We start from the raw sequence: 72,089 nt of genomic DNA on the forward strand, positions 1-72,089 counted from the left end.
AAAAACTACCAGATATTGTTGAAAGAAATTAAAAATCTAAAAGATTAAAAATCATCTCATATTCATAGATCAGAAGACTTAGTATTTTAAGATGGCAATACTCCTCGAATTGATGTACAAATTCAGCAAAGATTCAACAATCCTCTATCAAAATTCCAGCAGGCTTTATTGAAGAATTAAATAAGCTGATCCTAAAATTCATCTGTAAATTCAGAGGATCCAGAATACCCAGAACAACCTTGAAAAAGAGGACCAGAGTTGGAGGATTCACGTTTCCTAATTTCAAGACTTACTTCAAAGCTGTAATAATCAGGAGAATGTGGTGCCACATAAGGATAGACACACGGAGCAATGGAAGAGTATCAGAAATAAACTCTCACATTTGTGATCAATTGATTTGCAACAAGGGTGCCAAGACAATTTAGTGGGGGAAAGAATGCTGTTTTCAACAAATGGTGCTGGGACAACTGGATACCTACATGCAAAAGGATACATTTGAATCCCTACCTCCCACCATAAACAAAAATTAATTCAAAATTGATCAAAGACTTAAATGTAAGAGCTAAAATATCTGCTGAACAAAACTGTTGAGCATGGAATACATAGGTTTTACTAAGTAAAAACATGAGGTTTTTAGATTTGTAGGAATTAGTTTCCACTTCCCCAAAAATGTACATTTACTTTGTATTTTCAAGCTACTTTTGGTAGACCAGCTGTTTGCCGAACAGGTCCTTTGCATCTATGAACCCATCATATAGGCTATTCATGTCTAAAATGTCCATAATTTTTTAAAGTAGTCTCCACGACCAGCGTGGGGCTTGAATTCATGACCCTGAGATGGAGAGTCAAATGCTCTACCTGACCGAGCCAGCCAGGTACCCCAAAAATATCCATAAGTTTTGAACACCATATTGGATGTCATCATAAGTTAACCCTCTTTTTCTCAGGGAAAATGGTTTTAAAGCACAGCAGTAACTTGAAATTGCGAAATCAAAATTGAATTCCAAATAAGTTAGAGTTTTCATAAGAAATTGAGAAAGTCCTGTTTAATTTGACTGCCCTTTTCTGGTGACATTTTATTTTCAGTTCTAAAGCCTTCTGATTTCTAAAATTTACATTGGCACTGTCGGCTGAATATGTAGATACATGAGCAAAATTATACAAGATATCAACAATCTTTTGTTTTATGTTTTCTGCAGTTTCATTATGATCTTCATAGAAATCAAGAAAATGATTTAAAATTGCTTTTCAAATGAACGTATCTAAAAGCTAGGAGGAATATTTTTAGCTGCTATGATTTCACACATCAGTTGATACACTGTAGAAAGCATCATCCTTGGTAAGGTCCAACAGAATCAGCTCTACACTGTTAGAGACCAACACATCTCGGGAGCAAAATTTCCTCTTTTGTTCATCTATAGGACATTTTAGTTGTGACCTCTGAATCAGGAAATCTAACTTTATTCAGAGAGCAATCAAGAGAGTGACGCAATAATGGGTGTTTCTTGCCAAGCGAAATCAGTGGCTGCCAACGTTGACTGAACTTTCGTGTCTTTTTGGAAGACTAAAAACTTTGGATTGATGTGTAGGGCCTATCTGTCTCATCCAGAATTTCTGAGATTCAGTCTCTGTCTGGGCTTTTGCATCCCCTTCTCTGGCATGCCCAGTCCCAAATTCTTTTCAGCTTATTTTTCAGAAAGCTGAGTTTTGTTTGTTTTTCTCCCTAATCCGGTTGTATGTGTTCTTCCATCTGTCATCAAAATAACATAGTCATTTAGCTTTGTCTTTCGATGCTTTCTGGGTCAAGCTGGGGTTGGTATTGTGATTGCTTTCAGCTTCTTTCTCTGGACACTTAGAATACACGTACAATGGTCATAATATTAAAAATTAAAGTAGCACTGTCTCCATACAAATCACAAGAGTGAATCCACAGGCAGTCAAAGACAGAATGTCACAACTCACGCTTGCAATGCTCTTAAGTTGCAAACTTAAGTTGCACCCCTAAGTGAATAACGATGGATGATCCGCTATTGGGAACAGGAAATCATGGTCACCAACATCAGTGGTCAGGGTGGAAAACGGTGATGGTGGCTGTGGATGGATAATCCATGCCATATCTATTTGACACTAAAAGAGCGTTGCTTTCAACTCCTATTTTTGGAGCCACGGTTTGGGTTTGGCACCTTTTCCCCCCAAACATGAGCAACCATGGCTGAAAATGGATTTTTCACATCTTGGGGTGGAGTTTCCCAGGATGCAGGACTCTCAGTGCTAAAACTGGGACAGTACCAAGGAAATCAGGATGATTGGTCACTCTGTTATACCTTTGGTCACTTTCCAGAGTACTGAAAGGGTTGTTTTTGATAGTTTTGTTCAGCTTTATAGTGGTTTTAGGGAGAAGATTTGTTACTCTCCATCATTCATCGTGCCGGAAGTAAATCGCCCACACTGGATATTTTACATATTATTTTTAGTGTGCATTTCTCTTACTAAAATGTAAACTCCATGGCAATAGGGATCTTTGGTTTGTTTACTGCTATATCCCCTGTGCTTGGCACATTGTGGGTAAATATTTCTACAATAAACATCTTGATGAATAAATGAGTTAATGGCACTTGCAGGAGTGTGGAAACCACATTGGAGGAGGGAAAATTGAATCAGATAGGCATGTCGGTAAGCTAGCAGAGTGGTCCAGATTAGAGCTGGTAGAGATGGTGGTGGAGATAAGGAAAAGTGGACTGATTTTAGAGATGATTTGGAGACAAAATTGCCAGGATTAATGATAGAGTGGGGATGAGCAGGAGTGGTGGGGTAGGGAGCAGAATGGAGGGTGGTATCAGGGATGACACCTTGATCTGTGGCCTGCAGAACTGGGTGAACAGAGGTGCTGTTCAATGAGCTAGCCAGCCAACAGTGGACCAGTACCACGTTTATAGGCAGAAGGTCATGAGTTCTCTTTCAGACATATCGTGTTTGAGATGCCTTTGAGATGACTAGGCAATTTAAAATAGGCAGTTGGCTACATGGTCCTAAAATTCAGAGGAGAGATGTTGGCTAGAGAGATCAATGAATGTGTTACCATGTCAGCGGGTGGTAAATAAAGTGATGAGCATGGGTGATTACAAGGAAGCATGAGGATAGGGCCTAAGATCAAGCTGCAGTTGTACTCCCATTGCATTCAAGTTTTCGTTGGGATTAAGGAAATTCCTTGATTGGCAACCGGCACCTAAGTTAGGATTTCAAATCACATATGTTTTAAAGATTTTGAAATGCAACAAATAGATTTCCAGGTTTTCTCCTACTTTTCCTTTAGGTCCTTTTGTAAGGAATGATGTATGTTTCATGGCAGTGTTAGGTGTCCATTGGTTATGCTTTTTTTTTTTTTTTTTAAATTCTGGGTCAGGGTGACTGTGGAGGGTTACGGTTCTAACTTTGAAAGTATTTATCAAGCCCTGTGTGCTTAGCCCTGTGCTAGGTGCTACGGAGAAAATAAGGGATATCAACTGTGCTTACTCTTGAGGGATTTTCAAACCACTGGTGGGAAGAATTGCCTATTAAAATTGAAAGAGACCTTAAAGGTCATCTAGTCTGATTCCGTCATGTTTTTCAGAATGCAAAAGCATGTCCCAGAAAGATGAGGTGACTTTTCAAATTCAAAAGAAGTGATAGAGGTCTGATTTGAAGCCGGGCCTCCTGATTTCTAGCCTAACCGAGTGCACTACTCTTTTTCACTGAAGCATTCCTTTAGACAACAAATACCCCTGAGTGCCTACTCCGTGAAGGTACCGTTCCAGGCCCTTATGGTAAACCGTGCTCCCTTTTCATGTGCATTTGCTTCTGGTGATGAATAGTAGGATTCCCAGCGCCCCGGGCATTTAATAAGCAGAGTTGACTGACAACTGGGTGTGGCTTACAGCTGTTTCATCCACTTTCAATTCATAATCTTTTCTTCTCAGTGCTTGAGGGAAGAGGAAGGAAGTGGTGCATTAACATATGAAGCAATTAGAGAAGAATATATGGTATACAGTATATAATTAACTGATGAATTACATTGCAGGACTCTCAGTGCAACCGAGGTGTACAAGACCTCCTGTCTCAGACAGGAAAAAGTCATCCAACAGCCGTCACCACTGGGTCCCCGACAAGTTCCTTTGGGAAAGTTCAGCAGATGTTTATTGGATAGGCACTGTGCTAGGTGCCTGGGGTATAAAGAAGAATAAGACATGGTCTCTTCTCCCAAAGAACTCACTCATGGGAAAGTCAGAAGTACATATAATTTCCATGTGATGTGGTAAGTGGTGAGCAAGAAGTCTGGCCAGGGGTGCTATGGAAGCGCTGGAGGTGAGCTTTACCCAATCAAAGGGTGAGTAAAGCTGGAAACCTAAGGGCTGACACCTGAGTGGCATCCTGAAGGCTGCTATGTCCTAGCCAGTCCAAAAGGAGTTATAAAGGAGTTTGGGGAGGCAAGAAGGACAAGAATGAAAAAACAGAGGATGGATCTAGATGGTATTATGCTGAGTGAAATAAGTCAGACAGAGAAGGACAAATATATGATTTCACTTATATGTGGAATCTAAAGAACAGACCAATAGACAAAGCAAAAGCAGACCCATAAATCCAGAGAACAAACTGGTGATTGCCAAGGGGAACGGAGGTGGAGATTGGGCAACATGGGCGAAGGGGAGTGGGAGGTACAGGCTTCCAGTGATGAACTGAAAAAGTCATAGGGACGAAAGGCACAGCATAGGGAATATAGTGGGAGGTATTGTAATAACACCGTTTGGGGACAGATGGCAGCTACATTTGTGGTGAGCACAGCATAATGTATAGACTTGTCAAATCACTATGTCATACACCTGAATCTAATGGAACATTGTGTGTCAACTAGACTTCAGTAAAAAGAAAGAAAAGAAGACAAGCTTATTGAAATAATAAAAAAGAAACAGACTTTTTGTCTCTCTATTCCACTTCTCAGAAAAACTGGAGATAATTATTAGCTCCTCATAAGTGGTATAAGATTGAAAATACTACATATTACCTCCTATAAAGCTACCTCTTATAGTTAATATTTATTAGGCTCTGTGGGCCAGGAACTGTGCTAAGTGCGGTATGGGGATTATCTCACGCAATCTGAAAAAAAATCCTTAAGAAAGATACTTCCATCATTCCCAGTTTACAGATGAGGAAATCAAGGCACTAAGAAGTGAATCTGAAATCGGGATTTGTGCCCAGGCCATTCTGGTTTTTGCCTCCCAGTACAGTTACATCTCACTGTGAATATTAACTCCCTCAAATCTTAGTCATGTATAATTCTTTGAGTTTTTAGACTGGTTATTATACTATTTGAGATTAGTGTAGACCTTTCCGGTTTTGTTATTTAACCGACAGCCAGAGTGGGACCAAAAAGAACAAAGGTGCTCAAGATCATCCAGGACCCAGTGGCAACTGTCTTCACTAAGATATATGCCGGAGAATGATATTGATCAGAAGGAAGTCTCTCCGGCGCTCAGATGTAACTGACAAAATGCCCAGGAGGTTAGTGTTTGTTTTTGTTTTCCGCTTGAAGGCTGTAGGTGAGTGTTTCTCAAACTTTTGTGCGTACTGCAGTCTTACCTGGGGAGCTTGTTAAAAATAAAGTTGCTCTGCCCCATTTCTCGTCTGTGCCAGAATCACTGTAGTCTGGCTTGGGCTGCTGCATTACTAACCAATTCCTGAGATGTTTTCATTCCATTCCCAATTTACTTGTCCCCATTCTTCATTATATTCCCTTCCCCATTCTCCGTTTCTCCTCTTTTCCGTTCTCCATTCTCCATGGTCTTTCCCTCATTAAATATTTATTGAATATCTACTCAAGGCACAGAGTTCTCCGGGCTGGGGATGGAGCAGTGAATGAGGCAAAACAAAGCCCCTGCTCTGATGGAGACAGATTAAAAAAAAACCCACATAAACAAATAAATAAGAGGCAGTGCTACATAGTGATTAAGAGTTCAGCTTCTGGAGTCAAAACAAATGTAGGCTTGACACACGGTTCTTCTTCTTCCTAGCTGTGTTACCTTGGGCAAGTTGCTTAATTGCTCAACAGTCTCTTCCTCTGTAAAATGGGACTAATAGTACTCTCTGCCCCTCAGTGCTGTTGTAAGGATTGAATAAGATAACGCGCATAAAGTTCTTAGCAGAGTGCCTAGTACACTGTCCTCGGAAGTCAGTTAACTCTTACAATTTTGCAAAGCATCAGCACTATAAAGCTTAATTACTTCCCCAGTATTGCCATCGATATATTACGTTCAGCTTCTGTGTTTATTTAACATCCAATAAACAACGTCTTAGAGATGTCCATGTGCCTCTAAAGCATTTCCTTCTGCCACAGTCGCTAGTTTCCTGGGCAGATTTGGTACCCAGCGTCAAACTGCTGAACAAGGGGAAACATCAAAGTCCGCCAAAGCTCCTAGCTCCTCGGTTAGGTACCCAAGTAGCTCCATAGCCTGCACTACCCAAGTAGCTCCAAGTAGCTCCATAGAGGTGTTCTAAAACCTCTCCAATACACTAAGTGGAAGTTAAATAAACAAACAACAAAAACTAAGTAGAATAGCATAGGGGCAAATTCTGGCAGGTTGATCAATCAGATGATATGGCAGTTAAGGGATACATGAAAAAAATAACTGTCCTTCTTCACATGTGTTGGGGCAAGAATATTCACATACATCATTATCTGTCCTTGTGCTCCATAACGACTTCACAAGTAATATCAATCGCATCTGACTGATGTGTAAACTAAGGCTTAGAGAAGTCAAATGAATAGTCCAAGGTCACTCTGCCAGTTAGCGGCAGGCCAGCTACACAAACACGGGTCCTCTGACTCTTAAGCAGCATCTCACACAAATAAATAGCACTTTTCCCCCCACAGAAACATTTATCTTTTTTATTAGATTTTATTTTAAGTAATCTCTACGCCCTAAGTGGGGCTTGAATTTCTGAGATCAAGAGTTGCACCCTCCACCCACTGAGCCAGCCAGGTGCCCTGTCACAGAAATATTTAAAATGCAGAATCCATCCACTTTAAAAATAAAAAATAAGAAATGTAAAATGTATCCAATATACAAAATGCAAATAGACTTCAGTTCCATATAGGTGACATTTACTTCTTTTTGCACAAGACGCTGCTGTAATTTTACATTTGTTTGTATTACTTGATGAAGGCCTGTCCGCCACTACACCAAAACGGACTGTGTCCATTTTCATCTAACGTGTCGTAGGTGATCAATATGAACTTGATGAATGAATGAATGATCCACTGTTGTTGATTAGAGCTAGAAGGGAGGTCACAGACATGTAGTTGAATTTAGCCTTTGTTTTAGGCAGGAGCAGAAAGACTAGAGGTATCTTACACAGAAACACTGAAGATGGGAAAAGGAATTACTTTTTAGTTGCTGTGTAGGATGAATTTGCTTGTACTGGACTTAGTGATTGAGCTCAAGGACAGGACCGATCTAAGCAGAGCGGATGAAGTTGCTAAGCGGTTGTTTACAGGGTAAAGTCAAGAGACTGTTTCAATTCTACAAAAGAGAATGGAAGGCAGTTTCTTAATGTGTGGTCCTCAACAGATCTGCATCAGAATATCTGGGCAGTTTAAGAAGGTGTTTCCCTGAACCCACTACAGCATCCCCGGGGTGGGGTGGGGCGGGGGCGTGGTGCCAAAAAATTTTGCATTTTTCACAAGCTCCCCAGGTAATTCTCACTTCCAAATTTTGAGACTTGCTGGGCTGGAATCACAATAGACCCGCAGCAGGTCTAAGACTTTGACTAGGGAGAAGTCTGCATTCTAAGGCAAGAAGAAGGGAAACCTTCCACGAACAGACTGAAAGAGCAGCCAGAGAGCCAGAGTCAAGAGTCGCCATTAAAAGCCAAAGAAGGTGAAAGTTTAAGAATAAGTAAACTGCCCAAAGTGTCAAATGTCACAGAGATGTCAAGAATGAAGATAGAGAAAAGTCGTGAAGACAGAATCCAGATTTTTCTGGGCCTGGACCTGTCCTTCAAGATCCAACTCAAAACATTTCCTCCCCAAGGATGTATTTCCTGCTGCACTGGACAGAGCCCATCAATCTTTGTGGTATGTAATTCCGTTCTAACATTTCGTCTCTTGTACTGAAATTCGGTTTTTCTTCCTTGTTAGAAATACCGGTTTTTCATCCTCATTAGACTGAGATTTCCTTGAAGGCAGGAGCTGTTTCTTGTTTCTTTTCAAATCTCCAGCGTCTGCCATAGTACCTGGCATAAGAGAATATGTGTGCCTGCTGAAATGTGTGATTGGGAAGGAATCGGAGGTGGAGAACACAGTCTGGGAATGAAGGCAGAGGAATCCTACGTGTTTGAAGGCAAACAAGAGCAGGGAATAAGTAGAGAAGCAGTTCGTCTACAGCGTGGAAGAGACGTGATTAAAACCACAGCCTTAGCTTTAAAAAGCTGGAAGGACAATTCTTTCTGCATCTTGAAGTCACTTAGCTCAGATGGCCCAACTCTAAGTAAGTCAGAAGTTAAGGCCTTTGCTGAGAATGGGGTACGGAAAGGGTGATCTAGAGCCTGAAGAAGGACTGGAAGAGCGTCGGTGGGAGTGTGCCGGTGGACCAGTAAGAGATGAAGCCATCCTGAGCTCTATCCTCAGGCATTGTTAATAGCATGTTATCACAATCTGACTCCTTTCTGTAGCCCTTGAAGTAACAGGCTGCATCTATCAGTCATGCTAATGGAAACTGGCCAGCAGACCTGGGGCCTGAAATTCAGTAGGGTTGCTGAGCTCTTCCTCTCTGAAACATTCCCAGCACTTCCTTTCCACCTCTTAAGGCATGTGCTGCAGACCATGTCCTATCATAGCTATTTGTTTTTTCCTTGTTAGACTGTAAATAGTTGAGGGCAAAGGCTGTGTCTTATTCACTGGTGTGTTTTACTTTCACATAGCGCTTTGTACGTAATAGGTGGAGGATGGCTGTACCAGGCACACACCTTTCTATAGCATTATCACACCATACTGTATTTGTTTGCTTCTTTGTCTCCCTTTTTAGACCATGAGCTTGAGGTTAGGGATTGAGTTGATCTGTGTCTCTTTTGTGTTTGGAACTTAGTAGTTTTGCAGATATTTATTGAATCAAATCTTTGAAATGAGTGTATAGATGAGAGAATGAATAAAAGATAGCAAGGACATACTGCACAGGCAGTACATTTTGTCACTTTCACAATCATCAGTCTCATTCTGACACCAATAGATGTGTAAAGCTGGTGAAAATAATGCTGGGGGACCTGTTTTCAAATACTGTTAATGTTTGGAACACACATTCTGGATCTTATGTGAACTGCCAGCCTCTCCCTTTCACTGTAGAGGGCCTGAGTAAAAGGGCTAAGGGTCCCGTGCAGCTAAACGACTGCTTTGTCCAACCTTATTTGATACATGTTTATATGGGATACAATGTTACATGAACATGGTCACTGTTTCCTTCAGGGTTACAATTTAAGGTTGATACTGCAGGGAAGAATAAAAAGAATGATGAAACAAAGTAGTAACAGCATTGGATCGCAACAATGGAAATCCACCACGCCCCCCCCCCAACCTTTTACAGGAAAAATAGCTACATAGAGGGCATCTTTACATTTTCATTTGTTTGTTAGGGCTTGTTTTTTTTCTTTTTAAAGCCACTGTCTTTTAGTCTGTGAGCGTAGAAGAAAATAACAAAAGCCGACCCTTACATAGGGCATACTATGTGCCCAAGTATTATTCTATGTGATTTACATGTATTAACTCATTTCTTTTAACAGCTCTATGAGACGGATATTATTGTGATCTCCATTTTAGACGTGCTGGAACTGAGGGATTGAGAGGTATTGCAACGTGCTCAAGGTCACAGAGCTAAAAGTCGGGGAGCTGGGATTCAAACCCAAGCAGTCAGGCTCCATGCATCAAAGAGGAAAGCGCTCGGTTAGCTGTCGCATTTACCTGTGTTGAGTTACAAAGAAAATCACGTATCTTTTTCTGATTATGATAATCTCCGCGTTTATAGAGGGCCTGTTATATGCCAGGGACGCTTATACACGCTTAACCTGCATTATCTCATTTCTTCTTCACAATAAACCCGTGAGATCCTATTTTTAATCCCCATCTTAAAGATAAAAAAAAATTTCCAGGTACAGAGATGAAAATGATTTGCTCGAGGATTGAAATCCAGGCCGATCGACTCCACTACGAGCTTCTCAGTCTTTCCTGGCAGTAAAATGAGAGAACGGAGGACCTCAAAGGGATGCCACGAGAGTACAATGAAATAATGGATGTGAAAAGGCCTCAGTGAACAAGTGCAAGGGATCAGGCCTACCCACTTGAATCACTGTTGAAAACTGGCTACCCAGGGCCCTGTCCAGTGGTTTCTAGTCCCAACCCTGCCCCTTCTCCGCCCGACCCACAGCAATATCTTTGAATCTCTTTCTCTATCTCCCCGGATCCTGCCCCCAAACACTTGGCGGAGCGGCGGAGCGGAGAATAGAAGGTACGCGCGCGAGCAGGAGGCGGAGCTTGCCTCCCCGATCCGTTCTGGGGGTGGCCTCCGCACATGCTCCGTGGCTCTGCGGCTTCAGTTGCCCGGCCGTGCAGCCAATCCAGGCCTGCGGCGCGCTCGAGACGTATTAACGCTCTGTTGAGTCGTTGCGTGCGAGGGGGGCGACGTAAGGGCGCTCCGCGAGCCCGTCTCTCCTCGAATGAAAGGAAACAACCTCCGGCGACAGAGCCCCGCTCCCAGGCGCTGCCGGAGAACCGACACCGACTTCTTTCTCTTTCCCCTCATTGGCGCTTCTCCGCTGCCGTTCGCCTCTGGGCCCCGCCGGTGAGTCCCCACGGTAGCTTGGGGCCCCCCATTCTCTGCCCGGCGGGAGAAGACAAGGAGGATGGCGGTGGCCAGGCCGCCGCCCCTGCCCGTTGTTAAGGGGGACTCTTGGTGGTCTCGCTTTATTGTCAGGGACCCCAGAAGCGCCGCTCGTTGAAGGCGCTTGGCAAAGAGGCTGCTGAGAAAAGTGCTTTGGAGGAGCTAAGGGAGAGGTTAGGCTTAAACCTAGACTTCGGGGGAGGGGGCGCAGCATTTAGGGAAGAAAAAATACTGGGAATTTTTAGTCTTTGCCATCGCTTAGGACATATTTGGGAAGGAGGGAGACTCCCAGTTTGTGAAGCGTAAGAGGAAGAATGGTTAGGATGGCAAGAGGGTTAGCTTTACGGAATGAGGAAAAACTCTGGGGTGGGGGGAATTAGGGGCGAAACTGAGATCTGAAACGAAGACTGAGGGCGAACTCCTGGGGAAGGAGGGTTAAAGAAAGTGGTGGGATATCTTCCTGGATTCGGGAGGATTGGAAAAGGACGATTAGGGGACCCTGACTTGCCGACCGAAAGGACCTGCTAAAGTGTTTTAGAGGAAGATAGTTTTGCGAGTTTATCTAGCGCTTGATTAGAGGGAGGTCTTGGAGTCTAGTGTGTAGTGAGGAATAAATAACGGGGAGAGGATCCGGTACGTTATGTGTACCATCCTTTATTATATGGACGAACAGCACGGCATTCTTTTGAAATTTGTTCGTTTCGATATCCTGCGTGGAAGTTGAAAAATCCTTTATTTTTGAAAAACCTTTTCTTTTCATCGGCTTACTACGTAATATCACGTCTTATTCATACAGTTCAAATTCTTTCTTACCCTTGGGTTTGAAACAACTGGAAAATTCCTTCAGTTTCCTTTTGAATAACCGCAAAAAGCAGTGCGAAGAATGTAATAATATCGTGCAACCAAATTCAGGTGCCCTTCCGGTTCATCTCTTATTCGTTTATTTCTCTCCGCTGTAACTTTCCTGACAGAAATACTGCTTCCTTGGGGATCACGTTTATATATTCTGAACTGTATATTTCAGCTTGATTGCGTGCGGAATTGTTTGATCTTCCGGAACTGCAGTTTTTGTTTTGTTTTGTTTTTCTGTGAAAATGGTCTTTCAGATACCAGACATTGAATGAGCTCTCCACTTGGTTCTTGAATGCTCTCCTTGATGTTTCAGGTTATTTCTACCTTGGTGCTTTACAGCATCTTGTAAAATCAGGAATGCATTGATTGCTTCAGCCTAACTAATTGAGCTTTTATATTTTGCCAGACATTTAAATGATGTTTTTCACGCTGATACCTTTGCTTTTTTATTTCTGCTTTATGACATTATCCATACTGTTTTGTTTCTTTTAAGGAAAAGATTTCATTGTTGGGCGAAAGCATCAAAGTTTGATCTCTGCATGCGCTGAAAAACATTTTAGACTGAAATTAAAAGGCCATATAGCTGTGTGGATCATTATGAATCCCTTAATATTGGTCCTTGGATGCCCTTATTCTCCCTAACTAGAGACCACAAATGAGACAGTATTAGATAAAAATCTGTATTTTTATGATAAAGACATTTTTGTTAGGAGTCATTGTTTCCATGATGTTCCCCACTTCATGTTTTACTAGGAGGCTGTAAAAAATTAGCAAGATATGCACAGATGCATTATTTGAATTTTAGTGGAAAAATCCATTTAGTCATTGTACATTGGGGAAAGTTTTTAATTGGTTTGGTGCACTTTTTTTGTGTTTCTGTTCACTTTACCAATTTAAACTGATTAAGACACTAGAGTATTTTTGAATGCAAAATAAAGCGCACTTTTTTCTCTCTAGGATTTTTGGGTCTTTGATATCTGGAAAAGGAAATTCTCAAAATTAAGAGGAGAAATGTACCTGTTTATAAATTCAAAGAGGCAGAATTCAGTATGGGTAGAATTTGAGGGACACCATTTTCAGAATTAATTTCAAGAATAAAAAGTGCTTTTCTACTCGGGGACTTTTTAAAAATCTTAAACCGGTTTTATAGCGTATGCTAGGATTGTACAGAAATTACACATTAAAGATGTCTGTACACATAAGATTCATAATGTGCCATCCTTTGAACTGGCCAAGGATGACCGGGAGAAATGCTGAATACATTACAGTGGTTTCAGAGTGTCTACTATTCATTGCATAGTAGTAAAGAAAGCTAATTTAGAACTCACATAGAAAATTTTGGTGCTATTTGTGAATTTTGATGTTTTGCATGGTTAATTCTAAAGATTTTGGCAGCTATATTCTTGATAAAGCAACTGAACACATATTTGCCTGTACAAATGCAAACACACTTCCCCTTTTGTTTCTTTTGTTTCTCTGTTATGTCCTTTTTTCTTTAATCCTAAAAGTATTTGCTGCCTGTTTTCAATCAGTTTCATGGTTTATAGCCAGTGCTATGAATGCGGTACTGTTGTAAAGTATCCGATGCCATTTGGAAGACTGAGGTATTTAAAATTGTAGATAGCATTAAGAGTTTGTTAAACCCATCAACGGAGAGACTGCCAAGGCCTTTGAAGTTTTGTTTTTTAAGAAAACAAAACAAAACAAAAACAATCCTAGGTATAAATTGATAAAAAGACCTGTTTCTTTGTGGCTTCACCTTTAATTTTAATTCCGTGTCTGCGTTTTTATATCTTAAAACCCTGAATGGTTTGCAGCTACCACCTTGCTGGCATCCAGCTGCTACTGTTCTTGCTGGCGAGTAAGTGCTTCTCAGAATGATACAATGTAGTGTTAGTGCGTCCAGTTTTCAATACAGGATTATGAAAATATTCAAGTATGTAGAAAAATAGGAAGAATTTCAGTAAATTTTAAGACAAAAACTGTAGATTAATTATTGATTGTGATGTGTGTTGTAGCAAGCTGGATCGTCAGCTGCTTAGTTTGGTTGTTTGGGAAAACAACATAAGTCACACCACTGATTTTATACTTGTTTAGATTCTTAAGAATCCATGTTGAGATTGATGATCTAAATCTGAAACCTTCTGTGTTAGAGCTTTTCTTCCCTTTTTTTGTTTGACTCTGCTACCTTTAATTATAATTTGGCTAGATTTAAGGGTCATTCAGAGAAATTTTCCCTCCTTTTATACAATATTGCTAATTTAATGTGGAAGTTCCTACATTTAGGACCCCACTGTCAGTTTGTAACTTTAATTTGATAAGCAGGCTCCTGGAGTAAGCCTCAGAGTCAGATAATATAGTTTTTTAAAATAAATAATTGGTTCCTAAAGTATGCTTTTTTGAATAGACTGTTACAAGCTTAATTTTTTCTTTACTCTAAAAAGGAATACAATAGCAAAAATTTGTTAAAGATGTATACATGATTTTTTTAAAAAGTTAAAAATAATGCAGATTTTGAAAATAGGTGTTCCAGAGTCACGGTTAAGTGCATTCATTTGCCTTTTGTTGGTTTATCAATATGTGAACTTTAAGGAATTGTGCGATTTTAGAATTCTGTTCATTCTGGATATTGTGTCCTTCTCTTAGAAGTTTCTACTCTGCTCTTAGATACGTAATTCTTGGTCTCCTTGAAGAGGCATCTAGCTGTACATGAAAAATATTTTATATTAATTATGTCAGCAGATGGTTGTTTTAGTATCACACATTGTACATTTTTTATCGATCCACACAGAAATCGTTTTAATTATTTCACATATCCCCCAATTTGGGAGCAGTTTGATTTTCCTGTATTATTTTATTACCTTGTCTTTATGCATATGTTCATTTTTTTCATTACAGAGGCATTGTAGGTTTTAATATTAATTTGTCTATACTAAATAGCCATTTAAAAATGCATACGTTAAAACTTAGGTTAAATATTAAACAACTTACATGACTGTGCAAACGGGTATTAAAGTGAAATTAACCATTTTGTTGCCCTTCTTATTCTCTGTAGCATTTCTTGAGGCTTAAAGTGGCATTCTAAAAGCAATTTAAAAATCATGTCAAGCTCAGTTGAACAGAAAAAAGGGCCTACAAGACAGCGCAAATGTGGCTTTTGTAAGTCAAATAGAGACAAGGAATGTGGACAGTTACTAATATCTGAAAACCAGAAGGTGGCAGCACACCATAAGTGCATGGTAAGTACAGGCCGGCAACCGAGACACCTGAAACCATGAGAATCCCGGCAGTGAATACTCCTGAATACAAAAAAACTCAGTTAAATTTTTTAAAAAGATGGTTTCTCCCTAATGCTATGCCATTTTTACTAGAAAATTTCCTTGTAAAGTTAACATCTTATTCACTGTTTCACTGCAATTTCTTTAAATGTGAACCTTAATTTTTTTTAAATGTAATTTATAGCTCTTTTCATCTGCTTTGGTATCATCACACTCTGATAACGAAAGTCTTGGTGGATTTTCTATTGAAGATGTCCAAAAGGAAATTAAAAGAGGCACGAAGCTGGTAAGTTGGTATTTCTGCCTCTTGAGAATAAAACTTATTTTAAGCTCATTAAGGAGGAAATTGCTTAGTTTACAGTATATTGCATTATTAACATTATGATTTTAAATTGCAGTCTTTTTTTTCCCCCCGAACCAGAAATTCCAAGGTTGGGCTTAACTTATTTACCACTCAACAAAAAAGGAGTGAATCAATATTTATATTATTCAATTTTTTTTTTCCTTTTCAAAAAGAATCAAAATCTTCTTGGAGGCTGTGTTGACTCAGAAAACAAGCAACTTGCTTAATTTGAATATATCATGTGTTGAAGTCTTCATTCAAGTGAATTTTCATAATTCAGTTGTCTTTTCATCTTCGTAAAGTGATTGTGGTCATCATAAGTGAAGATGACGGGAAAATGTTAGCACTTGCTGTATTTTACTGTGGTTCAGCTATATAACACAGCATTTATAACTTAGTATCACTTTTGATGGATCTTACTGTTTGTCTGAAGCTCTGCTACACTGAATGATCCTGTAATTGTCTTCTCCCAGTAACCAGGTTGGCAGGATACTCTATGTTGCTCTTTTGGAAAAGTAACATTTCAGTTGGTATTTATGATCCGTTGTGGTTTACATTGAAACAACTTCTCTTCATTTGGTTATTATTTTTCTCCTTTGAACCCTCTGTTGAAATTTTATCTGCCAATGTGCCTTCAGTAGCTTTACTATTAAGTGCTCCATTATTTTAAAGATGGGTTTGGCAGAACGTATATCTGTGTTCTTAGGCACTGGATAATCTCCTATTTCACAAACAATCTGGTGAGCAGAACTAGGAACTCTCATTTCAATGATCAGGAATAATCTGTTTTTTAGAAATTATCAGTCTTGCAGTGTTAGAAAAAAAAAAAGCAATATGAAGCAGTTCAAGGATTTGAGACTTGCTTTAGGATAAATAGTCTAAAACCCTAGAATCAGTATTGGCACAAATGGGCCTTCAGAGGTCAGACAGTTTTTGTGGTAGTGAGACCTTACCTGAAAGTATTTATCTTCCCCCACCCCCAAAACTGTAGTAGTAATAGAATGCTTAGTTTTTTTAGTGTGATTTTTATTTGGTGGTTTCAGATTTCTTCATGTTTTTATGGCTTGCTGATTTTCGAGAACCAGAGCAGTATGTTTTTATTTCCTAGTCCTTAAAAACAAATTCAGATGTAAAGAAAGAATACTATTTACCTGAAAGTGGTTGTACTGTAAACCTTATTACCCTGTTATTTAGTCCTTGGCATTGTGACTATGCCTGGAAAATGCTGCTACATCCTGACTTGTTAGCAGTTTTGTCACTTGTGTGGCTGCTCTGGTCAGAACGGGAGCAGCTTTGGTTTCTAATGTTGCTTATTATTAACAAATGCAGGGCCTAGTTTTACAGGAAGCGGCCGTGTACATGCGGCAGCGTTGCTAAATCCAGTGGAGATTTCGTTTCCTTGGACTTGTTTGTGAGGAGAGCATCAGAACTTTGTACAGGCTTCACTAATATAAATAGTTTTGATTAATTTTTAATGGTATGGTGTAGGGAGTTAATTTTTTCCCAAGTGTAGTGAGTTATAAAGAATTGAATTGTCCCTTGATCTAGGGAGTGGAAGAACATTGGAGGTTAAGACCACAAGCTGTAGTAAGTAGCAGACTTGGATGTGAATCCTAGCTCTGTCACTGACTAGCTGGATGGCCCCGCGCAAGTTATCTCCTTCTCGGCGCCATGGTTTCCTCACCCGCTAAAAGGAGATAGTGACAGGACTTGTCTCACAGAGATACTGTGAGAATTAAAAGAGACACTGTACAGGACTTAGCATGGTGCCTAGCACGTGGTTAGGACTTGATAAATGGTAGCTACCATTGTAGTTATTGTTTAGAAATAATAATGTGCTGCTAATGTCATTGTAGGCTAATGAAAAGCATGCTGGGCTGAGAAAGTGAGGAGGCTTGTTTTTTTGTTTGTTTTTTTTAAATAACTCTGCCGCTGACACATTGCATAACTTTAGACAGGTCGTTAACTTGTCTTTTCGCCAATAAACTGATAATGCTGTATCACTGCTTACTAAACAGCGATGCTCCGTGGCTAAAACGTTCCATAAAAGAAAGAGTTACCTTAGGAGAGGTGTTTACAAAGCTGTTTTGAGGCTGTGGGCATCTAGTAGTAAGTGATAGGGTTAAAAGGAAAGAACTCTTGAGCCTGGTACATAGTTTTGCCTCTTTTCCTTCTCCCAACTGTCAGAATTTAAATAAGTTACATAGGGGATAGGGCTAGAGTAGCATTCATATATTTAACTTTGATTTCTAGGTGAAAAGTAGGTCATGAATACCTGTTGACCAGTAGTGCTGGTTCCTGGGTGCTTCCAAGTCAGGTTCCAGCCTATACCTGGTGTTGGCTTAAGATAGGTGCTCACTCGCCCCAAAGAAAAATAAAGAGAAAAGAGGCTGGGGCTTGTAGTGAAAGTGTTTAGGTGACCAACCGGGTCAGAGTCTTGAGAGAGTGGGAGGTCACAGAACAGGAGGTACAGGTATGTGGTTTCTGTGTTCTTACTGCCATGGGCAGTTTTCCAAGGTTTTCATGTCAGTCACGAAGATCGGGGGAGGAAAGCTATTCTGTATGAGCAAATTCATCTCCTTTGCGTTACCTTTGGGCACCAAGGTGGACCAGGAAGAATTTGCCAAAGTACTAAGGATGTTATCATTTGAGTCTTTGTTTTTGCATTTAAGACAGATACATATTTTTCCAGAATGGTTTCCAGTTCCTTTTGTAGCCATATGGTGACACCACATCTGTACCATCTACTCTTAATTCTCCAGCCATCTAGCCAAGAAATGCAAATTTCCAAGTAAAATTATATGAATCATCGTCACCACTTTCATCTTCTTTAAGGCGACACTTGAGAGGAGTACATTTGAAGAACATACTCTTTCTGGATGAAGCGAGGTGGTGAAATCATTCAGAGTATCTACATGGGATAGTTACTGTTGGGATTGGTAACTGTGTCCGATGTATCACTCTGAGAACAGGAGTTCAGAAGGCCATTTAGTTCACCTCCCTCACCCCCTATGCAAGATTGCTGCCAAGCCATCCGACATAAGATTTTCATCTCTGCTATTCTTAAATATATCCAGAGGTTGTGATTTTACCCAAGCAACTTGAATCATGACCATAATTATATGACACTCTTCAGAATTGAGAAATTCATCCTTTATAATTTAATTATCTCACTTAATTTAAGCCATTTATTCTAGGTCTCTCTCCTTCCATTGAAGAAAGTATTTGGGTTTTTTCATTTATTAAAACTGGAAAATCTTTCATATATTTGATGAGTATCCTCAGGTCACTCCTAAACTTTCCCCTTTCGAACTAAATTTTACTCACATGTCTATAAAGAAATCCTCTGAACATTTTTCCTGGTTTTTTTTTTCCAATGGTAGAAATAGCTAACATTTATTGAACACTTAATATGTGGGCAAAGTACTTTAAATACATGATTCTTTATAATCCTGACAATCATAATGTGAGGTGGGAGCTATTAATTCTCCCTTTAGGGATGAGGAAGCTGAGGCCCAGAGAAGTAACCTGACTAAGGTCCTATTACTAGTAAGTGGCAGAGCTGCCATTTGACTTTAGGGCCAGTGAGCTCCACAGCTAGAACTTTAAATCACCCCCCAGTTACACTGGACTGCCTTTTAAGCTACCCAACCCCAAATCAGAGTTTAAAAAATAATTATTAGAGCTTAGTAGTTTTTTAACAAATATAGAAATACTACTGGATTTAGGACATAATCAGACTCCTTTTAATAGATATTAACAGCATTGTTAGTTTGTAGGGCAAGAATCTTATATACGTACTAGATAAGAATATTCTGATTCTCTGCTACCCTCAAGATATTTTTTGTGGCCTCTAAAAATGGAAAGACCAATTTTACATGGTTCCAGTGGAATGCTTGGCACCCTAGAGAAATGGGGTATCTGATTTTGAGAGTTTATGATCTAAATATTGGGAATGCCATGAATCGGCATATATGACGGTTTATAGATACACCTTTTCATTCTGTGTGGGAGGAGCTTTGCTATTTAGGTAAGTAAGACTGCTTCCTAGAAATGGTAAAGTTAAAAAAAAAGGGAGGGGGGAATGAGTCCAGGAAATAGGTTAACTACCAGAATGGGTCATTGAGACTGGCAGTAATGGATTCGAGTTGAGTAAGGTGGGATAATGGCAGGGTCTTTAAACCTTAGGCAGGAACTTCACCTTGGATAGGAGGGGATGGGGACAGGCAAAGCAGGAGTTTTCAGGAGAAAAGGGATATACAGTAGTCACTGCAGAGAATGAAATATAATCATGGCAATATATTTGTCTGCTGTACATAGATGTCCTGCAAGGGCATCTTAAAACTCAACTTGTCTAAACCATTATTCATCATCTTCCCTGCCCTGAACCCTGATTCTCTTTCTGATCCTTTACCTTCAACTCTTCCTTCTTATGCATCTGTCACATCGGTTCTCCTTCTGGGATGTCTCTGCTGTCTTTTCTTTCGTGATGCTACCCTGTACCCAATCTTCTTCTTCCCAGCCTTCCAACATACTGCTGCTAATTACTGGATCTCTACTTCCCTGACTTTGAACCTTCACTGATGCCTTTGTGTATACAAAATCATACCCAGAGGCCTCAGCCTGCCCTTCAGAAGTCATAATCCACCTTTTCCATTCTTGATGTCATTCTCTCTCCTCTTGGCTTCCCAAACATCCTCTGTTTGTTCCCACTGCTGTGCACGTACTGACCTTATTCATCCTAGCTGCTTCCTAGCTGCCTCTCAGTTCTCTTTTTGAGGTCAGCTCAAGCTTCACCTCTGTCATAGAGTTTTACATGCTATGCGTCGTATTTGTTACATGTGTGCAAGCCTTTCTTCCCCACTATATTCTGGTCTCTGGGAGGGTAGAGACTCTTCCCTTGGCCTAGCGTAGGATTATGGGGATAATGCATGAAGACACTTAGCACAGTACTTGATGTTTCATTTGTGCTCAGTAGCGTTCTAATAAATAGGTGGGCACTCATTAATTGTTGGATTTGAAGGAGAGAAGAGCTTCAGTTGGATAATAGTGTGAAACCTTAATAACGGGCTGGGTGTAAATTGGCCAGGGAAGTAATGGTAGAGCATAAAATTCCTCCTTTTGGTTCATCAGTGCTCTGGTGTGGTTTGCAGCTCTAGCGGTTTGAAAAGGAAGGAGAGAAATCTAGTGGGAAAAACCCAGTTGGTTATTTGTTAGGATGGTGGAGAGCTGTGTATGCCTCACCCGGAGGGTTTGCATGTTTCTTCAACATTCCCTGGCCCCGTATGCTGTTATTTTTGTTATTTCCTTGGGCATGGTATTTGTCAAGCCCTCCCCCTAGAATCTAGAATTCATCTCTGTGTCCATTTATCAGTTTCTTAATTTAGTGCCTACTTTGTACCAAGCACAAGGCAAGACCCTTGGGTGGATGCCGCCTTGAATACATACAGTTTAGCCTTAGGGGTATGTAGAGAATGCCAGAGGAGAACTGGAGTAGAGGACCCTCAGTAATTCTATTTGAGAAGTCAGGAGGCTTCATAGAAAGTGACGTTCAAAATGTGTTCCAGTGGGAAAGTGATGCCGTAGAAGTCAGAGGGGGAAGAGTTTCAAGGAGGAGGAAGTGGGCAAAAGTATTAGGTAAGTATTAAATGCCAGTGCTATTTAAAGTAGAGTGAATGGCTCATGTAGCATTCAGTAAGGGCAAACTGGAGTGCCTACGGTGCATAGAATGCTACGACTGGTTACTGCATACAGAGAAGCAGAAGATACCAGGTGATCGATCAGTGGTGCTACTAAATCCTTAGATCCGTGGTCCTTAACCAACTATGAAATCTGAAGGGGGGTGGGCAGGGGATTGTGGGTGTGTATCTTTTGAAAAAGTTTCCCAAATGATTTTTTAAAGATTTTATTTATTTATTTGAGAGAGAGTGCGAGAGTGAGACATAGAGCACCAGTTGGGGGGCGGGCAGAGGGAGAGGGAGAAGCAGACTCTCTGCTGAGCAGGGAGCGCAGAACCCTGACATGACCTGAGCCAAGGGCAGATGCTTAACCAGCTGAGTCACCCAGGTGCCCTCACACCCCCAAATGATTTTCGATGAACACTCTTGGTTATGGACCATTGCCTTAGGAGAAGGGTCGGCAAACTTTGTGTCCAGGGCCAGATTATAAATATTTAAGGATTTGCCAGCAATATTGTCTCAGTTGCAGCCACAGACAATACACAATGAAATGAGGGTGTTTGTATTCCAATAAAACTTTATTTACAGAAATGGCTGGTGGGCCGGTTTGGACTTGTAGGACCCTTGCCATAGGGTATTTTTGTGGAAAAACAGGTAAATGCTTCCTGCAGATTTGTTCACTGGCCTCATTGTCATCTGTGTAACTAGGTGTAAATCCATCATGAGTGTATTCGTCTAAATGTGTGTGTTTTTGTTTATAGAACTCAGATTATGTCATGCAGATTAATTTTAATATGTGCAAATATTTTACCTGTTATTTATATTAAAATGAATTTTGCTTTACTTTGGAGGTGATTAAGGAGAATGAATGTAAGGTGAAAAAGAAACTTCAAGTCCAATGATGGAGAAAATCAGGTCTTTGACTATTACTGAATAAATTAATTTTTTTTCCTTTGCCTTCATTAAATACTTCTTTTTGGAACTTGGAATTGGGAATTGGGAATACTGTAAATTTATGTCATTATATAACTAGTTCTCATTTATTTGCGCTAATGGAGGAGAACCCAAACTAGTAATGTAAAATAATCTATGTCTGGTTTGTGGGGATGTCTTGGTACTTACTTGAGCGTGGATGTGTATTTGACGTTCTTCACTGATAAGGATAGCAGGCAGCCTGTCTAGAGTTCAGAGTACCCTCAGCCTGAAAGACCTACACCTGAGAACAGCCTGAACCTATCGATCTGAGCTCAGAGAAACTCTGAATGTATTCAGATGAAAAAAACACAACCCTTCAAAAGCTACAATAAGACCATTGAAATTGCTCATCAATGGTGACTCATGAAGTATGAGTATGGAGTATGTGATATTCAGAGCAAGGTCAGGGGACTAGGTTAAGTAAGAACTTGACAGGCTTACTTAGTTCATGGCCCTCCGGTTCTGAAAAGATTTCTGAACTGATTTGCTCAGTAACCGCTTAGATTTAGTCTGTTACTCTAGTAAACACAAGTACTTTTCAGTGGCCCTGCTTTTTAGAAGCACTTGGAATTTAAGGTCCTAACCTATCAGGTGTGTTCTTTTCTGATAACTTTGGTGGCTTTCAGATGTCATTTTTGCTGCCTACCTTTCCATTTAGAACCAATTATTATATAAAGTTTATTGTTATTAATATATTGTGAAGTTTGTGTTTTTATAAGACCCTCTTCAAAATGCTGAACTGTTTTTTAATTGTAGCTCTAGCATAAACCGGAAACAGCCCTGAGTTCCTGTTCCACTCTACTGTGCAGTGGTATTCTTTTTAGGAATTTTAAAAAAGATTTTATTTATTTATTTGAGAGAGAGAGCACAGAGGGAGAGGGAGGAGCAGACTCCCCCTGGATCATGTCGGGAGCCCGACATGGGGCACGATCCCAGGACCCCGAGATCATGACCTGATCTGAAGGCAGACGCTTAACTGCCTGAGCCACCCAGGTGCCCCGAAGGAATTTAAAAAAAAATTATTTATTTATTTTTAGGTAGAGACAGAGAGTGAGCAAGAGCAGGAGGAGGGGCAGAGGGAGAGGGAGAGAATCTCAGGCAGACTCTGCACCGAGTGTGGAGCCTGATGTGGGGCTCGGTCCTAGGACCCTGAGATCATGACCTGGGCTGAGATCAAGAGTTGGTCGCTCGACTGACTGAGCCACCCAGACGCCTCTCTTTTTAGGAATTTTTAACTGGTAAATCAGACAGCTGTCACTTAACCAGATACTTCAGAGGTCACTCTGAGCCTTCTAACCGTATTGGATAGTTGAGGTATTCCTATTCCTATAAATAAAGCAATGAACCTGGAGTTCAGGAGCATTTTTTAGGCAGCTCTGAAAACTTACCCCAGCCGCCTTGCCCTGCATCCTGGTTTTTGCTGGAGGTAGTGTTGTCTGTTATTGAAAACAACAGACACCAGTGTAAGGTGAACTGCCCTCACTTTATGGTTGTCTCATGTCTCTCCTGTGCAGATATCCTAGGTACCCTGTTCCCAACTCGAGTGCTTTTGGCATGTTTTCTTTGCCTACGGACTCAAGAATATGGCCTCATTTTGGAACCTCTTTTGCATTCTCATAGGTTTATAGCCCTTTCCTTGGAGCAGATGTCTTGAGAGTAGTAACTGTTTGGCTGTGAGGATTTGTATCTATACAGTGGTGGTCAGTCACTGATATGCATGGTCCATACACAGCAGTTAAGCTGGGCAGAGCTAAGTCCTAGCAAGCCCTTTGTCTCTTGGTTCCCTATGACTCTGTCTAGCCATCAGACTGCAGCCTTTCCCCCCAAAAGCCATCCCTTTCTGCCTGTCCTAGAAGTTGGGAATCTCATTCTAGTTTTACTTTGTGTCTGTCTGTGCCCTTGGTTGAGTTTTCCCTGAGCTTCTCTACTGAGAAAGCAGTATTTCTCCTTTTATTCCTTAGGACTTCTTCCTTTTGCACCCTGGCCTGGTTCAGTGGACTGAGGAGCAGGTATGTGCCGGCCTCTGGCTCCCGCAGGACTTTAGCTAAGTCACGGTCCTTTCGGTTCCCTTTGTCCGCTCTCATGTGTGACGTAGTTCCTCTTTAATCTGCGGGTCAGCCCCTTGAGACTCAGCTTGTCGGGTACAGCTTAACGTTAACATAGGCTGGCTTCACAGATTTTAGAATGGTGGTTACCACAGGCAGGGAGGGTGCGGAGATGTTGGCTAAACGGTACAAAGTTGCATTTTGCTAATGTTAAAATATTGTGCCATACATCCTAAATATATATAACTTTTAGCAAAAAAAATTGAAGTTAGTATAGCTTCTAACCATACTATAAAGATGACGTGCACACATCTGTAAGAGAGGATGGGGCCTTTTTTTCCAGTCTCCCCATTTCAGAAGAGGTGATCTGAGTTTTGAGGCTTCCTAGGTCTACTAAGTAGCAAACTGAAGAGAGGAGGAAAAGTAAAAGAAAAATCATTATCAACAAATTTTCACCTCTACTTGAAGAACTTGAAATCAGGGTATGAACAGGATAAGCTGACAGTTGACATTTATATTTCTGTTGGGTGCAGGAAATTAGCCCTCCACAGAATATTTGCTGTGTGTGACAGACATTTTTACAGGGGGAAGAGGTCCACTGTTAGTTCACCATGTTCCTGTCAGGTTAACTTGCATTTTCCCACCTTTGAAAGAGTCACGGGTCGTGCAAACTTGATGTGAAATGGCAGCTGACAGTCCTTCTGTGAGGAGCCCAGGAGGGAACGTGACAAATTTGAGGGCAAATGTTTTATGTAAAGAGAAATGCAGGATAACATTACCTGGGTCCAGCCAACTGCTGCCTTACTGTGTTGGGGATCCCGTTTTCCTACGACTCTGCTTTCTTCAAGAGAGGCATCTTTGTTTTATTTTCCATAACTTTTTTTTTTAAAGATTTTATTTATTTATTCAACAGAGAGAGAGACAGCCAGCGAGAGAGGGAACACAAGCAGGGGGAGTGGGAGAGGAAGAAGCAGGCTCATAGCAGAGGAGCCTGATGTGGGGCTCCGATCCCATAACGCCGGGATCACGCCCTGAGCCGAAGGCAGATGCTTAACTGCTGTGCCACCCAGGCGCCCCCATAACTTTTTTTTTTTTTTTAAGGAAAGTATACCAGCTACCTATCTGGTTTCCCAACTTCTTTAATTTTTCTTTTTTTCTCTTTTGATTCTTAACCTTGTCTCCCACAGGGCTAATCTTTTCCTCCCAAATATTCTCACCTCTGTTCATTCTGTGCCCCTTCAACTGGATTGTTCTTCTCAGTTTTACCTTTCCAAATTCTAGATTAGACTGTTTAAGTATGTAGACATGCTTGAAGATTATTATGTTAAATCTGCAGGTATTAGAAACACGAATTAGAAAAAATATACCGGAGGATATTAAAATCTTCAGTAACAGTAAGCTTAAAGTCAACACATTTATCAAGCACTACTTTGCAAAGCACAGTGTCAGTCTTCCAAAAAACTCAGTCTAGAAACAATTGATGGATAAAATCTATACATTTATAAATATAATTAGCCATACAAGGAAGTAAAATGGTAAGAGCCAAAATGAATATTGTATCTTAAGTCCCACAGCAGTTCAGGGATAAAAGAATTATTTAGGGGTTGGGGTGTATAGTGTAGTAGACTTCAAGGTAACAGTTATGTTTCCATTTTGTGTTCATAGGTATACAAGCATATTTAAATTGCGTATTTAGTTTTATTATGGGTACTTTTTGCTATTTTGTTAGCATCCTGCCAGAATTTTATATGCAAGTGGGTATTTCAGCTTTTATATGAATGCTGCTTAAAATAGATCCAGTAAATTCTAATTGAGAAAAATTCCTACTGCTAACCTTAAAAAGAATTTTCCACTCTTTGAAACCATTTTTATTGGAATATCTTCTTCCTTTCTTCCTTGAGGAGCTGACAAAAGTGAGAATGAGCTTTTTCTCACTTAAAAATTTTATCTGTCCTAAATTGCTGTAGTTTACCCGTGATACTTTGGGCAGATTTAAATTGAGAACCAGCAAAGACAAATTTTGATCTGTTTTGGACATTTGGTTTCCTTCTTATTCTCAATAAACTGGTAGATGGGTATTAAAAGCATTTGCTAGTGTACTGCCCCCAAAATATTTTTTTTGTAGAAAAATCAGAAAATACAGGAAATTGTAAAGAAAACCAACCACCTAGTGACAGCCCCTCAGCATTTTGCTATATATACTTCCCCCCCTTGTTCAAAGAATTTATGTTACAAACATAATTGTGATCATAATTAACATAGTTTCGTATCCTGCTTTATTCTTCATTTAGTATTATACATAAAAATCTTCCCATGCCATTAAGTTTTCTTTGGAGAGTGGCTATGGAGTATTTCTACATATGGGTGTGCTATAATTCAAAGATAAAAATTTTTCAGTTGTTTTCCATGAGTGGTTTTACATTTTGGACTATTGTAAATAATTCTGTAATGAAGGTGATATGCATATAAATCATTTGAATCTCATTTTTTTTAGACTAGATTAATAGAAGTAAAGTTAGCAGATCAGGAAATCAGAACTTTAAAAAAGCTCTTTGATAAATAAGGCAAGCTGCTATCCAGAGTATAGTGATTTACAGCAGGATATGAGAGTGCCCATCTCACTGTATTTTTGCCAGTGTTGAGCCAAGTACAGTATTTTTAACAGTTCCTCCCCGCCTTTCATTTTTGCTTGCTAATTGAAGTCAACAGTTTTTTTTCAAAATGTACCTGTGCAAACCCATTTTTGATGAAATTTCAAGATGAACTACTTGCAGTAGATTTCTTAATGAGGTGGGGTAATGTTTGACTTGTTACGATAAAAAAAAACAGGTTGTAAAATAGTATGTACAGAATTACATAGAAAAATACTTGCACATAAACATTGTAACATACTGTAAGTGCATCTCCACTTGGTAAGCATGAGTTGTTATTTTTTTTTAATTTCCTTTTTGCCCTTGTGTTTTCCAGAATTTCTATAATAAGTGTGTTTTTTGATGAAAGAATTTGCTAAAATGAGAAAACTTCATAATTAAGCTGTATACAAATGCTGTACCTTCTCAAGAATTTATAAGCCACCCAAAAGTATTTAACAGCTTTTCCTGCTTATTTGGCACAGTATTTCTTTTTACAGTAATACTTTGAAGTTTCTGTATGTAAGGAAATGGAGTATTTCTCTAGTATTTTTTTTAAAGATTTTATTTATTTATTTGACAGAGACAGAGACAGCCAGCAAGAGAGGGAACACAAGCAGGGGAGTGGGAGAGGAAGAAGCAGGCTCATAGCGGAGGAGCCTGAGGTGGGACTCGATCCCAGAACGCTGGGATCACGCCCTGAGCCGAAGGCAGACGCTTAACCGCTGCGCCACGCAGGCGCCCCGTATTTCTCTAGTATTTTAATAATGGGCACTGGCGCTCATGTTTTCTGGGATGTACCTGTATTGAGAATGTTTCTGACTCAGACAGGACTATTTTTTAAATGACAGTTTGAATGAGAGGTTGAGTGTTTGACTTGCTTAAAGAAGTGTAAGGAATTTTATTGGAATTTAGATTAGCTTCCCAGTATACCCAAATTGCTTAGGGTCCAAGTAATCTAAAAGTTGGGATAGTAAGTGTTCTTTATGTTAAAATTAATAGAGGAATGAGAACAGTTCCGAATGAGGTATCTAGCAACCAAGAAACAGTTTTTAAGATTTACCTTACAGTGAATTCATTTTGGCATGGTATTTATAGCTTAGGAGTGTAGCCTTGTTAAAAGTCCACTCAGTACCGTTATGTTAATCAAATCCACTAACAGTCATTGTTATGTGCTTTTTTTAAAGAGCTTTTTCCTAAATTGAGAGCATGGGCTAGTTAAACAATAGGAGTTATCTAATAAAGTCAGAAGGTAAATTACATTAAAATATGTTTAAAGTCTGTACTTTTATCTGTTTGCCTGAATTCATAATGCAAGAGGTAAGTAACATAGATTAAATTAAAATAGATGAGCATATTTTCACTATCAACTTGACATTACAAAATATTTTTTTAGAGCTTGAGATATTTAAAAATCTACTTAATTTTTTATTCTTTTTCCCTCACTTGAAATTGATTTTACCAAGTTCCCCAGTAGAATGTGAGGTTTTTTTTCTCCAAAGATTTTCATTAAGTGGAAATGTGAAGGAAACATTTTTTCTGCTGCGAGACATTTTCCGTAGTTACCCATTTCGAAAGTCTGGATTGTGAAAAGGTCTAGGTTATATACAACTTACATTCCTGATTTGCAGCATTTCAGATTTTCTCTTGACCACAGTGAAACAGTAGACATTAATAATATTCCTTTAATTTTGTCAATGTTTAATCTGGGGGGAAAATACCCCTAGTAGAATTTTATTCAAATTATTTCTGGGTGAGAAAACAAGAAAAATAGCATTATTAGTTACAAAACTTTTCAATAACCAATTTGTTTTCCTTGACAGAGATTGATATGCCTCTAACCTGACATCACGGCCTTAGCAAAATTGCACACTAATAATAATTATTTTATTGTTTTGCTGTAGATGTGTTCTTTGTGCCATTGTCCTGGAGCAACAATTGGTTGTGATGTGAAAACATGTCACAGGACATACCACTACCACTGTGCATTGCATGACAAAGCTCAAATACGAGAGAAACCTTCACAAGGAATTTACATGTAATTATTTAACTTCTCTTTAAGTTTTTTTTTTTTAGCAGTCATTCTTTCTTTAGGCTTTTGTAAAAGTTTTTCCCATTTCAAAGCATTTCGTCATCATTGTAAAGGGTTTCTTTGGTAAGAAATTTAATGGTTAGAGAAATGGCACATAGGATGTTTAATAAGATTTTTGGAATCCAGCTTGTGAATGGGGTGAAGTGTACTGCTCATTTTCTTAATTTGAAAGACGAGTTTAGTTTGTTTACTTGATAATTTTTGATTTCTTCATTTTTTTATAGGGTTTATTGCCGAAAACACAAGAAAACTGCACATAACTCTGAAGGTACGTCATGCAGCCACTTTTCAGTATCCAGAAGAAATTTGAGTGAATTCTGCTATACTAATTTTTGCCGTAAGATGTATCTCAATATTGAACACATTTCAAAGAATTAAGAAAAGTGTTAGGATAAACTAATGTACATAGTGAAAAAGATGTGGATTTTTGAGAAAATTTTTACCCCTGAAGTACTTGTAAGGAGTACGTTGAGAATGTATTTTATCTTTAGGAAAAAACGATGCTAGTGATTTTGGATTTCTGTGTTCATGTGTTAGTAGATTGTAAAGGTAATAATTGGGATCCTTGCTACCGTCAGATGAACTAGAGATACTGGTACATTTTGTGATCACCAGGCTTCCTGTTAAATTTTCACATGGTACTTTTTTGAAAATACAGACATATTCATAAGAAGTAATCAATTTTAAAATAGTTAACTTTTAAAATTACTTTATAGTTTGTTTCTCCTTAAATTTATATAAAACAAAGTTAGGGGTATTTCTATATAGTTAGCCAGTTGTCCTTGGTCTTTAAAAGGGATGGGAAGGTTCTTAAATTGAATTCTGACTTGCTTCACACCTTAGCAAACAGATGGTTTTGCTACTTTCACTAGCAATATAGACAGGCTTACATTTAATCTGAGATTGTTCCGTCTTTCCGTTTAAATTAGACATCTTTAGTTTTTGTTAGCCTCTGAGAACGTGTTGCTTAGAATTAGAATGCTTGGAGCCTGTTCATTTAGGAAGTGGTTTCCTGTGTCAAGATTTACCTAATTATCAGTGTTAGCATATTAAAGTTTGGGACCCTTTAGATATTTTAGATCGTGGCTACATCCTCCACTTTGGGACTCTAGATTAGTTCCAGTACTTTAGTGTAGTGCTGGTTAAATATATAATCTTCAGGGAAAAAAATGTCTTTAAGGTAAACAGATTGGATAAAAAATAAGAACAGAACATTTTAGAGGTGATAAAGTGCAACTGAGAAACCTTTACAGTGTTTTCCTTGTTTTTTTTTTCTTCGTTTAGTTCTAGAATTCAATTGACAAACCTTGTTCAAGGTTAAGAGAAAGCTTGCCCACCTATCATAACTTCAGATTTTAAGAGTCTGTTTGATTCTCTTTAAGATTGTAGGGACCAGATGTGTATGGTAAACCAAGGGTTGAAAGTTCGGCTCTGATGAGTACAAGTATAGGATACACTGGGACAGGATAGTTGAGTGGGGCTGCAGTGATTGATGGAGCCAGCTTCCCTTTTATTCCCTAGATTTCTGAAGCTGATAGTACCATCTAGTGGTAGAGGAAAGTCACTGCAGACTGCTTAAAGTAAAATAATTTTTTTTTAAAAGATTTTATTTTATTTATTTGACAGAGATAGAGACAGCCAGTGAGAGAGGGAACACAAGCAGGGGGAGTGGGAGAGGAAGAAGCAGGCTCATAGCGGAGGAGCCTGACGTGGGGCTCGATCCCATAATGCCGGGATCACGCCCTGAGCCGAAGGCAGACGCTTAACCGCTGTGCCACCCAGGCGCCCCTAAAGTAAAATAATTTGACCATCTTTTTGCTTTAAGAAACTTAGAGAAAGATCTAAATTAATACTTTTCAAGATGACCGTTTTTTTAATGTAACTGGCGGGATTCCTACAATTCAAATTCACGATACAATTGTTTTGAATTTTGGGTTCAGTGTATACTTTTGTAGCACGTTGGGACCGCTTGTATTATCGATGTATACACGGTGTGTTTATACTCATTGTGTAGAACTTGAAGCATAATTTTGCAACTTAGAGGCATTTCAGAGCTTGTGTTTATTGAATCTTGGCTTTTATCACTTTCATCTAGCTGTAATTTACTTGATATTGAGGGCTTTGTCAGAAACAGAAGTTGCAATTACTTCATTGTTCTAATGGGAAACCTGTGTTCTACTTTACAATTACAATTTACGGTTGGGGTTTATGGGATCGTATTTCGGGGACTACCTTTGAGAATTGTAGCACGGTAGTTTGTGCAGCAAAGAGGAATTGATACCTGTGGCAGCGTCTTGATCATTTGCCATCGGTGGCTCAATAACCTAGTTTGCTAATACTTGAAATGACAAATACTCCATAATTCAGACTGTTCATATTAGTTTGATGGAATATGAACTGTGCTTTGAAATACTAAATTTGAGAATCTCTTTACTGTCTCCATAGTTTTGCCTTTTCATGAGTGTCATATACTGGGAATCGCACCGTATGTAGCCTTTTCAGACTGGCTTCTTTCCCTTATTGGCCTTATGTTGGAGGGCAGCAGATTAGTTGATATGTAGATGCTTATGAGAAAGGATCTGATAGGCAAGAAGAGATGGGAGGTCCAGGAAGGAGGGAGATTCAGCGCACAAACAGAAGAATTGCCCTGTGATAGGAGAACATTTTCATTGTAATAGGAGAGAAGGAAGAGGAGGGGTGGTTCCTAACTGGTCTGTTTTCTCTGTGAAGGAGAATGTAGGGTGAGGCATGAGGGTTGGAAATTGAGGGAGAGAGGAGAAAGTTTCAAAGAATAGTTGTGAAGACTAGGAGAGGAAACTTGCCCAGAGAAACGTAAGGTTTCCAGACTGGATGGAGGGTTGTTAACCATTAATTAATGTAGCGATACTCTCAGGTTGTGTGACTTCCTCCAGCAATTCAGGATCCTGTGTGTAGCACAGAGTAGGGGGTTAGTTGGTTAGTTCAGAATTGGGATTTTGCCAGGTGGGTTCAACAAAGAAGTAAAGGTAAAAGGGAGTTTAGGATATTTGCAAGGCAAAAATCTAAGATAGGGAAGTGAAGGCAGGGAAAAAAAAAAGAAAGAGTAAGGAATTAATAGACTGGGGGTCCTGATAAAGTTGAAGATCAATGAGAGTGAACGTACTTGGGAAAGCGGTCATTTTGTGGTTCCCAAAGTGTGTGTGATTTATGGTGATTTCAGAGGTTAGAACCATTTTTAGGTGATTGTAAAGGTGTCTGGGTGTGATTATAGGAATTGGGTAGTTAATGGAGGACACCATTGAAGGTCAAGGAACTTGCTTGGATTGTCCTGTGGGTGGTTGAAGTCACCCAGGATGCAGCAGGGGCTAGGAAGGAGAAAAGAGCTGTAAGCTGTGTGCTAAAGAAAATCTGATGCATGGGTACAATGACTGGGAGTTGGTAATCATTAGGAAGACGGAAAGGAGGAAAGTAGCATAGTCAGTGTACCAGCAAAATTGTCACATCTGGGAGTTGGTTAGAAATGCCTAATCTCAGGCCACACCACTGACCTACTAAATAGCCATCACCACTTTAACAAGATCCCAGGTGGTTCGTTTGCACGTTAAAGTTTGAGAAGCAGTGGTTTAGCTGAATGACATGGACCTCGGGTGCAGGGTTTTTTACAAGGGGATACAGAACTAATGGTTCAACAAGGCTGCCTAGTAGAACTTACCGTGACCGTGGACGTGTTCTGTATTTGCACCACCCAGTATGGTAGCCACAAGCCACATGTGGTTGTCGAGCACTTAAAATGGTGTAGTACCCTCCTAGTCTTAATAGGAATTTATCATTAAACATGGACAGGAAAAGCCAGAATTAAATCCTGCATCTTACATGTTTCCCCCCGACTTTGGCCTATGTGTTTAGATGATAGGTATATTTACCTTTTTTTTAAAGCAATATTTTAAAAATGTCAAACATTAGCAATAGCATATAGGTCTAGCGTGTAACTGCTGCTAGTTTCTGAATTGTAGAAGTACTCGAACATGACAGCTTGTCATCAGTAAATGTTTGAGTACCTACAAGGAACTGTGATTACGTATTGTGGTTCTTCTAAAATCCTTTTCATTTAGAGGTTAAAGCTTTTCTCTTTAATAATTTATATGGAGCAAAGTCATCTGTGATGAGCTAGAAAGCAGTAGAATAGATGCTGAGTGTTAGCTGTTTGCAGCAAGAATGTGTAGATTGTTGTCATGATCACAAACATAACCTCAGCTCAGTTTGGGTTCTTGACATCGTAAGTAGGTGAAACTTGTGGCTTATTATTTTTGTTAAACTACCCAATACAGAATGTTGTGCGTGGGACGGGCACTCAAGAGCTGTTTGTAATCTCTTTTCTTTGGCTTGAAATAAAGCATGGTATTTAATGCATCACTTACTTTTGGGTGACCTTTCTGTCTCCTGTGACTTCTCTTGTACTGGGCGTTAGTAGAGCAAGATGAATTAATAAAACAGGGTTTTGGGGGTTGGGGGAAGACATCATTTAGTGACAGATATGTGACCAACTGATTAAAATACAGTGGTGGCATGTGGAAGTACTTAGAGATAAAGGGGCATCATGTTTGCATCTTAAACCCTTCAGAAAATAGTATGTGAATGAATGGAGAATGAATGATAAAGCAGATGTGTTAAGTTGTTAACATTTGGGTGAATGGTGTATGGGAATTGTTTCTTTCAATTTTTATAAGTCTGAACTTACTGAAAAATAGCTTAGTGATAAGTGCCACAATTACTTACAGTGACCATAAAAGACAGTGTAAAGGACTCTTTTGTGCCTAACTTTGGAAGAGCTCGTCTTTAACAGTTTGGAAACTTTTATATTGTCAAATCATATAACTCAATTTGTGTTTCAAGAACTAGAGTCATCATAGTTATAGTAGAAGTATGTTGTAAGTGTGTTGTCATCTGTGTAGATTCAAAGCCGTTGCCTGCTTGAATATTCCCTTAGTATTTTCTTCCTCTTTGTTTTCTCTGGAATGTGTTGCACCTTCCAATCTTCATTACTTACATCAAATGGAAGTTTAGGGAGATTTATGATATCATTATGATATCAATGTCTTTAAAAACCTTTTAAGTTTTATAGCATTGAATAGATTTATGAAGTGCTGGAAAGACAGTTTTGTACACTGGTTGAATATGGGCTCTGAAATCAGATCTATATTTGAATCTTAGCTCTGCCCCTTACTAGTCACATGGTTTTAGGCAAGTGATTTAGTATCTCTTGGAGCCTTAGATACTGCATTCGTAAAATGGGGATTAAAAAAAAACCCTACCTCATAGAATTATTGTAAGGATTAAATGAAATAACATGCGAAGGGCCTTAGCAATGTTCCTGGGACATAGTTAAGTGCTCAGTAAATATTATATTCGTGTGCTCGTCCTTGAAAGATAATAGAATTTAAATTGTATTTGGGATTTAACTTGGAAAATTTTAGTAATGAATTCATGCTGTGCCCTCTGCTAGAACTGGCTCCATATTTTTTCTTTGACTCACCAGATTTATCGAGTACCCACGTGCCAGGTGCTGTGCTAGGCACTATTTACGCTCATCTTTCATTTAGCAACTTTACAGACTTATCGTTGGAAGTTTCAGACATACACAAAAGTATGTTTGGAAAAAAGCCGCATCACCTAGCTTTAGCAGTCATCTGTCGTGGTCAGTCTTGTTTCGTCTGCACCCCTCACCTACTTCCTCCGTCTGGATTATTGTGAATGAAATTCCAGACCTATTTCATTTTAGCACACTTAATTAAGAATTAATACTTTTGATGTATGTGATGTGTTTATATACGTATCTGTATATGAATATGCATAAAATCATTGATCGCCTACCTTTACCGAAAAGGCAGGAAGCCGAATTTATGCAGAGCAGAAGCACATCGCGTTGCCATTGGAGAAGGCAGGGCAAGCGCCCTCCAGCCCTCCTCTTGTCGCAGCCCTAAAGATGCAAAGGAGAGGTGGGGATGCTTACTCCCAACGTTAATCCTCGTCATTTTGCTTTTGTTTTCAAAATAATTTCAACACACATTATTGAGTGCCTCCTGGGTGTGGGCGCATTGGGCAATTTAGAAAATAAGCCCCTCGACAAAGAGCTTACAGGCTACACAAGGTTTGACATGAGTGATAACTAATAGTTGAATAGAATTTTCTAGTTTACAAAGCATTTTTCACATTTTCTTAAGGCATCCTTTTCAGGAAAGTGTTATCATTAGTTCCATCTGATATACCAGGAGACTTTGCCTCGTGAGTGTTAACTAATTTTACCAAGTTTTAAGACCTGGTAGGTGGCAGTCGTCAGACTTTCTGTCCAGGGGTCCTTTCTACCTCATACGGTTAACTGATGTAAGACTTCGGGGAGGAAAGGCAGTGGAGCTAAAACCAAGAGGTAGAAGATGAGAAAAATATTGATTAGGAAAAAGAAAATTGGTAAAGGAACAGATTGGGCTTAATAGTACTAGGAGGAGGAGAGCTGGGGTCCTGGTCAGTTGGTCACTGCCGTGCCTCCTAGTGGCAATCAGAAGGGTAACAGAGAGGGGCCTGGCCTTTCTGAGGTGACATAGATGGTTAGGAGCTGTGCTCACAAAGGTTGGGAATGCTTGGTGGTCCAGGAAGGAGCACAGCCTTGTTTTGTCAGCTACCTTAACAGCCTGGATTTGTAGGAATTGCAGCTGTGAAAACAAGGGTAAGGTTTTGGTTTTTTATTGCATTCATTTTTTTGAATAGGTATATGAACATTGTACAAATATCAGCAATATGAAAGAGTATCCACTGTTAGCGAGCTTTCCTCCCACTGTTTCCCTTGTATCTGGTGGTCGTGAGGCTCCAATGAGATCGTGTGTGTAGATTACAGAGCACGTCTGGTACAGTCAGAACTCCAAAAGCTCAAATGTGAGCTCTTAGATTTGGACTATTTCCCATTTATGAATTATGTAGAAAAGGGCAAGATGGAGAATAGTGTGCTTAGGATGCCATTTGTTTGTGTATCCTTTTAAAAAACCCGTTTGCTCACACAGGGAAGATAATAGCGGACAGATACAGAGAGTGTCTCACGTGCCAGGCGCTGTTCTAAATTCAGTTCTTTACATGAACTAACACATTCAGTTCATTCATGGGCCCTGTGAGGTGGCTCTGAGGCAAGAGGACACACAGTCTGGCAGTTCCAGGATTCAAAAGCAGGTTCTCAACCCTTGAGGTTGAGAAGAAAAGCAGTTAAGGGTGGTTACTTGAGGGGGGCAGGCAAGAAAGCAAGGGCACTAGCTGGGAGTGCAGAGCAGGTGGGATTAGAAGGGGGAAAGGAAGATTTTTACTTCTTTTATGCAGAGTTCTTTTATAATTATTACTGAAGAAGGAAACGAAATTTAATGTTTAAAACATTTTCACACTTTTGAATCGGAGGGAGAAAACCTGTAACCATGAAAAATTTAAACAGAGGCACTGTGACTAGCCTCATACTCTTTCTTTCATGTGCATTTTCAATGATTTTTTTAAGGGAAACTCCCCGAAGTCCAGTCACTGGATCAAAGGGTTCAGTCTTTTTAAGGTTCCTGATACATGTTGCTATGTTACTTTCTGGAAGGATTGTGCTGGATTGTATTCCCATAGGTGGTGGATGAGTTTACACCTCCTTTCACCACACTGGATAGTATAAGTTCTTCTAATTACGAAAGTAGTGCATCATCCCTTGTTTCAAAAATTAAAATAGTACAATAATATTAAAGCAGTTCAGAGAGCCCTCCCCTCACCCTGAAGTCACATTCTCTAGGAGTAACTGGTAATACGATGGTGGCTATCTTCCCAGAGCCTTGTTTACCTCCGTACAAACCTGTGTAGGTGGTGTCTGTGCACACTTACTAATAAATACAGTGGCATCATAGTCTATGTACATACTGTTACGCTACACGCTTTTTTTATTCTGTGATTTATCACAGACCTCCTACCCTATTGGTGTTTACAGATTGACCTCATTCTTTTTCTTTTCCTCCATTGAAGCAATTTTCTTTTTCCCATCAATTGAGTTCATTCTTTTTAACCGTTGTTATATCCCATAGAATAAAATAGAACCATAGTTTAAGGATTTTGCTATCAAATAAAAATCATTTACATCTATTTGTTTCACTAATACAAATAAGACTGCAGACTGCATTGATCTTCCTTGTACATATATGCTTACTTACCTATACGAGTGATTCTATAGGATAAAGTTTTAAAAAGGGGTTTGCATTTAACATTGGGGAAAGGACTGTCACACACAAGCAGGTTATGCTCCCACCAACAGTGTATTTCCTGCCTCTGTGCTGGACGTTATAGGTCTTTAATTTTTGCAAATCCAATGATCTCATTTAATTTCCATTTCTCTTATCACTAGTAAGATTGGGCTTCTATTCATGTATTTTTCAGTCATTTATATTTTTTCTGTGAATTGCCAGTTTCTATCCTTTGTGCATTTTTCTTTTGAGGTTTGCCATTTTGAAACAGATTTGTAGTGAGTGATTTCTGTAATGGGGGTATTAATTCTCTGTAACTAAATGTGAATGATTCCCCAGTTTATCATTTGTCTTTAAACTCTGTTTATGGTGCCTTGTGCCATGCAAAGGTTTCTTTTTTTTTTTTTAAAGATCTATTTATTTCTTTGAGAGAGAGAGCAAGCAGGGGAAGGGGCAAAGGGAGAGGGAAGGGGAGAGAATCCTCAAGCAGACTCCCTGCTGAATGCAGAGCCCCATGCCAGGCCCCATCCCAGGACCCTGAGATAACTTGACCCAAAGTAAGAGTCAGCCACCCAACCAGCTGAGTCACCCAGGTGCCCCCATGCAAAGGTTTCTAATGTTTAGTCAGATCTCAGCCCTTTCCTTTATGACTTCCTAAGTGTCTTGACCCAAGATTATAAAAAATACTCTCCTCCATTTTCTTCTCTGTTACATTTATAGTTTGTTATTTTATGATGAGATTTTTTTTTCATATGGTATGAGGAAAGGAATCTCAGTGTTTAAAAAGTGGATAGCCAATTATGCCATCGTGTCTTTTCCCCACTCATTTGAAATGCTCCCATTATACTCTGAATTCCCATATGCTTATGGGTCTATTTTCAACTTTGCTTTTTTCTCCTGCTTATGTAGTTCTCTTCCTGTGCCAGGATTTTAACTGCTGTTTCTTTATAGTATATTTTGGTATCTTTTTAAAAAAATATTTTTGTGTATTATATATTTACTCTTTCGGAAAACTGTGGGATCAACCATTTTATCAGAGTTGCATGAATTAGGTTAGTGAGCGCTGACATGCTTAACCGCTGTGCCACCCAGGCGCCCCCTGAGAGCTGACGTGCTAATGTTGATTCTGCTCATCTAGAAGCATGGCGTAGCTCAGTATTTTTGTGGGGCTTCTTTTAGATTTTTGTTTCTAACTCATTTTTTGTTCGGTCATTCTTTTTATAAGTAAAGTCTGCTATTTTGATAGGTGAAAATGATATATCACTTAATTTACACTTTGATTTTAGAGCAGTCAAATTTTCTATATGTTTACTTATATTCTGTGACTTATTTGATCATATGCTTGGTCCATTTTTCAGTTGGGGTCTTAATCTCTTATGAGTTTATGTCATAAGGATACTGATCCTTTTTCACAATTACAGCAGGTTTTTCTAGTTTGCCTTTTAATTTTAGCACTTTTTTTGCTATGTAGGTTTGAAAATTTAATATAGTTAAATTTGCCAGTCTTTTATGATTTTTACTATTGCTGTTAAAGTCCCCTAAAATTTTACACTGAATGTTTCCATATTTAGGACCAAAAAAAAAAAAGCCATGTGGAAAACTACTCATGTTGGCCTGATAATAGAATCTCTTAAGTAATTTCTCTAAAGGTGTTAAAGAATGTAGTGATACAGTGTTAGTGATTATTTTCATTGTAACAGAATATTATGTATACCACATGTATGGTATAACATGTATCAGAATGATTGAAACATTTGCTTATGATTTTTCATTTTAAAGAATTTTTAATTTGGGGCAACTGCAAGTAATTCTAACAGCCCTAATGAAATTCTGTATCTTAAAAACTGTCAGTTTGAATGTTTAAAGTCAGTGATGTGTTCTGATAGGAAATTTGCTGTAATGTTAAGATCAGAAGGTATCTTTGACTTTTGTGTCTTCACAGGGAGGTAGCCACATAAGTTTGCCTTGTTGCCTATAAAATGCTATCCACTTCTACCTTTTCCCCTTTTTTCTTCCCTCAGATCCTACTGTAGTTATATGAAGTTGCATTGATATGAATTTTTATTAACTGTTTTGCAAGCAGTCTGATGCTTTCAGTTCCTTGAGTTTTATGTATTCGGATACACTAATTGAATTACCCTTTTCTTGTCATAATGACTATGCTCTTATTTCTAAAACAAAAAATTAAAAACTGTTGAAGTATTTATTAGGAAACATATTAGAATCTATGATTCAAAGTTGATACGCTTTCACATTGAGAATTTAGTACCTGGAATTGAAAATTTATGTTAAATGAAAAAAAACAGTGGCGGCGTTAGAACTGTGCCTAAAACTTTTAGTTTAACCCTAAAAGACAAGTGAACATTTGGTTTTTATACCATTTTACACTAAATACATTGTCTTATGTACAGTAGGTCCTCAATAAATAAAATGTTTGTAGTGAATAACTGAATGAAACACCCTTCCATTAATGGTAGAAATTCTTTTCAAATTGCTGGGAAATGCAGTTCTAAAATTTCTACATACATTTTGTTTAATCTACTAAAGTATACAACTAACTTGCAACATAGCTTTTTTTGTTTACCATTTATGTTAGAAATTCCTTTTATACTTAACATTTGTTTAATTACTTGATCAATGGTGAGTTCATTTGTAGATGACTTCCTTGTTGAATATGATCATTTGATTTTCATGATAGTTTAAAGGAGCTATCCTAGAACAGTGATGTCTAATAGAACTTCTTTGTGATGATAGAAACGTTCTCTATCTGTGATGTCCAGTACAGTTTGCCTCACGTGACCAGTAGTAATAAGCACTTGAAATGTGGTCAGTGCGAGAAGCTGAAGGTTTGATTTTGTTTAATTATAAGTAACTAAAATTGTAAAAAGCCACTGATTGCTCATAGCTACTATACTGGACAGCACAGATATACCTACTTTATTTTCATTTAGTTTTCCAAGTTATAGTAAGTTTATTTTCTAGCTAAGTGTTCTGATTTTACCAATAGTGTGAAGGAAAACTCTTTGAAACCTATGGTAAAAAATATATATATTTAATAATAATAATACAAGAGCTAATTCTAAAAATGGACTTATCAGAGTTTGAAATGTTTACTGACTTATGTGCCCAGTCAAGATCCCAGAACTCATTTTTATAGAATTATAAATTCAAAAGAAATAATTTACAGTGATTATAATAAAACTGTTTTTTTTGTATTTGATTTTTGTTACATTTATCTGAAACGGTAAGGTTGCTGCGTTGAGCATACCACAGACCGTTTCCCCTCATTTCTGGAAGGGATTTCATTCTAAGGAGAAAGGCATATTCTAAGGACCCAGGAACTAATGCTTATTTTAAGATTGGTCCATGTAAAGCTTTTGTTCATTTTTAAGCAGCTGACTTAGAAGAAAGTTTTAATGAACATGAATTGGAGCCCTCATCACCTAAAAGTAAAAAGAAAAGTCGCAAAGGAAGGCCACGAAAAACTAATTTTAAAGGGCTGTCGGAAGATACCAGGTCCACATCCTCCCATGGAACAGATGAAATGGAAAGCAGTTCCTATGTAAGTAGAAAAATGTGGGGTTCTTACTTTTTGTCGCACCGCGAATATTTCGTTTAAACTGTGTTTATAGGTAAAGCTCATCATTTGAAATGTTAACTAAGCTTGAGGGTACTGATAACATATTTTTAAGTTTTATTTTTCGTTTACATTTGCAGAGAGATAGGTCTCCACATAGAAGCAGCCCTAGTGACACGAGGCCTAAATGTGGATTTTGTCATGTAGGGGAGGAAGAAAACGAAGCAAGAGGAAAACTGCATATATTTAATGCCAAGAAGGCAGCTGCACATTATAAGTGCATGGTAAGCATGGTTCTTTTTATGTGCTTTTAAACGCAAGTTTTTTGGAAAGACATTTAGCTGGTAACCAAATAGGGCACCTTTCTCTCCAGCATAAGTGGTGTAGAATTATGAATAGTATATCCTATAGTCCCAAATCTTCATAGGCCTTAGGGCTTTAAAAATAGAGCCTTTATGATGTAGTAGGATTTAAAGGAGTCTTAATTATAGTTACCATATTCTAGATAATTGATGGTTAACTATTTCGTAATTGTAAAAATTTCAGCTTTATATACTTGTCATGGAAGATACATGTTCAGCTTCCGCTGTAACCCAGGACCTGTCTGTGTCATTATCCTTTACACACTGTATTGCAGTTACTCATTTATGAGCCTTTCCCTTAACAGACTTTTAATTCCTTGAAGAGAAGAACTATGCTCTATCTTTGCAGCCTGAGATTCAGGTCTGACATACATAGCATACATAAACATTTTTGGATTTGATTGTATTGAATTATTCATCCCATTTATGATTAGGTTTTTTAAATTATGTTTTTTATACCCGAGGTTCTTGACCAGAGATGTGGATCAGATTTACCTGGGGAGCTTTTTCCAAAATATACAGCCCCAGACTATATCCCAAACCTGTCTAGTTTAAAAAAAAAAAATCCCCAGGTAATTCCGCTCTGCATCTGTGGTTGAAATTTGCCTATTTAAACTATTTTTTAAAACTTTGTGGAAACATAAAACAATGGAGATGACAGGGTAACACTGTTGAAATCTTGACTGTTGAATGAAATATTTAATCTTGGCTCCACACTGGCAATACTAGTTGTGTTTTATTGTCCTTTTTTTTTTAAATTAAAGATTTATTTATTTATTTATTTGAGAGAGAGAGAAAGAACGCACGCGCACGGAGGGGCAGAGGGAGAGAAGCAGACTCCCTACCAAGTGCGGAGCCCGACGTGGGGCTCGATCCCACGACCCTGAGATCATGACCTGAGCCGAAACTCAGAGCCGGACGCTCAACAGACTGCGCCACCCAGGCGTCCCTATTGTCCTTATTTTGGGTTATATTTTAATCAGACATATGAATGTATTTAAAAATACTTAAGTCGGTACTTGATTTTTAAGGAAAAGTTCTCTTAGGGTATTGAAGTAATAGAACACATTTGTTATTTTGTTGTTTAATCTTTTTCTCACAAGGATTCTGAACATTAAATGTTCCTGCATTTTTCTTTTCTAGTTATTTTCTTCTGGCACAGTCCAGCTCACAACAACATCAAGAGCAGAATTTGGAGATTTTGATATTAAAACTGTACTTCAGGAGATTAAGCGAGGAAAAAGAATGGTCTGTGGTTTTATATTTATGCTATGCAACGTTACTCTTCTGACTTTCTGCTTTTAATTTAGAACACATCTCAAATTTATCCAGTCATTAAGACATTTAATATAAAGTAGTCCATATGTTAAAGCAAGTATATATTTGACTTATTTGTAATATAATAAAGGATGCTGATGTTTCTGGAACTTATTCCTCTTTCTATGTAACTTCATTACTTAAGAGAATTACACTGAGATTTATATTTCAGGGTATCTGAGGGTCTTTTAATAAAATAAATGAAGATGTGAAATGTGACACACCTTACTTAGTTTAAAATGTTACTATTATTTAAGCTTAAAGAACAGTTCCATAATCCTAATAGAGCATCGGGAACTTCCCCGTGTTGTTATTCATTCTTTTTTTTTCTTTTTCAAATAAAAGGAAAAGATTTTTTTCAGAGCCTTCTGTTTAAAGTTCACATACTCAGTTATGTCTCTTAAAAATGTTTATCATAGCTTTAAAGTTTTCTTTATAAAATGTGCCTAAGTCTCATGTTTTTAAACATACTGAATTACTAATAAATAGCTTTAAGAAATATTGGCATCTTTATTGATCACTTACTCCTTTACAGTTGATGAATATTATAAAATGTCAATGGAATGCAAAATCTTTTCTTTAAGACCGCAATTGTCTCTAGAGATGACCTGAATTTAAAAAATTTTTTATTGTGAAAATTTTCAAACATCTCAAAATTAGAAAGACTAGTAACACACGTCTGTCCATCACCTTGACCCATCAGTTATCAAGAATTTGCGGCACTCGCTTCATCTATGCCTTTTATTCTTGTTGCTTGAAGTGTTTTAAAGCAGAGCTGAGACTTCATATCATTTCACCTCTACATTATTTCAGTATGTATCTCTTAAAAGTTGGACATTTTCTTACCTAACCACAATGTCATTACACCTTATGAATTAACAATGAGTTCTCAGTGTCATTTAATACCCAGTTCGTATTTGTATTTCCCCAATTGTCTCAAAAGCATCTTTAAAGTTGATTTGTGTGAATCAGAATCCAAAGGAGGATCACACACTGCATTTGGTGGTTCTATATCTTTGATGTAACGTAGGGCACTTCTCCCTCTCCTTGTCTTTGTTGCTTCTGTTTTTGTTTTGTCGTATGCCATTGGCTTGTTGAAGAAAATGAGTTAATTGTCCTGTAGAATATCCCATGTTTTGTCTGTCTGTCTGCTTATTCATGATGCCATTTAACTTGTCCCTCTATCCGCCAGATTTTCTTTAAAGTGGAAGTTAGATGTAAAGGCTTGATTAGATTCAGTTTCAAGATTTTTGGGGGTAAGAATACTTCACAGGTGGGACTATATCATCCATATTTTATCACATCAGACTAGTCATAATGTCTGATCCTTGGATTCAGGTGGTGAGTCTAATCCCTCCCCCCGCTGTTGTGAAGTTCCCCTCCAGTCTTTCATCCCGTGGTTTCAGACGTTGGTGAGCTTTATCTGAATCCATTAGAGATGACCCTTTCTTTGTGGAGCTGCATTTTTGAAGGTGTGAAGATTGTTGATGTTACCTGTTCCACTTAAATCCAGTTCAGTTTGGATACATTGATTACTCTTTTAGAAATGAAAGTCTCTTAAATCAGAATGTATAGTACTAAAAAAATAGAAGGGAAAAGTGTCTTCCACCTACTATACCAAGCAGCGTTGTTGTGTCGTACAGCTGAAGTCCGAATAGGTGACGAGGATGACAGCTCAATGCTCCTGGTCAAATTATTCACCTCCACACGGTTGAATGTTCACGTAAACACCAACCTAGCACTTTCCCAAGTGGGCTCCAAAGGAAAGTAGTCTGTCAAGATGCTCCCCCACCCCTCTGAAAATACAAGGGCATCTGGAGTTCAATAATTTGGGAACTATTTACTATACCCTTCTTGCAGAAAGGCTGTGAGAAGTTCTGCAATCAAGCAATCTGTTTAAAACTAGCATTCCTCAAACTTACTTGACTATTAAACCCTTTTGTCAACAACCACCTTTTAATCTCAGAACATTCTTGAGGCAAGGCTGATCGAGGCCAAGTTGTGATGTCTTGAAAAGATTTCAGCCCCTTTAGCCTCCCTCTGCCCTTTTACCTACTTGGTAGCAGTCCCGCTTGGTGGGGAGTTGCTTTCCTGTCTTCTCATTCTTCAGTCATCATAGAAAAGGGCCTGGTCCCAGGGAGGAGAAGCTGCCAACCACTGAAATATAGAATGTAATTCTTTCGTGTTTGGCAGTATTGAGGAATGTCTTACTTATGCTTAGATGTCAGATCTTCGAAGGTTAGTATAGGTAAATAAGGGAGACATCGGGGAGTGACTTAATATCAGAAAGTCTATCAAAGTACGGTTTAAACTGCAGCACGATTTGACAGATATGCTAAACAGTAAGTTCAGTGTACTCTTTTTTTCCATAGAAAACTGGCTGTTTTCTTTGTAAACTAGAATGTTTGGCTGAAATATGGCTACAATAGAATAAATAAGGTTGCAAAAACTTTGAAATACTGCTTATGATTATTCTTTCTCTTCCCTTAAACAGAAATGTACACTTTGCAGTCAGCCCGGTGCTACTATTGGATGTGAAATAAAAGCCTGTGTTAAGACTTACCATTACCACTGTGGAGTACAAGACAAAGCTAAATACATTGAAAATATGTCACGAGGAATTTACAAGTAAGAGAACAACAATTGTCCATTTTCCTAAACTTGTCAGTAAGTAACTGCCCTTAAATAGATGGCATTAGTTTACTTGGTCACTATTCCGAGGTGGTATTTAGCCAAGTGTAGAATACTTAGGACTCTACAGAAAGAAACAAGTACAAAGATTGGCATTTTCCTCTGACTACACATCCCTGGATTCGCATTCATTCAGCCAGTACGCATCATGCTTACTAAGAGCCAGGTTTGGGGCTAGGAGCTGGGCATACAAGAGTGATCAGTAGAGGCACAGACCATGTCCTCGTGAAGCCTGTAGTCTAGTGGGAGAGACATATTAATTAAATGACCACATAAATAAATCTACATTTACAGTCTACTTAAGTGCTAGAAAGGCGCTGTGAGAGCATGTGACGAGGAGGACCTGACTTAGTCTGTACTGGAGAGTGTTTAGGAATTTCCTTAGGGAAGTAGAGCTTGAGCTGAAGAGCTTGACCTTCTTGGGTGAAGATCAAGGTGGGCATTGGGACAGTGTTTTAGGCAGAGGGAACAGCACGTGCAAGACCCTAAGGGGGGGACAGAAGCAAGGGTGCAAATGGGAAGGTGAGGTAGGGGGCTCCTGCTCAGGGTCCAGGTGAGGATTCGTGGTAGCTTAGAGTAGGATATATTTGTGAAGATAGCAGGCCAAAGACACTCTTGGAAGAATGAGGAAGGCAAAAGGTTTGGAGAGTTGGGATTACATGTTACCCTCTGTTTTCTGGGTCTTCCATCTATAATGGTTCCGTTTGATTGAATGGAGAATAAGTTGGTGGGGATCCGTGGATTTTTCAACTTGCCTTTGCGAGTTGTAAAGCACTTCCTTACATTCCCAGGATGCAATAAACCAATGAGTAAACTACTATTCTGTGTACAAAGCAGTTTGTATAAACAGTCACCACGTATTCGGGTGACTGGATGAGGTGCTAATGCTATTTAAATTTGCCAAACTTTGTTTAGTAATAAAGGCAGAGCTGTTTTTCAGGTGAGTTCTATAAAGCCTTTAAGGAACAGAATTCCAATACTATTTAAAGGGGTCCAGCACATAGCAAAAGATGAAAAACTTGGTTCATTCTACATAACTATGAGACCAAACCTGACAAAGATAGCATTTAAAACAAAAATAAGTAAGAAAACTATAGACCAATCTTACTTTTATAAATAATATACCAAAGTCCTAAATAAAATGTTAGAAAATCAAATCCAGTGCTGTCTTCTAACAATTTAAAGACTGTTCAAAATTAGGAAATATATGAATGTGGTCCATTGTCATTAATAGAGATAGAAAGATCCTATCACCTTCCTGGTGGATGGTGAAAAGGCATTTGATAGCATTCAACATCCATTTCTGAATTTTAAAGCGCAGTGCCAAGAGTGCCCTTGGGAAGCGAGGAGTCCTAATGGAGCACTTACGAGAAGACAACAGCAAAGAGCGAAGCGTTAAAGTGAAGGGACAGCGGTTCTTAACCAGGGCTAAACCTCAGAACCACCTGAGGGTGGATAGGGCCCTCCTTAAAAATGTTCATGCCTGGGCCCCACCCTCAGAGATTTTAAATTCGGTGGTTTGAGGCCCAAACCATGTTTTTTGACGACTGCCCAGGTGATTCCCATGTTCACCCATAATTGAGAACCACTACACCAATACACTTTCATTCAGATCCAGGAATGAGACAAGGGTGCCAACTACCAGTGTTACTTTTCAGCATTCTTCTGGAGGGTTAAGCCGGTGCAACAAGAAAAGGAAGAAAAAATGTATGATAAATACCATGAAGGAGCAAAATAAAATTGTCGATATTTGTTATTGATGTCATTGTCTACCAAGAAAATCCAAAGAGACCAACTCCATGTACTAAAATTAATGAGAGCTCAGTAAGGTTGCTGAATATGAGATAAAGTTTTAAAAACAATTCCAGTACCAACTAGTTAGAAAATGGAAAGGAAAAACGTCACCCTCCACCCCTTCCCCACACACATAACGCATGCCAAAGTTGAACCTTTTTTTTTAAATGGTGTTTTATACAGGACCCAAATGGATAGTAAAATATATTATGTTCCTTGATGAAAAGTTACTCACTAGTGAAAGATACCTATTCTCCTCAAATTAATCTATACATCAAATACAATTTTAATGAAATACCAAATATTGATGGTTTTATCTAAGAGAGTGAATGGGATATTATTTTCTGCTGGTAATGATTAAGTTACCTTATGAACAGGGAAGAACTAGAAGCTTAAACAAGATAGAAATTTGTTTCTCCCCTGCAAGATGTCCCAAGGAGAGCAGATGTGTTAGGCTCTTCTCCATGTCTTCAGGGACCCAGATTGCCATCTCTCTGCTCTCTCATCCTTGGGGTGTCCTTCCATAGGCAGCAGGAGGAAGTGGGAGCAAAGGAAAGTGGAAGGACAGAGTAGCAATTCCTCCAGCTGATGGGTTTTTAATCCTCCTTCCTGGAAGTTCCACGCACACTTCTGCTTAGCATCTCAGTCACCTATCCAAGGGGGCCTGGGAAATGTACCCCTGGTGGGCATATTGCCACCCAAATCTGGTTCAATGCTACAAAGGGAAGGGGAAACTAGGCACTGGGGTAGTGAACTAGTCTTTGTCACGTACAGCCAAGAACATTTTTAATGAGATCAAGAGGAGAAATCCAGTAATTATCAAACCGAGTTACCTAGTAATTAAAACTGGTACTGGCACAGTGACAAAGATCACAGGAAACAGTTCCATGTCTTTGTTGGGTAATTTCAGTGGTACCAGATCTGTGGAGACAGGATGGTTTAGTCGTATCTGATCTCTATACAGTTTATGTAGTTGACTCCATTTAGAAAGCAATTTGAATCCTTACCTCAGACTGTACCCCAGAATACATCCTCAATGGGTTAAAAATCTAATCCTAAGTAAAACAGAAAATGTAGGAGAAATTTTCTAGAATCTGTTGAGTACAGATGACCTTTCTAAGCATGATAGGAAACTCAGAATTTTGACTACATTAAAATTAGGCTAAAGAGAACTCCAAATCCTTAAGAAAAACAGCCCAGTTAAGGGTTTAAAAAAAAAAAAAGGGCAAAGGACGCAAAAAGGCAGTTTATAGGAGAACTAGCCATGGGTTATAATCATGTAAAAAGCCGTTCACCCTTCTTAGTAATGAAAGAAATGCAAATTAAAACAAGATCTTACCAGTTTTTGCCTATCTGATAGCCAGAGATTAGTAGGATTCACGTATCAGCTATGTTGTAGAGACCTGGGCATTCGCATTTGGTAGTGAGTTAGAATGTAACCTGGTACAATTTAGGAGAGCAATTTCGCATTGGAGACCACAGCCTTTCACAAAGTAATGTATGTATTTTGCTACTAGTTTGCTTTGTAGGGATTTCTGCCGGGGAAGTGAGCAGAAAACAGCACAGAGATGTACGTGCAGGCAGTTCCACTGCCCCATCAGTGATAGCTGCACTGCCCACTAGGGTATCCTCTTTACTCACCTGTACTTCAGATTGGTGGGATGAGCACAGACAGCATCAGTCTGCTCAGGGATACAGACGGGACCCGCAGCTGGCCAGCAGGGCAACATCTGATATGTCCAGAGAGTGCTTGCAGCAGTCAAAATAGCAGTAGAATGCAGGCCCAGGAAGTTTGGATTCACAGGGGATCCACCTTGCCTTAAAAGCCTTCTCTACCCCATTGGAGCCAGCACCTGTTACAGTGTGGTTATATAGGCATAGGTCATTTCAGGTTGTACCACACAGGGCCAGAGATACGGCTCATCAGAATATAATTCACCCAATCCAACTACAGTCTACTAGCCGGGGGGGTAGCAGCTTCGTAAAGAAGTGGACACGCCATGCCGATTTTTGCTTAGTTGCCAGGGGAATAGTTAGAGTTAACCAAAAGTGAAATGGGAAAAGGATTTTAGCCTTTCACCCACAATAGTAAAAATCAAGCCCAAAACAGAATGTCTATCAAGAGACTCAAGTTCTAGTACATGCATTTAATGGAATACTCTGCAGCAATTAAAGATTGGAGTAGATCCGTGTGGAAAGTCACGGAGCGCTATTCTAAGGTCAAGTAAAGTAAAACAACCAAGTTGTATGGTCTGCTTTGGCATATAAAGAATACACGTGTACAAGATACGCGTCATTATACAGGAGTTTTTGAGGGGCACATTCAACAACTTAACAGTTGTTACCCCATTCATTGCGCGGGGATGGAAGAAACGCGATTTTATATTCTGTATACAACTTACTGTTTAGCAGTTTTGTACTCTGTACAGTTCAGTGGTTGAATATTTTTGTAAGTAATTTGTTGAAGTAGCATTAATATTTAAAAATAACAGGCCCATGTTAAACATCTAAAATCAGGTATGTGGAAAATTACTGTATTTAAATTTCAGCTCTATTTAGATATTGTCATAGTTATCCATTTTCATTTTGGGGAAAAAATGGAAAATAAAGAGAAGGGGGAAAAGGCTTAATGTGAACTTTAATTCTGCCAGCAGAGAGAATTTTAAATCTTCTTTCAGAATATTTTCTAGACATTTATGTTATGTGTATGCATTTATTCATAAAAAGATTTTCTTATATACACCTTTATAATCTGTTTTCCACTTGCTGTATCTGAGACATATTTTTCTGTGACATTAAAGTTTCACATCACCATTTTAATGGTTGCATAGTATTCCATCATACGGGTCTATCAGTTTAATCGATTCCTGTTTTAGACATTCAGATGGTTTTTATTCTTTAGCTATTAGAAAACCATGTTGCAGTGACCATCTCTAAAGAAAATATTTGCACTGGGATCCACACTAATTTGAATTACTTTTTATTTTTTCGCATTGAAATTTGTTTCTAAAATCTGCTTATGGTGCTGATTCCAGATTTCTTCATAGAGACTATCGAGTTCAAATGAGAGTCTATATGCAAGGAGTTTGGGGATAGAAGAATGCACAAATAGGAGGAAATGCCAGGAGAAATAGTTCTGAATGAAGTGGCTTCCCTCTCCTACGTGTGGCTTTCCTTCTTTACTGGCTCCTTCTGGATCCTGAATATACTCATTAAATTATTACGTTAATCTATTCATTAGATTAAATGTATTTGTTCCTTAAAAAGGCGAGGGAACATTACATAGTGATTCTGCGTATCCTGATTGTCTCTATTGTATTACTAAGCTTTTAAAAATATGTATGTTTCTAAAAAGTCCCCTACCATAAAAAAGTAAATTTTGTGACAGGGATCTTGTCTGACTGGGTGACACCTGTGGTCTTGGTGTCTAGATTGGAGAAGGACACATAATGGGCCTATGGGAGTGAAAATGATCCCATTAAAAGATTAAAATCTATTTTAACAACAAAGGGCTCATCCTTTTAGAAAAACCTCTTATTGAAAATTTTCAAAAGTATACAAAAATAGGATAGCGTAGCAGCTCCCCATCTCAGCAGCTCCCAAGTTATTTTCACGCTTGCTTTCATCTGTTGTTTTTCTTCTGAGATCTGCTAAAGCAGAACCCCACACCTCTCGTCATTGTATCCCTAGGTACTTCAGTATCACTATGCCATTATCACACTTTGTAAAATTAACAGGAAGTTCTTAATCTCCCAAGTCCACGTTCACATTTCCCCAGTTGTCTTGGAAATGCCTTTTTAGACCCAATTTGTTCAAATCTCCATACGTACAAAGTCCCTACATTGCATTTAATGGATATGTCTCATAAGTCTCTCAATATAGAGCAGTCCCCACTCCACCCTGCTTTGCCCCCCTACTTGTTGCAAAACCCTGATAAGTCGTCCTGTGAAAGTCCCACATTCTAGATTTATCTTTTTGCTTTTTCATGATGCCGTTCACCTTGTTTCTCTACCCCATAATTTAGAAGTTGGCTCAAAGGCTTAATTCAGGCTATATTTTGGAGGAAGACACTTTATAGGTGCACTCTAAAGGAATTCACTCTTGATACTGAACTCAGGTTGTTGGTTTGTTTTTAAGTGATTCCCAGTATGTAGCGTTTGAAGAGTACAAATTCTCCATTGCTCTTTGGAAATAATTGATAATGTTTTAAGAATTAAAAAAGAAGCAAAACTAGGTCAGAAGTCAGATGCTATTGTTGCTCCCTGCCCTCCTCCCCACCTTTTATTCTACTCACAGGTTAGAAACTTCCTGTTAAACCTAAAGTTTTAGGTCATTTGTGTCAGAAGAATTCATATATGAATGTCTTATCTATTGCTGACCACAAGAGGGCACCCACTGAACATTTTTAAAGCATTGTTTCATCTTGTCATCTTGTATATAATTGACCTAAAACTGAGCTGAGATCAGCTCACCTGTTGATTATGGTGGGGTGGTTAACTATAAAACACATATTGGTACATATACATTAATTTGCCTCCCTACACTCTTGTCCTAAATAACGCACATTGCTATTTTTATTAGAAACAATGAATGTCAAGTAAACAGTGTACGTACCCACCTAAAAGGTTGTCAGAACAGCCTGATGTCGGAAGTATCACTCCAGAGGCTATTTCCTGATTTTAAAGGGGAAACCCTACCTGTACAATGGAGAAATCTGGCTATCAACACCACTTTAACCAAATGATCCAACAGCGTCACAAATTGTGGGGCATTCTGAAATTAACATGCCTCCTGAAGTATGCAGGGTCCCCTATCAAATACCCTGGACTAGCGAGGAAAAGTTGGACCTAGAGCTAACCAAGCCCTTAGACCTAGTTTCAGTTTATAGGAAATAGGGGCTAAGAGAGAACCAAATAAAACAGTAGACAAATCCAGATCTAAATCCAAATCTAAACCAGTTAGACAAATCCAGAATGGTATAGTTGAAAAGGTAGTGGTCTAATTTTTCCCAAAAAGTCAGTGTCATGGGAAACAAAGAAGTTCCAACTTCTAGACTGAGCCAGGCTAGATCAAGAGAGACCGAGCCAAATACAGGGCCTGGCAAACTGTTAGGGGGCTCATGAAGGGCCAGGACACTAATGATGGAAAGACATTTTGAGGAGTTTGAATAAAAATGTTTCATGAAATATGAGCAGAAAACCGCAGTATATATAGAATTTATATTATTTCCTAAAATGTGCTTTTGAATTCTGTATCTGAAACCTAGAATTTGACTATTTCATCTTTATACCTGCCAGTTTATATCTTCAAGTTGGCTGGATGCTTTATTTTTAATCTCAATGGGCAAAATGAAGAATTGCCTCATCTTTGGGCATATGTGACAACTTCTAATCCAGAGGTTTTCTTTCAGAAGAACTTTTTATGTTCTCATTAATAGAGTGCTTTCCTGTCGTTTAGATAGAAATGGACCTGTAAGTAATTGTAGCGTTCTTAAAAAGCGTGGATGAGGAAACCCTTATTTTAAATGGGCACCAACCTCATCTACTAATGACATAAATATATTCTCGTCAACAACGACAAAACATTTTGAGATTTTTTCTTTCATCATTGTAGACTATATTGTAAAAATCATAGTGGAAATGATGAGAGAGATGAAGAAGATGAGGAACGAGAGAGTAAAAGCCGGGGAAAAATAGAAATTGACCAGCAACAACTAACTCAGCAGCAACTTAATGGAAACTAGGTATGAAAGTTACTTATGTCGGATCTGTTGTCAGGATACAATACTCGCTGATAAATACATGTTGGAGTAATGGTATATGCAATATGATTTTTTAATGCTATTATGTTTAGTTAAGCATGTTACTAGAATGCTAAAGGATTGTGTAGGCTTGCATAGTTTTTTTTTAACTAGCTGATTTTGTAACAGTAAAAACAAGCTATCCACTTTATCAATAAGTGTAGTTGTAATGTCGAACCAATAAGACGTTCTCGCTCCTCAGTAACATTATATTTATTGTGTTCCCCTCAAGCATCATATTTTACAATTTTTTATCATCTTTTAAACAGGTTCATGGGACAGAGTTAGAAAACTGGGAATGAATAAGACATCCATAACTACTATTCTTTTTTCACTGTTTTCTAAAATCAAAAAGGGTTTGTAACTTTTTACTGCCCAACTCTTAGATCCTTCATTGAACTGCCTAAGCACGTCTTGTTTGTTTTATGAGCCTTCACTAGATGGCAGAATTTGACATGTTGATATTACGTAGCTGTAGTTTGCAGTTTCTGGGAAGCAAATGAAACACTATTAACCCTGTGTATAGTGTCAACAGTTACAGCAGACATTGAAATGAAGTAAGCTATATTTCTGGACTGAACAAAGTTCTACTGTTTAGAGTGTCTAAGTTTGTTCAGTGGACTCGTGCTCAAGGGAAAGCATAAGCGACTTGCGCTGTGCAGTGCAAACACGCCTCTGGCGGCAACACGTGGGAATTTGTGATTTTTTTTTCACACTCAAGTAACGGAGGCTAGAAGTGAAGAGAACCTTCTTTTTTTCTCTTGGCTTTGACAGCACATGCTAAAAATCTCTTCCAAGAAGTGTGCTGAAGCTTTTCATTTCGTTCCTGTTAAAGTTGTTCTCACTGACCAGCATGCACTCGGGCGACTGGTGACTTTAAGTTGGGAACTCCAGTGCTTATGCCAAAATTCTCTTGACAGTAAACCTCTTCTCTTATCATGTCCTACCAAGAGCTTCTAGCAAAATGATTGGATCCTTTCAAGTTTAAACTAAGATTTGGCAACAGCAAATTAAACCTCTTTAAGATGTAAAGGGTTACCACTCACTAAGGACTTCAGCCATCATGTCTGAAACTGGTTCCTCTCAAGTGCCCTGTTGTGTGGAACACTTCATACATTGGCCCAAAGTACATAAGGAGGTCTCATGTGCTGTAGGATTAAAAAAAAAAAAAACAGTCTGCATAAAACAGTATTTATTTTTCATTTTGTGACCACTATTTTTTAAAAAATTATTTAATATTTTTAATGTTTTCATGCATTGCTTTGCTTATCTATTGACTAGGCTTTCATGCCCTACCTTTTTTTCTGGTAGGGCGTGGTGGTGGTTTCTTGATCATCAGAGTTGTTTTTCGAAGCCTAAGAACCCAGCTGTTCAGAAAGGATTTTCACACTGGCATTTCTAGCTAGGGATATTTTCTTCCACTTACCTGCTGAAGCACATTTGTATATTTCTTATGGCAAAACCAAAAACCTTTAGTTGTGGTCTGCCTGATATTACCATAGCACCTCAATACCAAGGGGAGGGATTCTGATTTCCGAATTCTTCGTTAACCTACCACATTAAAGCAAATTAGCAAATAAGAAATAACATGTTAACTTGACTGTACATCAAGATATTCTGCAGCTTATGGAGAAGCATTTTTAAAATGTAACAGGTGGAAAATTACACTGTGCTTAATGACCGATTATTTTTAACTGCTAGTCCCTTAAGGTCACATTTGTCAAGTGTGTACTCACGCATTCACTTAAATCAAGGGACTCAATGATTGCTTTATTTTAACCATCTTTTATTATTTTTAGAAGGAAACTAGCTTTAGTGGGGTTGCCCTATTATATGTTTTTCTCTTTTTGCTCTAAATATGCCATCGGGTTTTTGTGTGTGTGTGTGTATGTGATGAATTTTCAAAATTCACCATGACTTGAAGTGCAACGACAGATCTAGATGTTTGTGTACCAAGCTATGTGACTTTTTCCAAAGGATCTGTACTTTATTTCCTTACAACAGCTTGAAACCTGTTCTTTTAAAATCTTTGAATCACTGTGTCTTGATCATTTTTACATTGTGTGCCATAGACTTACCCATGGAACAATAGAGCACCTTCGTTTTCGGACAACTACTGTAATGATGTTTTTAGGAAAAATGGAAGGTGCCGGGGTAATAGTGGCCAGCCAATGATCGTATCATAGACTTCAAATACTAGAGCTGTCAGTCGATGGATCTGTTATGTAATCAAGTGTATAACTTCGTATGGGTGTCTTCAACCCTTTCTCTGCCACTAGCAACCAGAATAGCACTTTACCTTTTGGTTGGCTAGAATAAGTGGCTGGCTACCTATTTTTCTCACTGTGGTGTGGTCAGCTGAACAGTCTTTCATTAAAAGATGAAATGTAAATTGAAGTCACATGAAAAATCACCTTTGGTTGTAAACCTACAATACTTTGATTCTCCATCTATGTTTTTGTCACATGCTGAGTAAAAAGTGCCTTACAATGTAAAGATTGTACAGTACTCACGTTCCCAAGTAGCATCATCATCTTCTGGGTAGTAATTACATTGTGGTATGAATATTTAGAAAAATGGACCTCAGCAGTGTATTTACTGTTCATCTCTTAAGTCCTTAACTGTAGTTTTAATAAGCATGACATTATTTGATAAGTATATAACATGTACATCATTTCAAAAAATACTGCCATGACTGTATTTTACGCATATTTTAGCTTGAGATTTTGAAGCGTCTTTTCTTTCTTTCCTTTTTTTCCCCCTTTTATTTTTATTCTGTTTTCGTTATTGATATTCAACAGTGTAATCTTTGCAAGCGTATATTGAAGATTATTCTGGAGCATTTATTGCCTTACCAGAACTGTTAGTAAGAAATGTTCTTTAGAGTAGAAAGATAGACTTGAGTTTCTCTACTTTAATAAGAGCTCTTTGTTCCTGGGGGGAGGGGGGTGGGGGTGTGAATTTTACTTTCATCTCAATTTCTTAAAAACCCACAACTGAAATACATTTTATTTCAAAGATCAGCGATTTTAGAATTTCAGATAGTAGCTACTCGAGATACTAAGAGAATAACAAGCTATGTAGCTCTACTGTTGAACCAGAATCTATGTACTTGAACAAATGTGTGAATCTTCAATATCTCAAAGAAAAAGAAAAGTGTTCTAGAATGTTGTTGCTTTTTTGAAAAGCACTAAAGGTTAGACCAAGGTATACAGTTTTGTTCTAACAGACATTTAGGTTAATTGTAAAGATAAGGAATGCATTATGGGTCAAAATCAAACATTCCTCTCATGTTATGTATATTTTGTTCCTGTTATATTGGCTTTATTTTCAAAATTGTAGTTTGTAGTATTAGTTTCCTTTTATTGGTATTCTTGCATATACTATTCATTCAATAAATGAGTTATGACTTTCATGTTTGTATGGATGTCTTTTTTGTGAAAGGGTATCATGAAGCTTATTCACAGCGGCAATAAGATTGTGGCCCCTTTAGTCTTGCTTCGGTTCAAGACGAAATGCCCAGTTTAACTTGTCATTAAACAAGTACGAGAGACAACCAGAAGTGGATCTGAGTCCAGTTCAAGGTTTCACCACATAGAGGTTTCAGCAGGGAGAGAAACCACACTCTTTCAAGTACAGCAGAATTGCATTACGCCTTGGTTCCTTTATTATTACTTGATTCGGGTACCTGTGGCTTAAATTGGGTCCTCTGGAGTCTAGTTAGAAGGTGATTTTGAACATAAACCCAAACTGCTAGTGTGGTTTATCTGGTTGGTAATAAGGGTGAGGATTAATATTCTTGTGAAGGGATTCCACCTTACAGATTTAAATTCCCTGCCTTTATCATGGACAGCTAGCTTACTTCTAGTACAGCGCTCATATATTGAGGTGGTCGTATCCAGGGCACAAATCAGTTTTTAATGAGTGGAATGTGCTCATTCCATACAGACAAGTCCTCACCTGCATTCCTACTCGAGAGGGAAAAAAAATAGGTAACAGGTTCTGATTAATGCTGGAACTATGGGGTGGTGTGCCTAACTGCAAATGTTACCTAGTAGTGCTTGGCACATGCGTGTGAGTGTGTGTGTTTAAAATCCATTATTTAGTTTCACTTTGGTTTTTTAAAAAATTTTTTAAAGATTTTATTTTTAAGTAATCCCTACATCCAAGGTGGGGCTCGAACTCACAACTCCGAGATCAGGAGTTGCACACTCTCCCCACTGAGCCAGCCAGGTGCCCCTATTACTTCGTTTCGTTTTTATTACCACCATAAAAATCTGGAGAAGGGGGTACTGTGGTTTTCTTTAGCTAATTGAAACTATTGACAGCTGGGGACCTTGGGGGGAGTTTTGTTTTTTTTCCCAGCTGCAGTCATCCGCAGTTTCTGAGGTCATTCTAGAGTATAAACCTGGTAGAATTTCCTAGGAAAATTCTATGGCCAGCAAAGGGCCGGTCCATCTTTTTAAGGGAAAACCCTCCTTATTTATATATTAGAGTCCTCAGCTGTGGAGACAATGCTGCTTTATAGATGAACCGATGTTGCTTGATATATCATTGTGTACAATGACCACATAGAACTCTTTAAAAATGGAGGTAAAAGTCTTGTAATATAAAACTCACCCTTTCAAAGTGTATAATTCACGGTTTTTAGTATATTCACAAAGTTGTGTAACCATCACTACTACCTAATTCCAGCCATTCGCATCACCCCAAAAAGAAACCCTGTACCGGCTAACAGTCACTCTCCGGGGCCCCCTCTCTTCAGCCCCTGGCAACCACTCATCTGCATTCTGGCTCTATGCATTTGCTGCTTCCCGACATTTCATATAAAGGGTAAAATACAGGGGCGCCTGGGTGGCTCAATCGGTTAAGCATCTGCCTTTGGCTCAGGTCCTGATCCTGGAGTCCTGGGGTCGAGCCCCGCTTCTCGGGCTCCCTGGTCAGTGGGGGATCTGCTTCTCCTGCTCCCTCTGCCTCTCCCTCCTCTGGCACACTTGCTCTCTCGCTCTCTCATAAATAAATCAATAAAATCTTAAAAAGGGGGGGGGGCATCATACAAGATGTGATCCTTGGTGCCTGGCTTCCTAGCATTAAGTTTCCAAGGTTCATCTAGGCTGTAGCAGGGATCAGTACTTCAGTTCTTTACACGGCTATGTATGACTTCAATAAAAAAAAATCTGTAAATAGCTCTGATTTCAAAAAGACACTAAAGTAGATCTTTAGGGCAAAATGTGAAACTTGCCCCGTTCGCCACAAGCCTACTCCCCAGTGTTTGATGTGTGTCCTTCTAAAGTGCTTGTGTATATAGAACTTCTGTACTTTTTGGCATAAATAGGATCACACTATGCATGCTGTTCTGCACCTGTCTTTTTCACTTGAACAACACTACAAGGTGTCGGAACAACTCGATTTCTCGCATTCTGTTTAGCATCTCCATTCCATGGTAGTGTGTGGATGAACTGGAATTGTTCTGGCTGGTCTCACATACTTCTTCGTGTTCTTATGCAGGTCATTTCTTAGGCTAAATTTCCAAAAGTGGAACTCCTAAGTATATACATTTAAAGTCTTAATAAAAATTGCCATCCAGAAAATTTGCACCAATTGAAAAGTTCACTCAAAGGAATTAAGCTTCTCTGCTTTTCCACTCCAGAGGAGTGCCTTTTAATGGAAAGAGTTATGATACCTTCTTTTAAAAAACATGATACAGGGGCGCCTGGGTGGCTCAGTCGTTAAGCGTCTGCCTTGTCTGCCTTTGGCTCAGGTCATGAGGATTGAACCCTGCATCGGGCTCCCTGCTCGTCGGGAAGCCTGCTTCTCCCTCCCCCACTAACCCCTGCTTGTGTTCCCTCTTCTTGCTGCCTCTCTCTGTCAAATAAATAAATAAAATCTTTAAAAGAATAATAATAAAAATAAAAAACATGATACATGCTCTACAGAAAACTCTGGGGTTTTCCTTTTGTCATAAAGCCCATGTAGACTATATCTCAAAGTCGAATATGGATTATTTTTGGGAAACTGGACACCATATCTCATTTGTGGAACAAGTCAAGGTTTTGTTTCATATGTATTAGTTAACAGTAGTAACTGGCGAGTCATTTCCCTTCCTCCTGCTTTCTGAAAAGTAACAGATTGTTCATAGCTGTTCTTTGTTGCCAGATGGATCTGCTTCTCTGTGTGTCCAGGGTCATCTGTGGCTTGGTTCGGAGCACTTGAAGGGGTCGTGTACTGTTTTATTGAAGAATCCCTATGACCTTGATCTGACGTGATGGTTCTTCCTCCCCAAATCACGAATGTATCTAACAACTAGGCAATTGTGTAAAAACAAGATGAAGCCATTTGCACTTTTCAACTACTTGTTTTGTCCTTGTATGAATAAAATCTAAGACAAACCAGAAAAATTGACTCAATGTATGTATCATGCTTTTAGCTCATTTGCTAAAGAATGATTGTTTTCGTTTAAGAATTTCAAGCAACAGTTACCCGCATGCTTAAAAATAAACTGTTGGTAAAAATAACACAAATATTCAGTTATGCTGGTCAGTCAACCTGCCAGTTTCTAAGTAAAGAATACACTGAATGTAGTCAAGGATGACTGATGCCACCTGGAAGTAGTTTTTTCTAATTCTCAAAATCAGTTTGTGCTAAGTAGGTACTTATGACATTAGCCAAACAGCCATTTTATTTAAAACGATTTAAGTCAGATGTAAAACCTTACAAAAATAATTCTTTAATGTTTTACCAATAACCCAACCTTTGATCATGTTTCCCTCCACTCATTTCTCATATGTTTATGAAATAAGTCTGTAAAGGGTAAGAAAACACCCTGACTCCATTAGTTCTTTTTGTAACTTTGAACTTCAGTGGTCATGGAGACCGCTGTTACTTTCGTTTCAGAGGTTAGCCAGACAATTTAACACAAAGGCTTATTTTCAAATGTTCCTGATCCTTAAGCCCAAATAGGCTTATGTTCTATATTTAGTATTGATTTACTATTACCAGGAAGCAATCATTCTTGGGACCCTAGTTTCACATGTTCTCGGTTAGAGAGCAAGCACAAAAGATAAGCAGTTTCTGAAAGTTTGCAGATCAGAGAGCTGGAATTTTGGCATTATCCTCAAATACAACAGTCTTTCCGGACCTCCCTTAGAAGAGTTGTTCTTAAGCATTTCAACCTATCCCCTGTGCCCAAACCGCTTAGGGCAGCTATCCAGTATGCGGGGGCTGGGGGCGGGGACACAGGGAGAGGGGTTAAAGAAAACATATGCTGCTTAAGGGAAAGGCTTGACAGATGTTCTTTCTCGGGAAGAGGCAGGGTAGGAGAGAAAAGTTTTCGGCAGCCTTTACGGCATTTCATAACTGGGGTCACTTCATTCCATGAAACTTGGAAATGCGGCCAACTCTAGGCCACTTCCTAGAAAGATCAGCACAAAACTTGGAACATTTCGCATCTTTATTCTTTTCTCCCTTTGATGCCCTCCTGGAAACTCTCTTACCTTACTTCCCATGATCTGTACCACCCCTTCGAGACCAATCCTTTCCCGACCCTTCTCCCCAGCCCTGATATAGAGTGTTCCACAGTGTTCTGGTCTTTGCCGTCTTGTGTTCTCACTTACCCACAGTGGGCTCCACCCACTGAGTAGTCTCAGCTGTTCTCCCGGGCATTTTTACCCAGTCTGCGGGCTACTCAAGCATGAGTCCCAGACTAGATTGTCCCAACCTGGATTTTATGTCTTTGTTAATGACACCATCAGTTGACAGGGCTACACTTGGTCTGCTTACATCTCCGCAGCAGCTTGCTGAGTTCCTCAGAATCCGTCATTCTGTCTTCTGGATCCATCCTCTCCGTTCTTCTCCATTCTTACTGCTGATAAACTAGTTCGGATCTTACTTGGTGTTTGTTTTTCTCTTTCACCTTTTGCCTAGAATCCTAACTTCCGTTTCCACTCTGTACCCTTGTTCCTCAGACTCTTCATTCTTTCGTTTTCTTTAGGGGGCAGTTCTTGGCCTCGCTTCCTTTACTACTCAGTCCGCGTGAGAGGGTTAATCACCTATTCTACCTCTCGACATCACTGGCCTCAACTTGCCACTTCTCAATTCTCATCCACCCTTTTACTTGCCCTGTGCCTAGAGTTCCTTCTGTTCCGTCTGGGGAAGGTGACCCGCCGGGGAAGATCGCCGCTGTGTGGACGGATGCCACCACAAATTCTAGTGTTTAGTCAGGTTCTCCACATTGGTCTCCAATCCTTTTTACTTGTCTTTCCTTTTATAGTTACAAACTATTACAAACAGAAGCATATGGACTCTAGCTTTTGGTGGTCTTGGCTCGGATCCTATGTAACCTTGATTAAGTTACTGAATCTCCACCTCCACGATCTCATCTTTAAAATGCCCATAAAAATTGTACTCATGCATGGACTTGCAAGGATTAAAGGAGAGAACAGACTCAACACTCTCCCATCCCCTGACACGCTGGCCCTTGTTCCTGTGTTCCCTTCTAGTTTTACCCTGTTTCTCTCCTCTTATACAATTTTCTTGAAAGTTGAGTCCCCACTTGATGCCTTTGCTTCCATATTTTTATTACTCATCTCTCAGCTTTGCTGCACTCACTTCTGTTCACACCTCTCCACTTTCTCAACTACACAGAGACTGTTCCAGCAAAGTCCACCAGCGGCCGTTGCGAAAGCCCTGTGTCCTCTTCAGTCCTTATTTCCTTGACTTCTTGACTGTAATGTCCCTGACTGTCCAAACGCTGTCACATGGTTATTTTGCAGACAACCCAAGACTAAGAGTAACACATTAAATGACCGGACTGAGATTGAAAATCCTTTCATCGGCTAGTCCCCTTGCCACGCATGATCCTTCAGATAGCAAAGTAAAGGTATCCTGTCACTTTTGAAAGTTTTTTGTATTTTCACTACTCACACATGAATTGATGCTCACTGAACCAAAATTAGAAAATACAGAGAAGTAAAAGTAAAAATTTCAAATCTCCCCTAATCTTAGGAACCATAAGGCCACCATTATATTTTTTGTAAAATCTTCAAACATGTCTGTGCATATATGTAATTATATAAAATGGGTGCATTTTATACCTAAGTTGTATTCTGCTTTTTTCACCTAAAAATCGGAAGTATCTTCACAGTTCAGTAAATAAACTCTACCCTTCTTATTGGCTGCATCATAATAGTCCATTTTGTGGATCTGTCCTAGTTTAGCCTTTCCTCTGTCATTAGATAGTTCAGTTTCCAGGTTTTGTTGTTGCTATTATCTTGCTATTGCAAACGGTGCTGATCTAATGAAGAAATGGCAGAGAACCCCAGATTAAAGAATATTCTACAGAACAGCTGGCCCGTACTTGTCTTGAATGTCTTGAAGATCAAAGAAGGGCTGAAGAACGGTTCCACATTAAAGGTGATAAAGAGATGTGATGACTAAAATTAATGTGTGATCCTGAATTGGGGACTGGTTCAGCAAAAAAGAATTCTTGGTGTGCAGGAAATTTTGGGGACTACTGACTAAATGTAAATGTGGATTGAAGATTAGATATTATTACATTAGTGTTAATGTCCTGATTTTGATAATTGTGGTTATAGGAGAATATTCTTATTCTTAGAAAATACATACCAATGTGTTTAGGAGTAAAGGTGTCATGTCTGCCCTTTACCTGGTTCAGAAAAAGAAGAGTGTGTGTGTGTGTGTGTGTGTGTGTGTGTGTGTGTGTGTGAAGAGATAAAGCAAATGGAACAAGATATCACATGTGGATGAATCTTGGTGGATGACATGCAGGAGCTCTTTGTACTATTATTGCAATGTTTCTACAATTTTGGAAAAAAATTTCAAGTTAGGCATACCGGCAGAAATAGCAGCCATTATTAAGGGAGCCTGAAGAAGGTCCAAACTCAGGGAACAGGAGTAAGCCTTGAGAAGTCATCCTTCCGAATGGTATGGGGAGGGAAGAGGAACCACACTCTGGAAGAAGGAGCATGAGCTAAATTTGGATCAAGTAGCCTAGAGAGGAGGGCCGGTAGGGAACCACATCTAGAGGAAAGAGTATAAACTATATTTGGATCAAGTGGCCCAGAGAGAACTCTCTCTCTCCCCAGTACTTGGGGTGATTCCTAACCTTTTCTGCTGGAGTACACCCAAAATATAGGAAATTGACCTTTAGAGCTGTTTTCACCCTTCAGCTCTCACTGTTTTGTTTGTATTTCAGTGTTCTCATCTATCTTAGGTTCCTTTTCCATTTTGTTGAAGTAACATTTCCTTTTTCTTATAGGAAGCATGGGTAACAAATGTTTGAAAATAAATAATGCTGAGATGAACATTCTTCTACATATAGCTTTCTGCCCTTGTGTGATTATAGCCTTAAGATAAATTTCTTTTTTAAAAAGATTTATTTGAGAGAGACAGAGGGTGCACGAGCAGGGGGAGGGGCAGAGGGAGTCAGAATTCCAAGCAAATTCCCTGCTGAGACTAGAGGCTCAATCTCATGACCCCGAAATCATGACCTGAGCTGAAACCATGAGTCAGATGCTTCACCGACTGAGCCACCCAGGCAGGCACCCCTGAACTCCTCAATTTTTAACAGTAATTGCTGATTGTCTTCAAACATCCAGTGTTTAAAGATTTCCAATGGTAAGTGCAACTTAAGTGTTTGCTATTCTTATCTAAATTTCCACAGTTCTCTCAGGGGGAAGGGAGATGTAAACATAAGTTCTGGAGGCTTTTGAAATCATCTTGAGGTCAGCACTCACTTTATATATAATTACCATCTCTATAGGATACATATTACAGGCATATATTCCAGGCAATTCTAGTAGACAGTATAAAATTAGATGCTTATTAATCCAGTCTTATACTAACTTAAACTCCCCAAAGACACTTGAGAATATTAAGAGATACAAAATAGAGATAAAATACTTTTTACAAACACATCAGATTGTATGCCTTTAAAAGTCCATACACAAAGTTGAGTAGAAACATTTCTATATAGTCATGTAAATTTCAAATGTTACCTCGGTTCAGTTAAACAAATTATTACTAAATAGCTGCCAGTGAAAATGAATGAAACTTCAATTAATTTGTTGCCCAATCAATTGCTTTTTAAATTTCTAACAAATGGTGGAAATTAGACATAGTTTTAATTATGTAGCACATAAAATCATTATTGAAGTCATTTATATTCATGATAATATAATACTATTTCTTTAAACTGGATTCCTATATTAGGAAAGTGTTTCTAAACAAAATCCATGATAACTCATTTTCACTGGTAGCTATCTCATGTAGCTACGGACATGGGTGTGGTGGATGCTGTTGGTGCCCTATCTGGCTCCCTTGACCAGCTAGTGCCCCCGTCCACGTTTGCTTGGTATGTAGTTTACACCTGGGACCTTCTCTGCTTACTTGCCCTTGCCTCATGGGAGCCTGGGAGGCTACACTCCCCCTCTCCCCAGGTAGCCGATAATTCTAGGATACAAAGTCCTTGTCCCCTCTCTCAAGACAGGGCTACTGCGGGGTGGAGGTGGGGGGTTTCCCCTGTGAGTCAGGCCAGGACTAGACTTTACTTGAGGCCATATCCTTGCTCAGCTCCCTCCCTCTCCCTATCCTGCTTTGATTTCTCCCTTGCAAGTTTTTCTTTCTTTCTTTCTTTCTTTCTTTCTTTCTTTCTTTCTTTCTTTCTTTCTTTCAGATTTTATGTGAGAGTGAGAGAGCATGCGCACAAGCCGGGGGGCGGGGGGGATGGGGGCAGAGGCAGAGGGAGAAGCAGGCTCCCCACTGAACATTTCTTTAAAAGCACCCCTCCACAAATCAGATAATTGAAATAGCATAACAGTCAAGGAAGGAGTCACCCTGTTGGTTTTCGGTTGGGAGTCCACTGGTAATGAACTTTGAGCAAATGTGTTCACCTTAGTGGTATTGATACAGCCTACTAAACGGAGGCTGAAAGAGAGAAAAGGGAAAGGGGGCTCTGTCTCTGCCTGCCACAAAAAAACATTCGCAACAATTCTATCAGATTTAAGACAACCACGACTAGATTTCTCATCAGTTTTACTCAGTCCTACTTCGTTTTCTACTTAGAGTAGCAGTCTACTTTCTTTCTTTTTTTTTAGTAAACTTTTTAAGAAAGATTTTATTTATTTGAGAGAGCGCAAGAGCGAGAGATCACAGAGGCAGAGAGAGCAGCAGACTCCCCACTGAGCAGAGAGCAGGATGCAGGACTGGATCCCAGGACCCTGAGATCATGACCCAAGCCGAAGGCTGACGCTTAAAACAACTGAGCCACCCAGGTGCCCCAGCAGTCTACTTTCATGAAGTCATCCGACTCTGGGCTGAGATAATCCTGGGAGTCGTGAGTCTTTGGTTTACTGGAACAGTCTGTCAGTTTTATGCACCTGGCAGCAGTATCAGCTTACAGAGAAACAGCTTCTAGTAGAGCCCTTCCTACCAAGGCCAGCCTCGGAGACTGTTCTTTGTCATTCCTTCTGGGACTCCCACTCCTTCTACAGTGATGGCAATGTTCCCGGTCCATGGTCCATGCGCGGTCTAACACGGTAGGCACCAGCTACAAGTGGCTATTGAGCATTTGAAATGTGGCTAGGAGGACTGAGGAAACAAATGTTTTATTTAATTGTAATTCATTTAAACTTAGATTAAATGGCCACATGTGGTTAGCGGCTACTGTATTGGATAGCACAGCTCTGTTTAAATTATAGCAGGGACCTCATGGAACTTTACGTCAAAAACCAGGGATGTACTGTATGGTGACTAACATAAGATAATAAAATATTATTATTTTAAAATAAATAAATAAATAAATAAATAATAGCAGGGACCTTTGAGCAGAGACCATCTATGGAAAGACCAAGTTGTTCTATCTGTTCCTTATAGTAATCAAAAGTATCAGAACGGAGGTGAGTGGAATACCTTATGAGGGAACAATACACAAGCGAATGGACCTGTTTATAACTAGTAGTGTATGATAACCCCAAGGCAAGAACATTTCATGAACGGAGAAGGCCTTGGGTAAATCTTCAGGATGTTAAAATCTGTCCTGTACAGCATGTGCTACAATCATCATCGCACAACAGAACTATTTTAACTGGGCAATAAAATTCGTTAGAAGTCAATTTGTTAACAGTCACTTCATTAGGGCCGCCTGGGTGGCTCGGTTAAGCGTCTGCCTTCAGCTCAGGTCCTGGGATCGAGCCCCACATCAGGCTCCTTGCTCAGTGGGGAGCCTGCTTCTCCCTCTGCCTGCCGCTCTCCCTGTTTGTGCTCCCTCTCTCACTCTCTCTAACAAATAAATAACATCTTAAAAACAAAAATAGTCACCCGATTAGCCCTTATACACATGAACGTGAATATATGTCACCACAACGCTTGAAAAGAGATACAATTTCCTATAGTAATAAAAAGTAACCTGAAGTAACTTGAGCTGCTTTCTTGACTTGACAGCTTTCCCTGCATTGTGAGCCTAAACCATAAGACATGAAAAATACGTGAAGCATACCTATTATACCTAATTATTTCTAACACACACCCCTCCCCACCTTTGCTTGTGAGGCCACATTGTGAGTCAAGAGAGCAAGCAAGCCTTTGGTGCTAGCGGCCATCCAGGAGAGTGCTAAGGATGGTTTTGGGGTGTAAAATACCTCAACGGTTTTACTATTCTGAATTTGGGGCCTGATCCTAGAAAAGAGCAACATTAGAAAGAGCTGTCGGGTTGGTGGGGGGAGGTTAAATGGGGGATGGGCATTAAGGAGAGCACTTGTGATGAGAACCGGGTGTTGTATGTAAGTGATGAATCACTACATTCTATACATGAAACTAATATTACTCTATATATTAACTAACTGGACTTTAAATAAAAACTTGGGGAAAAGATGTCAGTATGTCAGTCTCGACTGAGCACCCCAAGTAGCCACAGCCTTAGCTAAATTAATCACCAGAGTAACAGTGCTTTCTGAAAACCCCAACAGGAGGCAACTTAACCTTGGGGACTTCTGGCTTCTGTAGAAGCAAGGAACCCTTACAAAATCCTGTTTTATTTGATGATTTTTCTACAGTTGTCTATAGCAGAAACGCTCAAATGGGGGCACCTGGGTGGCTCAGTCGTTAAGCGTCTGCCTTCGGCTCAGGGTGTGATCCCAGAGTCCTGGGATCGAGCCCCACATCGGGCTCCTCCGCTGGGAGCCTGCTTCTTCCTCTCCCACTCCCCCTGCTTGTGTTCCCTCTCTTGCTGGCTTCTCTCTCTGTCAAATAAATAAATGAAATCTTAAAAAAAAAAAAAAAGAAACGCTCAAATGCAACACAGAGGCATGAAAGCTAGCAGACCTTTTTAAGAGTATGCATTAAAGCCGGGTAAGGCAACAGCTCTCCTTTCTATGTAGAAAGTGAGTCAACTTGAATTTTAGTATGCATGAGGTTCTCCTTCCAAAAAAGAATTCAATATACCTCAATATATACACATTTAAATATATAAATTTAAACATACATACACATACTAAATAATGATAGGTGGCATTATTTAAGCTTTAAACCTTAGTTTTAATTTTTAAAAATTTTCTGCTTTTCTGGTAAGTAATCTCTATGTGGGGCTCAAACTCACATGCTGTGCCAACTGCACCCACCAGGTGCCCCTAAACCTTAGTTTTTAAAATATAATGACTCTTGGGGCTCCTGGGTGGCACAGCGGTTGGGCGTCTGCCTTCGGCTCAGGGCGTGATCCCGGCGTTGTGGGATCGAGCCCCACATCGGGCTCTTCCGCTGTGAGCCTGCTTCTTCCTCTCCCACTCCCCCTGCTTGTGTTCCCTCTCTCGCTGGCTGTCTCTATCTCTGTCAAATAAATAAATAAAATCTTTAAAAAAAAATAAAAATAAAATAAAATAAAATATAATGACTCTTAAGCTTATTTATACGACGCTGTTGCTTTTCACCATCATGATTTAAATGTTACAACCGAATGCCCAGAGCTCGGTTTCTAATACTACTGATACTAATAATTTCTCCTACTTCTAATACTACTCTCCAATGAAAGGAACCAGGGCCTTTTGGAAGAACAGCCAATTCCAAGGCTAGGACAGGAAAAGTACAGAATGATCTTGGAGTATCTCGTGGTGCCAGAAATTAAGGAAGTGCAAAGAATGATGGGAAAAAAACCACAAAGACACGGGAGCCAACACGAATGGACTCCCAAGAGCCAAATTTGGGGCAATTTGGGCACGAAAGTAATTAATGCTCCTGAGAGATCATTACCTACAGGACAAAATGCCTGGGTCTGTTGTGATTTAAATAATTTAAAAACTAATGAACAGGGAGGAGGGAATGCTCTCTATTACAGTGGCATTCCAAAGAGTAAGTGAAGAAGGAACAATATTAATGGAAAAAGCAACATTCGACAAACACCGTAATAATTGTTGCAGTCAAGAATCACCAATGGGGGGCGCCTGGGTGGCACAGTCGTTAAGCGTCCGCCTTCAGCTCAGGGCGTGATCCGGCATTATGGGATCGAGCCCCACATCAGGCTCCTCCGCTATGAGCCTGCTTCTTCCTCTCCCACTCCCCCTGCTTGTGTTCCCTCTCTCGCTGGCTGTCTCTCTCTGTCAAAATAAATAAATAAAATCTTAAAAAAAAAAGAATCACCAATGGATGCCAGAATTAGTCAGTGAAAGTCTGATGAGGAACAGAATATTTACGGATTCTCAAAGTAGCATGCCTCGTGATCCTTATTAATTACAAAGAGGAAAACAGTGTGTAGTGAAGAAACGCAGCAGACACTGCCTTAACTGAGTAATCCAAATTAGCATCAATAATGGGACAAACCGACAAGCACGCACCTTCCAATATACGAACACACCACCATGACTGTTGTTTCTGGCCCCAAATGGAACACCTGAAATTCCGTGGTGTGGTAACATCAGACAAACCCGAACTGAGGGAAATTCTACAAAATAACTGGCCAGTGCCCTTCAAAAAATGTGAAGGTCATAACAAAGACAGGAACTGTTCCAGAATAAAGGAGGTTAAGGAGATTGAAGGAAAGGCGACATGTGCTCCCAGATCAGATCTTGGTCCAGGAAAAGAACATTAATAGGACAATTGATGAAATTTAGATAAAGATTCTAGATTAGTTAGTAATGTCATATCGATGTTAATTTCCTGATTTTGATCATTGTACTGGGTGTGGTTATATCAAATGTTAACGCTGGGGAAGGGTGTACACATCTTGCCCCACTTACAGTGGGCTTATGCCCTGATAAACCCATTGTAAGTTGAAAATACTGTAGATCAAAAATGCATTTACTACGCCTAACCTATCAAATAGTTTAGCCTAGCCTACCTTACACAGGCTCGAACGCTCACATGAGCCTACGGTTGGGCAAAATCATCTAACGCAAAGCCTATTTTATAATACAGTGTTGAATGTCTCACGTAATGTATTCAATACTGTACTGAAAGTGGAAAACCAGAATGGTCGTATGGGTGCAGAATGGTCGTCAATGTATGGGGTTGTTTACCCTCGGATCACGTGGCCGACTGGGAGCTCTGGCTTGCTGCCACTGGCCAGCATCACGAGGGAGGACTGTACCATATGCTGCTAGCCTGGGAAAAGATCAAAGTCCAAAAATCCAAGTACACTTTCTACCGAATGCGTACCGCTTTCACACCATCATAAAGTCAAAAAATTGTAAGTTGAACCACTGTAAGTCGGGAACCATCTGTACTGAGAAGTTGGAGAGAGAAAACCAGAGTCGGGAGGCAGGACAGTCAGGATGGTGTCCCAGAAGCCAAAGGAATAGAGTCAAAAGAACACAGTGACAAATAATATCAAATGCAATAGGGAGGACGGTTTTAGGCCAAAAATAGCATCCATTGGATTTGGCAAGAGAACAGTCAACGGTGTTGTCCAAGCCAAACTATTCTGGCACAACTGTGGGTACAGAAGACAGATCGCAGTGAGTGGGGAGGCTAACAGCAAGTGAGCAAGTCTGAACAACTCAAGAAGCTGGGGCTGTGACTGAAAAAGATTTTTTTTTAAAAAGATTGTACTTATTTGAGAGAGACAGCAGGGGGAGGAGAAGAGGGGGAGAGAATCTCAGCAGACTCTGTGCTGAGCGCAAAGCCTGACGCAAGGCTTGATCCCGCGACCCTGAGATCATGACCTGATCCAAAACCAAGAGTCTGATGCTTAACCCACTGAGCCATCCAGCACCCCCGGAAAGAGAATTTTTTTTTTATTAAACAGTTTATTTTAAAAAATCCCAGGGAAGCAGAAAGCAACTTCCATAAGCCATGTGGGATTTTGAAAGTTCTAGAAATCAGTCTATATAAAAGATGATTTGCAGTAATACTAGAAGGCTCTAAAAGATGTAAGACAAGGACAGTAGGCAGCTAGTAGAAAATTAAGCCCTGCAAATAATAGTTTAACGGTCATTAAAAAGGCCCTGATACAGACATGGAACATTAGCATTGAGATTTAATGAGGGAAACTCTGATTGGTGGCTGACAATTTTGAGATGAATAGATACAGAATTTTAGAAGAATTCAATAAGAATACATGGTCCTATAATAGTATCTGGCCTTACTTGTTAGAAACTCGTTTCTTTGTTCCAACTAAAGCCAGCATGCATGACTTCACGACAGTGGTTAACTTGCTATAGACATTCCTGTCCTAAAATGTTTTACAAAATCAGATTTTTCTGAGAAGCTCATGGAAATTTTTCTGAGAACATGAGGTATGACATCAAGAGAGGACTTTCTACATGTTCATTCATTCATTCACTCAATTATTCATTTACTTATTTATTTGTAGGATAAGAGAAACTTGAGTCTGTATAGGCCTAAGGGGGAAGATTCGAAGGAAGGACAAAAGCTGTGGGAGAATAAAAGTAGCTACCGGACAGAGGCGATGGCTTGCAGGGCACAGGTGGGTCTGCGGGTCAGAGGAGGGGCTCCTCACCTCTGGGCCTGGAGGAGAGAGAAGACACAATGTCGATGTGGGTGGAGGGACGAACGTGCTTCATCCCTTGTTGCCCTCACTCTCTTCATGAGTTAATGGGTCGAGTCTACCCTTCTAGAGTGAGGACCATGAGGCTGAAGGGGGACAGATGTTCAGAACATTACGGAGGGGAAGAAGAGGGGGTGCTGACCAAGGACTTGTGAAGGATTGTGGAGGGGTGTTTAGGGCCCAGTAGAGACCTGAGCCCATGAATCCATGGAGGAACCGATCTCCATGGTTGTGGGATTTTTCTCCGGCGGCACTCTGCAGCCTAGTAGGGGGAGATAGGACAGGCCGTGGGGCTGAGCCACGGTGTGGCTTTGCCATCTTGGCAAAGAAGAATTAAGAAGGGTACGAAGGACTTCCAGCAGTTGGCGAGAGAGTGGTTTAGGTGGGATCCAAACTGGAGAGGGAAGTAACAGAAGCCAGGGGCAGCGTGGTAACCAGGGAGCTGGAGGTCGCCCGTGAGTCTGAAGCACGATTCTGCTAGGCAGGGTGGCCAGGGACAGGTGGAGAGGAAGAAAATTGTGGTCAGAGACTGGACCACAGCAGTGAAGAGCTGCCGTCAACAGTATTGGAAGGCGACCCCAGCCAGGCCCTCTAGCACTGCAGGGGGACTCTACGTTCCGGTTTGCCCGGGACTGTCATCCCGGCAACCTGTCCAATTTAGCATTTGTCCCAGAGTTCTCATCTTCCCACCAGGTGGAAGTATGAATCACTGAATCGACCTGAGTCAGGATGGGTCTGGGGGAGCACCACTTTTTAATTCCAGCTTCTGCCTTGGTCTTGTCTGCTAGCTTGCGTGGTGCATGAAGAGAAGCAAATTCTCCCATTAACACAGAGTTAAACCTAAATGGCAACCACTGATAACCCTTCTCCCTTTTTCTAATCTTTTCCAAATACAATGTAACCCTCTCAAGGACAGCGTGCTGGGTGTTCACAGATAACAAAGCAAAAGTGCTCAGACGTTAGAAGTTCCAGACAACTGACTCATTCTTGTCCCGGGCGGGGATGAGAGGAAGGATTCACCACTGTGCCCCTTGCTGGACACTTGGGTGTCCTGGTAGGGTACGCCGGCCAGTTGTGCCCACGCCAAAGCCAACGAGATAGCAGGAAGCTGCCCGGCCACGAGTGCGCAGGCCAGTGGATGTAGTAAATTACATCTTTACATGTACGTAAAATATATTTAGGGAATAGAGGCTAAGGGGTCCTGCCGTAGAACACAGTAAGTCATCTGAAGGCTCTTGGTACAATGGTCATATCATTCATTATATGGGGCAAAACTATGACCCATTAATTTTTTAAAAATTTGCAATCCACCCTTTCGGCATGGGAGTTCAAAAACTAAAGTGAAAAACTAATGAAAAACTAAACACCATATTTGTTACTCTAGAAAATTGATCCTGACTGTGTAACACGAACAGAACACCTGTCAACACTTGTCATCCGCGCACACGCGGCACACTAACACCACTGACCACATGAAAACCGGAAGACCCAAATCTGCAGAGATGGCGTCAGCACCCCCCTCAAA

At 39.5% G+C, this 72,089-nt stretch overlaps 1 protein-coding gene across 3 annotated transcripts; it reads left to right on the forward strand.

The window, feature by feature from the left end:
* Positions 1-10,721: 10,721 nt before the first annotated feature.
* On the forward strand, positions 10,722-55,969 carry PHF6 (PHD finger protein 6). Of its 3 annotated transcripts, none has more exons than XM_034649914.1 (11): positions 10,722-10,859; positions 14,806-14,989; positions 15,213-15,314; positions 28,604-28,737; positions 29,016-29,059; positions 40,406-40,575; positions 40,731-40,874; positions 42,096-42,200; positions 44,764-44,897; positions 52,368-52,497; positions 52,824-55,969. In XM_034649914.1, exons 2-10 carry the CDS (start codon positions 14,852-14,854, stop codon positions 52,495-52,497), a joined length of 1,101 nt encoding a protein of 366 aa, XP_034505805.1. In that variant the 5' UTR covers positions 10,722-10,859; positions 14,806-14,851; the 3' UTR covers positions 52,824-55,969. The 3 variants fall into 3 exon arrangements, with proteins under 3 accessions (XP_034505805.1, XP_019654742.1, XP_034505806.1); XM_019799183.2 differs by having other exon boundaries at positions 40,409-40,575; XM_034649915.1 differs by lacking the exon at positions 15,213-15,314.
* Positions 55,970-72,089: the final 16,120 nt, after the last annotated feature.

This window comes from Ailuropoda melanoleuca, chromosome X (assembly GCF_002007445.2).
Source record: "Ailuropoda melanoleuca isolate Jingjing chromosome X, ASM200744v2, whole genome shotgun sequence".
NCBI lineage: Eukaryota > Metazoa > Chordata > Mammalia > Carnivora > Ursidae > Ailuropoda > Ailuropoda melanoleuca.

Excerpts from the sequence above, each read along its gene's own strand:
- PHF6 (XM_034649914.1), top strand. The coding sequence starts at position 14,852 with ATGTCAAGCTCAGTTGAACAGAAAAAAGGGCCTACAAGACAGCGCAAA. Across the intron at positions 14,990-15,212 it reads CAGCACACCATAAGTGCATG|CTCTTTTCATCTGCTTTGGT; the intron begins GTAAGTACAGGC and ends TGTAATTTATAG. Across the intron at positions 42,201-44,763 it reads TTAAGCGAGGAAAAAGAATG|AAATGTACACTTTGCAGTCA; the intron begins GTCTGTGGTTTT and ends TCCCTTAAACAG.